This window comes from Lactuca saligna, chromosome 6 (assembly GCF_052625555.1).
Source record: "Lactuca saligna cultivar CGN05327 chromosome 6, ASM5262555v1, whole genome shotgun sequence".
Classification (NCBI taxonomy): domain Eukaryota; kingdom Viridiplantae; phylum Streptophyta; class Magnoliopsida; order Asterales; family Asteraceae; genus Lactuca; species Lactuca saligna.
The window spans coordinates 21,997,054-22,069,142 of record NC_136422.1 but is presented as its reverse complement, the minus strand read 5'-3'; the positions used below and the strand labels follow the sequence as shown (position 1 = coordinate 22,069,142).

At 36.2% G+C, this 72,089-nt stretch overlaps 3 protein-coding genes and 1 non-coding gene across 5 annotated transcripts; 3 read left to right on the top strand and 1 right to left on the bottom strand.

Annotated features, from left to right (window-relative positions):
- Positions 1 to 28,188: 28,188 nt before the first annotated feature.
- On the top strand, positions 28,189 to 30,663 carry LOC145003187 (uncharacterized). Of its 2 annotated transcripts, none has more exons than XM_078962317.1 (6): positions 28,189 to 28,326; positions 28,460 to 28,597; positions 29,103 to 29,380; positions 29,473 to 29,572; positions 29,648 to 29,714; positions 30,428 to 30,663. In XM_078962317.1, exons 2-6 carry the CDS (start codon positions 28,542 to 28,544, stop codon positions 30,479 to 30,481), a joined length of 555 nt encoding a protein of 184 aa, XP_078818443.1. In that variant the 5' UTR covers positions 28,189 to 28,326; positions 28,460 to 28,541; the 3' UTR covers positions 30,482 to 30,663. The 2 variants fall into 2 exon arrangements, with proteins under 2 accessions (XP_078818443.1, XP_078818444.1); XM_078962318.1 differs by having other exon boundaries at positions 29,098 to 29,380.
- A 3,449-nt stretch (positions 30,664 to 34,112) lies between these two features.
- On the top strand, positions 34,113 to 34,218 carry LOC145003555 (U6 spliceosomal RNA). Its single transcript, XR_013662011.1, has one exon. It is a non-coding gene; the product is annotated as a U6 spliceosomal RNA (small nuclear RNA).
- Positions 34,219 to 38,282: 4,064 nt separating this feature from the next.
- Positions 38,283 to 41,473, top strand: LOC145000918 (EIN3-binding F-box protein 1-like). The gene is made up of 2 exons (XM_078960222.1): positions 38,283 to 38,544; positions 39,013 to 41,473. The coding sequence occupies exons 1-2, from the start codon at positions 38,520 to 38,522 to the stop codon at positions 40,884 to 40,886; spliced, it is 1,899 nt and encodes a 632-aa protein (XP_078816348.1). The 5' UTR covers positions 38,283 to 38,519; the 3' UTR covers positions 40,887 to 41,473.
- Positions 41,474 to 48,982: 7,509 nt separating this feature from the next.
- LOC145000862 (TPX2 (targeting protein for Xklp2) protein family) lies at positions 48,983 to 52,496 on the bottom strand. Its single transcript, XM_078960158.1, has 9 exons — positions 52,237 to 52,496; positions 51,571 to 51,767; positions 51,276 to 51,467; positions 51,118 to 51,179; positions 50,952 to 51,023; positions 50,739 to 50,838; positions 50,587 to 50,658; positions 49,765 to 49,872; positions 48,983 to 49,659 (listed from the first exon to the last, which is right to left on the bottom strand). Exons 2-9 carry the CDS (start codon positions 51,763 to 51,765, stop codon positions 49,306 to 49,308), a joined length of 1,155 nt encoding a protein of 384 aa, XP_078816284.1. The 5' UTR covers positions 51,766 to 51,767; positions 52,237 to 52,496; the 3' UTR covers positions 48,983 to 49,305.
- Between the last annotated feature and the right edge of the window lie 19,593 nt (positions 52,497 to 72,089).

The window sequence follows — 72,089 nt, the reverse complement described above, 5'->3', positions numbered from 1 at the left end:
ATTGTGCACTTGTTGTCTGTGTGATTCTTGTATATGTTTGTGTATATAAGTAAGTCTGGGCAGGGCTCGTATCTCATTATTATACAAGTGTAGGAGGGCCCGTATCTCATGATAGAGGAGTGTGGGCGGGGCTCATATATCCTAGTTAGCAGAGTGTGGGCGAGGCCCGTATCTCTGATGGGTTTTAAGCAAAACATCATTCCTATGGTGTACATGCAAACCCTAATAGCTTTTGGATCTAGTTTTTCTAATGAACATGCAATTAAATATCCAAAGCTATAAACCCTAGATATAGCATACAATTAATCATATTAACATAAAATAGGGTTTAGATCTAACCTTTGATTGTTATATAGCAATAACAATCAATCCTTGGCTTCAAAAAACTTAGTGCCTCAAGTGTTGCACCTCTAATGGAGTCACAAACACCACTAAGCAACTTGGATGAAGAGGGAGGAGGCACCAAAAACGGCGGGAAACCCTAAAGGAACTCTTAGCCACATTTTTAGGGCATAGGGGCCCTTTATATACATGTAGGATATTAGGGTTTACAGCTAGGAAACCCTAATATGCTGCTTAAGCCCTAAGCAGCCCATGGACTCCTTTAACATATCCCTTGGATGAATTCCTTATTGGCTTACCATAGAGTTCGTCCAACCTATATATTATTAGGCAATCCATAGCCCAATTGTATTTATCTTATAATTACAACTCTAGTCCCCTAAGTTTAATTAATCTCTTTTAACCACAAAATTAATTCTTAATTAATTCTTGACTAATACTAATTAAACATTATGATTTGTCCTTTAATATATTATTCTTATAATATATTAATAAATCATAATTAAACCTTTCTCTCCTTAATTCATCCTACATATTTCTAGGATGAAGGCAACCCAAAAGGACCATGCTCATAATCGGGTCAAGTACATACCAAAATAGTTATGGACTTAGACACTAATCCAACAGTCTCCCACTTGGATAAGTCTAATAACTATTTTCCGTATGACTTCAGAACCTGATCAGCAATCGTAGCTTTCAAAAGCCGTTGTCAACTCTGATCTTATTAGATATGCGTGTGTCACACCCCAAAACCGAGAACGGAGGAAACTTTCTGGGGCGGAGGACGTCATGTAATGTATCACAACAATGTAAAGTAGTAAACAAGCAACAACATCATCCATTTCATTAATAGTATAATTTTAATTACAAGTGTGTTCTTTCATAATATACAACAATAAAATGAATAATCAGAGAATAAGACGAGTTTGGACTGCTCCGTCTTCACCAAAAACCTGGTCGTCGTACCTGTCTATTTGCAACCTGAGAATACAAGTTTTTTTTGAAAGTGAGTATCAACCAAAAAGCTGGTGAATTCATAAGTATTAATGTATTTTTGATTTGTAAAACTTGTAATGAAAGACTTGATATTGTTCTGAAAGAAAGTTCGTATAAGTGTGGAAATGTTTGTAACTAATCGAAACCGTTTGGTAAACCCTAGAAATCCCTATGATTCCTATTAGTATAGATGAAATCTTCTACCAAGACCTAGTTGTTTTGAAAGTAGTCTTCTACCAAGACCTAGTTGTTTTGAAAGTAGTCTGCTACCAAGACCCGATTGTTTTGAAAGTAGTCTTCTACCAAGACCCGACTGTTTTGAAAGTAGTCTTCTACCAAGACCCGACTGTTTTGAAAGTAGCCTTCTACTAAGACCCGGCTGTTCGATAATTATTATTAATATAAGAAATTGTATCCTCTGGTACTAGGATACTCAAATACGATTCACCTCATTGGTTATGTGGATGAGTCACAAGATAATGGTAATAATATAACTAACTTACGTATTATCCCTGTATACTAGGATAACTAACAGTGTTAACTTTAGACATTCGTAGATGTACATTTACCTCTGTTGCTAACAGCTGGGTGTAGGAATAGTTAGTCCCTTAAAGTATACCTGTAATGATATCAACCGAAGATATCCGTCGATGTGCATTTACCTCTGTAGCTAACAGAGATTCTAGGAATGGTTAATCCCGTAAAGTATCCTTAGGTACTAGGATATAAAGTCCAATCTATCTCGTCGATGATGTGATTGTATCACAAGGTAAAGATAGAAAGGAGAACTATATAACAACATCTAGACATATAATATGTACTAGTAATTTGCCATATAATATCTATGTAAAAGTATTCATGTGTAAGTATTCATGTAAAAGTATTCATGTAAAAGTATTCATGTAAACGTACTCATGTAAGCGTATCTATGTAAGAGTATTCATGTATAAGTATTCATGTATAAGTATTCATGTAAAAGTATTCATGTAAAAGTATCCATGTAAGAAGAATCTTTGTAAGAGTATCCCTTCATATAGCATGTAGTCTAGACTCATAAATGAACTGACTCTGGTGTAATTTCTTGTAATAGGGATAATGTTGTGTATCCCCTAAACTATTCCTATAATAGTTTATTAGAATGTAATTGATAAGTGTCCAAGTAGGTTTATACACCCTTGCTACCCAAGAGCGTCAGAACAGAATTAACTGATGGAAAATTTATGACTATATATGTACACATGATATATAACTAATATTTAAACAACCTTCGGACAGGTACCCGATATCCCACCAGACCACATCCAAATCGAGGAAAAGGAAACAGGGTGGATAGCCTTCCTAAGTCTTTTAAACATTTCTTATATAACTATATATATAGAGGCATGAAATTTATAATATAAAAGCATAAAAGAAGTTTTGTAAAACCGTTGAAAAGTATAATAAAGAACTTGTGACTTGATGTCAGTTTATAAAATGATTGAAAGTATTTTGTTTGTTAAGACAGTTTAAGTATACAGAAAACCACTGTTTGAAAACACCTTGTAACCGAGTTTAAAAGGAAGCTTGCGGTGTGTAAGACATTTTGATAAAGAGCTTTAATCATGTAAAAACGTTTAAGAAAGTCATTTGAAGTAATATATTTAGTAAAACTGCTAAACCTGTAGTAAATCCATTTGTATACTAGTTATAAATCCCATATAATTGATTTATTAACAGCAAGTATCGCAAAAGATTGATGTTTTTCGTGCCAAAATAATCATATGTTTGTAGTACCAAAGATGGACACATATACTTACCGTATAAGCAAAGTGTTTGATATATATATATATATATATATATATATATATATATATATATATATATATATATATATATATATATATATATATATATATAACAACACTTTTCATCTCAAAAGTTATGATGTTATCGTGATATATTTTTCATACGAAAGTTTCCCTATAATTGTTATAAATCACATATGATTCCGTTGATAAAAAGCGTATAATGATACTTTATTATATAACACACAATAATAATCGAGTATTTTACTTGTATCCCCCCCCCCCCCCTTAAAAGCATATAAAAGTATTTATAAAACATTTAAAAGTGTAGTTTATAGGGGTATGAACTCACATGATTGATTGAAGAAAGCGCGACGAAAACCGAGCAGAACTTCTACTTGAGAGAGCGGATCTCTTGAGATTCTTAGGAATCTCGGGAATCTCGGGGGCGTAAAACTTCCTTCCGAGCTTGGATATGAAAACCGGGAATTTGGGATGGCTCCGAGGGTTGAAACGCAGAGCTTCGGCACAAGAAGGGAAGGAAATTAGCAAATATGGCCGGCACCCTCGCATCCTTTTTATAGAGGCTGAAAGCCTCGCGTACGCTTGTACGCGGCGCGTACGTGACGTCATGGATGACCGCATCCTCGGTCGAAGCATCGGAGCGACGTGGACGAACCGGAGCCTAGCATCCGAGTACGTTGGGCGTACGAGGGTACGCTGGGCGTAACCTAGATTGGTCCGATGACTCCTCCTTCGGATAATACCGAATTTTGAATTTAATTTATATTTTAATTATTTAGTAAACTTCAAAAATTCATATCTTCTTCATACGAACTCCGTTTTTGACGTTTTTTATATCCACGCGTAGGTGAGACTACGATCTACAACTTTCGTTTAGACTCTGTTGGCTAATTTTGACTTTATTTTTAATATTATATTTTTAATAGGTCGGGACAGGAAAAGTCCGTTAAAATTTCATAACTTCTTTGTTCGCTGTCTGTTTTCGCCAGACTTTTTACCGTTGTAATACCATTGATGAGATCTTCAATTCTCGTTTAGGTTATGTTGGCAAAAATCCGCTCAATCTCGATTTCGAGTTTTTAGCTGTCTACTGTTATGTCTGAAACTTCGAAAAATCATAACTTCCTCATATGAAGTCAGATTTGGGCATTCTTTTTAGGTATGCTTATGGTTTTGGGACATCTAAAACTTTAATTTAGATACCTAAGGCTAAAAATTATTGTATTGAAACTTCGCGTTTTACGTCTATCAGTGTTGCCGATTTTCGCTGCGAATCTTAGATTGGTCATAACGTCTTCGTTATAACTCAGATTTTAGTGCTCTTTATATGCACGAAAACCTTGATACGATTCCTACCACTTTATTTAACCCAAATAATATTTTAGGAAAGTTAAATTTTTACCTATATTTGACTGGTGTTACATTTCATTGTCTCGAAATATTGGGTTGTCACAGCGTGTCCTTTAGAGAAGGGATCATATATTCCTCCATTCTCAAGATATCGTACAGACACAAGACATGAATTTCAATCATTCTCTCTATATTTTTTCCCGACTTTCGATTTAAGACGACTAACAATAGACTACTATTGAACACATCAACTTAGTCTCGGCTTGGCCAAGCGCTTAGGTGTCATCACTAAATCATCGAGGGGCCCACATATATCGTTTTTATCCACTTTAGGTAAAAGGAATGGATAAACTTCGACTCAAATGCTCGCTTGCATTCACTGATCGAATTATACACAACAATAAGTTTTATAACACCAAGTTACTGGTGCATTTACTTATTATCAATGTGTAACCGACCAACAAATAACAAATCACACATCTCGGTTTCAAGAATATACAATATTATCGACTCACAATCACTCGTGATAAAATTCATGAAGTGATTCACGTGTGTGTGGGTTTAATCCAATACTCTAATCTCATCAAAGCACTCATGAACCCTGTAGCAAACTTGTGCTATGTTTAAACTCTTCAGACAATCTACAGACTCTTCATGACAGTCTTCCTTCATACCTACTTCCAACGTTTGACCGACTGTGGAGGTTCGAATAACCCAGTTATTGTGGAAGTCAACACATGCAATCTGAAACACAACAATAATACTTAATCCTATGTGGCCCCAAACTTGTAGGAGTAAATAAAACACTTTTTTTAAGCACCATATTGATTACTCATTATTCATTGTTTACTGTTTCAGAAAATCAACTTATTACTCAAATTACAACAATAGTTGTCCCATGCACAAAGCATGCACACTAGGTTTCCTATGGTCCTTACTTTGTGAAATAGATCAATTGAAAAACTTTTCCAATGATGCTCATTTCACAATTCCCAATCCTTATCATTAGTGTTAGAACACAAGGTTCTTGCGACTACTAGAATATGCTAGATTCTAACATTTTATTCAATGATCCTTTCGCAAAATCATAGCACAAAAGTCACCAAGACTTGGCCAATGAAATTACAAAGTACTCTATCGGAAATTGTTACAAGAGAATTCCATAGACGTGAAGTCTCACATTCAAAGTACATCCTTTGAACATTCTTCTTGCATAAAATTTTCCAATCTAGACATAGACTCTCAAAATCCAACTCCCAATATGGAAACATTTCCATATTTGCCATATGAAAACTCATTCTTAATAGAATCTTATATATTCATAATAATTTCGATATGGTCCATCCAATACCATACTTCCAACTACTCACAAGCGACCAATCCTCAGTGAACTTTGGATAGTCCTTTGATAGTTGTTTAATTATTTTAGTCAAAACCGATTCTAGTCCTTTTTCCCTCTTAATGTGCCAGACATTTGGAAAATTTTAGAATGGTCAAATATTATAGCATTTGCAATCGATCCTATACCTAAAGCGTATGGGACACGATGCATAATGTCTTACTTAAAGATATGATGTTTTATCAATCTTCTACCATGATATTTTATATGTCACGTTCTCACAATTCGAACTATGAAGAGGGATGCCGTAATCATAATCGAAATTTAAGAACACACTATGTATCCTTTGACTAAATTTATTAAAATTTCTCAATCTAAGCTTTAGTTTTTGAAACGAAGTATAATATTATCTCCCTTAATTATAGCAAAAACAAATTTTCAACCCATGCAACTTTACAAATTGAATCTTTGTTTTTCTATAATTAATACTTGCCATAATAATCATTCAAACATAACACTTATGCTCCCACTATCATGATGATTATTATCATATAAGCATAACACTTATGCTCCCACTAGCTTTGACATGTATTCAGAAAACAGTTGAACTTCCATAAAACAATGCCTATTGAATTTCTGAAGTTCATATTTCTAATACCAGACGCTTCGATAAGCCTTTATCTAAGCTTCTTAAACTTATACACCTTTGCCTTAGATGGCTCATATCTTTGTCTAAACAATTCAGAACTTATATCAATAAGTCCCAAATGTTAGACTAATTGTCAAATCTCACAATTCGAACTATGGAAAGGGATGTCGTAACCATAATCGAATTTGAGAATACAATTTTCACAATTGCTATCTTCTTAAAATCTCTCTTAGTGAAAGCATTTCCTCACAGTCATTTTCATGAAGGAGGGAATCTTATGACACTTAGATTTTATGGTGTATGAGTTCCTATCCATGTGAATTTGCCAAAACCAAGTTCGCGGCAAATCCAAACTCATATGGATTGAACTTTCTTGATTTCTAGCCTTATGGTAACACGAGTGCCTACCATGTCTTCCAAGTAGTTCAGCAACTTATCCTTACATATCAATTTACTTTCCATCGATCAATACTCTTTGTCTTTATGCATTCAAATGAGAACTCATAGAGCTCACATACATAATAAACTCAATTGGAATGGCACAGAAACAAAATAATGTCAACACGATAGGTTGTAAACCTCAAGTCGTGTGCTAGTGATGATCAACTAGGTTTATTCTCGAATTTGTTCTTGAAACCTTTTAAGACCATTAAGGCTCCCACTTACTCCTTGACATATAAGATTCTCTTGTCAAGAAACTTTTCTTGATAAAACAAATATTCAAGAGTTAGTGTAGTTCTTATCAAGACAAAACACTTCACATAATTGGTCCTAGTTGGTCTTTGTCTTATCCAAGACATCACAACTTACCAATTTCAAATGTACAAGAATAAGAAGCTTTCTTATTCTACATTTGATAAGTGTTACAAACCTATTTAAGACTTTTCACCCAAGTCACAATCTTGACTCTAAGACTTGATATTGGAACGAAGTATGATTGACTTCTTGATTTTAATCATTTCTACAATTCTCGATTCCTCTTCTTAGACATGCATTTGCACTAAGACTCACTTGGAAGATCAATTAAGACATGGTTCTTAATCATTAAGACCTATCATAAAACACAATAAAAGTTATTCTCCCTTCTTCTTAGAATAGAGAAACTTTTATCTTTCTGCATTCTTGATTCTTCTTATTCGTTTTCCCATTCATTGAAACCTTTTCAATTAACTCAGAGTTACACTTAATCTTATAAGTATAATCATATTTACTAAACTTTAGTAAATCATGACGAATATCTTTATCACTCTTGTGGTGGACTTGATCGATGCACAACATTGTGAACTCGATCTCCTAGTCCTTCACTTGACTCTTTGTCAATGAATTAGTCTTGAATTTCCAATTATTAAGTTTCTCATTCATCACACAACCAAGTTGTATGATTCCAAGTTTCTGTCCAATAGAAACTTGGGCGATAAGAAACTCTCCCTATTTGGAAAATTCTCAACATTTCCACAAATAACATAATTAAGAATCAAATCCATTATTGCTAATAATAGAAACCTTCATACATCAATTTTTCATACACGCCATTGCAAGGATAAATAAATAAGATAAAATCAGAATTCATTTTATTGCGGAAAAAATTTGTCCTTACAATGAAATTCAATTTTAAAAAAACTATGTTATTACATATTTCTTAGCAATCTATTTTAACTCCAAGTAGTAGCTTAAGAATCCAATCTTCAGGAAATGCGATCGAAATACATTTCTTCACGATTAGATTCAGCTCACTTCTTCCCTTAAGCTTCCTCTCTTTTCTTCAATCCTACAAAACATCAAAATGTAATATTATCACATCATGTATTAAGAATCTAAAATAGGAACTTAAAAGAGTTAGATAATGGATTTTACCTGAAGCAGAGCCATACGTCTTGACTCTCCTATCTCTTAGATCTCTCAGGTAGTATGGGCAGTTTCATCTCCAATGCCCCTTCTCTTGGCAATAAAATCAAATGGACTCCTTTGTCACAGCACATCAGACAATCACAGACTTAGTTTTTTCTGGACTTCCAATGTTTCCAGTGTCCATTGAAGTTTGGGAGTTTGACTCACCAAACAAATTTGCTTGATTAGCACGCCAAATCATTGTTGATTCAGTAGCTATAAGCAAATAGGTGAGATCAATGAGGGTCACGTCGTGATCCATCATATAGTACTCTCTAATGAACTCACTATATGATTTAGGAAGTGACTGAAGAACCCAGTTAATAGCCAACTCACTTAAAATCTCGACACCCAACATGTTTAACCTATCAATGTGTGACTTCATCTCTAAGACGTGTGCACACACAGGTTTCCCATCTTCATGTTTACTTGCTAAAAGGGCTTGAGTGAGCTTGAACTTTTCAAGCATTTGAACTTGTGGGTCAGGGAGAACAATTGGAGGAGGTGGAGGAAGTGAAGCATGACTCTCATTTCCTTGATCGTATCTCAGAACGTCATCTTCATTTGGAAAGCTTGTTCCAAAGGATTTGGGAAGACCATTGTAAGATTTAGACATCTACAAAACGGGAGAAAGTTCAAGTTAAGTTGATTGAGTCCTTAATAAAACACCCAAATGAGTTATTAAGCTAGGATCCAATACAATATTCTATAACCTAGAAGAGGGATGCCGTAATCTAGTTTCAGAATATTTGAAGGTAGGTAAATGACGATTTACCAATTTCCACCATAAAAACGAAAAGGAAGTTTAAGTTTTAAATGGATTGAAACTCCTAGATCTTTTAAGATTCATTGAACTTTTCAATGGCATGTTTAAATCTCGATTATGCCCTTCTATTTGTGACTGGGATGCCGAGGATCACAAATAAGGTGTGAATAACCATACGAATCACGTGGTGCACTCAATGCTACTATCACCTAATCAATGTGTCGGTTAGCCACACATGCTCCATTGATCTATGACAAACATCGAGCCAACCTTCGCTACCAATGCCAACCCTAAGTTAGTGTGCTAGTTAACCACACACGCTCCACTAACGTTTGACAAGGGTACGAAGTGTAATTCCATGGATTAGCATACAGTTTCACATTTTGCCTAAAGTAACTATGATTTGGGAATTTGTAAAAGTATTTAGTTACTTTGTATACTTCACTATACTTATAATGGAAGGTTTCGTCCTATCCTACCTGTTCGGATAACGACCATCCACTAGTCAATAGTGCGGTGGGTAAAAGTGGATACCCATTCAATCGTCATTTTATAGGCAATTTCCTTAAACACCCCTTATAGACCAGCTTCGTGAATGAGGTCTACTAACGATAAGACTGACTCTTTACTCATATATATATATATATATATATATATATATATATATATATATATATATATATATATATATATATATAATATTAGACTTTTAATGTTATATATAGTATAGGGTGTATTTTACACTTTTAAAATACTAGGTGGTTTAAATTAGTAAATTATACTTTTAATTTATTTAAATGTTAACCAAAACTTTATGGGTTTATTAAATCTCTTTTAATTATACACTTTAATTAATTAATAAAACCATAAGGGTATGATTTGAACTTTTCAAAGTACTAGGGTTTTAGAATTTAACATTTCAAAATTAAACTTTTAATTAAATTTTAAATTCCAAAATCTTGAGGACAAGTTTTGAACATTTCAAAACATTATGGTTCAACTTATTTAAATTTCAAAACTAAAACTATTCAGCTCAAATTTAAATTATGAAACCTAAAGGGTTAATTTGAAACTTTTCCAAACTTTATCAAGAACATTCTAGATCACAAAATTCAAATAAGGCAATTATCTAATTTTGACCTAGTCCAATTTCTTGCAAGATAATTCACCAAATAATTCAAATAATTAAATTTTATCATATAAGGAAATAATTATTTAATTAATATGAAGTTATATTTTATTTTGGCAAGGATAATCCTCCAATATCATAAAAATCTTATTTATATCAATAAAAAACGTTTTGGTAACTATCTCACAGCCAAAAGAGCACAAAATCCCGAAATTACCTCTTTCCGACGAGCTGACTCATCAAGTCAAGCATGGACTCGTCGAGTTCACCATGGACTCGGCGAGTTCACTCATGGACTCGGTGAGTCCAGCCCCCAAAAACCCTAATTTTCAATTTTGAAGCATGAATAATCAACTATAGCATCAAATACATCAAACAAGTAGCCCTAGGCTCTGATACCACTGATGGGTTTTAAGCAAAACATCATTCCTATGGTGTACATGCAAACTCTAATAGCTTTTGGATCTAGTTTCTCTAATGAACATGCAATTGAATATCCAAAGCTATAAACCCTAGATCTAACATACAATTAATCATATTAACATAAAATAGGGTTTAGATCTAACCTTTGATTGTTATATAGCAATAACAATCAATCCTTGGCTTCAGAAAACTTAATGCCTCAAGTGTTGCACCTCTAATGGAGTCACAAACACCACTAAGCAACTTGGATGAAGAGGGAGGAGGGAGGAGGCACCAAAAACGGCTAGAAACCCTAAATTAACTCTTAGCCACGTTTTTGGGGCATAGGGGCCCTTTATATACATGTAGGCTATTAGGGTTTACAGCTAGGAAACCCTAATCTGACTGCTTAAGCCCTAAGCATCCCATGGACTCCTTTAACATATCCCTTGGATGAATTCCTTATGGGCTTACCATAGAATTCGTCCAACCTATATATTATTAGGCAATCCATAACCCAATTATAATTATCTTATAATTACAACTCCAGTCTCCTAAGTTTAATTAATCTCTATTAACCACAAAATTAATTTTTAATTAATTCTTGACTAATATTAATTAAACATTATGATTTCTCCTTTAATATACTATTCTTATAATATATTAATAAATCATAATTAAACCTTTCTCTCCTTAATTCATCCTACATATTGTTATGGTGAAGGCAACCCAAAAGGACCATGCTCGTAATCGGGTCAAGTACATACCAAAATAGTTATGGACTTAGAAACTAATCTAACAATCTCATAGTCAGTAAAGTGTGGGCGGAAACCGTATCTCCTAGTCATTGGAGTATGGGCGGGGCCCATTTCTCCTAGTCAGCGGAGTGTTGGCGAGGCTCGTATCTCCTAGTTAGCGGAGTGTGGGTGGGGCCCGTATCTCCTTCAGTGTGGGCGGGGCCCGTATCTCTTAGTAGCATGATTATGTGTATGGTATGTGGTAGTTTGGGGAGACTCACTAAGCTTCGTGCTTACACTTTTCAGTTTTGGTTTCATGTACTTTCAGTAGCAAAGGGAAGAGCTTGGAATGATTGCAGTGTACACACCGTTTGTTTAGCCTGGGATGTTGATACTCTGATGTGTTTTGACAGTTGTTATGATATTTTCAGATATACTATTTATGCTTTTCATATGATGATGATATTAATGGTTTTATTAATGATTTAAAAACAAATTTTTCGGCCTGTATTTTTGGGATGTTACATGGAGATTCCCATGTGGAAATTGGAGCACATCACGACGGACTTTATTACCAAGTTGTCGAGGACCGTGAAGGGATATGATGTTATATGGGTCATCATGGATTGATTGACCAAGAGCACCCATTTTCTAGCTATTCGGGAGAGTTCTTCGGCCGAGAATCTAGCCGATGTGTATATCTGCGAGATCGTTGCTCACTACGGGATGTCGGTCTCTATTGTGTTAGACCGTGATGTTTGATTTACCTCCCGTTTTGGAAGAAGTTCCAGGAGGAACTGGGCACGAGATTGCATTTAAGCATCGCTTACCATCCGCATACAGACGGCCAGAGTAAGTAGACCATTCAAACCCTTGAGGATATGTTGAGGGCCTGCGTCATTGACTTCAGTGGGAGCTGGGATTCCCACCTACCCCTTGCAGAGTTCTCCTACAACAACAACATTCATTCTAACATTGGTGCTCCACCTTTCGAGTTGTTGTATGGGCGGAGATGTCGTACCCCAATCTGTTGGGGTGAGATTGGCCACATGGTCATAGGCCGGACCGAGGTCGTTTTGTAGACTACTGAGAAGATTCAGCAGATCAGGAAGCGATTGCAGACTGCTCAGAGTCGGCAGAAAAGTTATGCCGACCAATACCAATCCAAGTTGGAGTTTTAGGTCGGCGATATGGTGTTGCTGAAGGTCTCACCCTGGAAGGGTGTGATCTGCTTCAGGAAGAGGGGAAAGTTGGGTCCTAAATATATCAGACCATTTCAGATTATTTCCAGGGTTGGCATGGTGGCATACAAACTGGACCTTCCAGAGGAGCTCTGCCAGATCCATAACATTTTCCACATTTCGCAATTGCAGAAGTGCATATTAGACGAGGATGTTTTGGTGTTATTAGATGACATTTAGGTTGACGAACGCCTGACCTATGTTGAGCAGCCATTGGTTATCTTGGAAAGGAAGATAAAGGTTCTACGTAACAAGGAGATACCTTTGGTAAAGGTACAGTAGCGACATCAGAACGGATCCGAGTGGACTTGGGAGCCGAAGTCCGAGATGCGGGAGCATTATCCAGATCTGTTTGTTGCAGCAGACTTCGAGGATGAAGTCTAGGTCAATTTGGGGAGAGTTGTAACATTCTAGAATTTGCAGGTATTTTTGAAACCTCCCATTATTATCATCCTTGTCATTTTGAGTCCTTGGGGATAGGAGGGTGTAGCCATGAGATGCCCTAATGGCTAAAGTTATAACTTTCGATCAGGAGGAGTACACTACGCGTACATAAGGGTACGTTGAGTGTACTAGGCATGCCCTATTATGCTGGGCGTACACTTGTGTACGTTTGGCATATTCACGTCAGGGGAAAACCCTAATATTTAGGGTTTTGGTAGTATATAAGCACCCTTATGAGTTCATAACCCTTTACCATTTCAGCCTCCATAGTCTTGAGTCAGTTTCCCCAAACCCTAACATCTCCCTTGAGTGTGTGAGCTAAAAGTGTTTGTTTTCAGTAGTTGAAGATGAAGTTGCATCACGGTGTTGGAGAAGTGAGGCAAGCTTGAAGATCTAAGATTATCTTGTCCTCTAAAAGCTCCAGGAGGTAAAAAGCTTCTCCCTTTATGTTTGTATGACGTAGATCTTGCCTTGATAGCTTTATGACACCCTTCTTGTCCCAAAAAGTCCCCATATTGTGCATGTTACGATTTGGACATGTTAAGCTGTCCTTTCAGACCCTAGGAAGGGTTCTAAATGATAAAAATGAAGTCCCAATGGCTAGAAGTGTCCCATACAAGTAGTAGTGTGACATCCCCAAAATCTCGGCCAGAAAAAACCGATTTCATTTATGCTTTTTAAAATAATTTTCAGAGTAAATCCTTTTAATTTTAAAAGAGATGCGGAATTTGTTCCCAAAAAACAAAACATGATAAAATAGATATTTATCAAAACATTTCATAAAGAAATATGATTTCATTTCATAATCAAAAGTCGGGATGTCATGTTCCGATACAGATCATAAAGCATAAACGATAGCATTACAAGTCATTCAACAAATATATACATATACAGACTTGTAAACAAAACAACTTGATGTTTTCCCATCTTAAGCTCTTGCGCCACTTCCTGTAAAATAAATCAACTGAGTGGGTCAGGCTTGGGAGCCTGGTGAGCATATAGGGTTTTCAACCCACAATAATTATATTTAATTTCAACAATCAACAATAAACCCGATTACCCATTCCCGTTATCCTCACCTTACGTTCCTAAAAATAACGTCTATTATAAGGAACCTATTTCAGGATTTTTCATCGGGATGGACATTACTGCAGAGGGGCTTCCTCAACAATAAGTATCCTATAGGCAACTATGTGGGGGATAGAGTACACCGGTGAACACGTCGTTCACAACACCTACAGGTAATGAGCCTGCTAGTGTTCCACAGGACAGTCTAGAATAGTCCGTGGTCGTCATCCATACTCTGCTGAATGACTAGAATAACACCAATAACACCGAGGCCTCTCATCTGTTTATTACACACCAATTACCTACCCATGTTCTACCCAGCATATTAGTAGATAAAAATATACATTTTTATACATTGTTTAAAAACCTGTATAACATGCTTTAAGCAATACATATTCCACATAACAGATGAGGCATACACACATAACACGTATTTCATAGAGAATACATCAGATCTATAAGATAGAAGAGAGTGAATATACACTCACACGTATAACAACCAAATATATACACATAACACATATTTTATAAGAAATACTTTATAATATTGCGTTGGAATGAAAATAACTACACACTCACTTGATCAGAAGATGATCGGGCAGCACTACGTCTTGCAGAAGAGGTGTTTCTTCGTAGATCTGGAAGATCTTCACAAAATCGGGCTCCTCGCGGGCAGCGTTTCGGCTCGGGAATAACGCTCTTCGGGATCTTCGGGGCTTCGGATCTTGTTTCGGGGCTCGGGAATGATACCGGGGCTTTGGGGCATAAACGACACGCAAAACGAGGCAAAACTTAGAGAGAGGGAAGAGTTTGAACAAGAGAAAATGGCTGAATTCGAGTTCTATTTATAGGCTGCTGGGTCTGGGATTACGTGGGGCGTAATCTCAAATTACGCAGGGCGTACTCGCGTTACACGGGGCGTACTTTGACGTCACTGCGTGCGTCGACTGGTGGCACTCGAGTATTGGTCAGACAAGTTGCATCCGACTGAGTACGCGGGGCGTACTCAAATTACGCGGGGCGTAATTGACTTGTCAAACTTCTAAATTGCGTGACTTTCGCATACGAGCTCCGTTTTCGACGTTCTTTATATCCACGTGAAGGTCAGACCATACTCTTTAACTTTCATTTAGACTCCGTCGACTAATTTTGACTTTTATTTTTATTATTTATTTTTAGAAGGCCGAGACAGAAAAACTTCGTTATAAATTCATAACTTCTTCGTCTGACGTCCGTTCTCGCCTAACTTTTCATCGTTTCGCTACTAACAACAAGATCTTCAAGTCTCATTTAGATTGTTTCGGCTAAAAACCGCTCGATCTTAAATCGAGTATTCGGGCTGCATACTGCCACGTCGAAACTTCAGAAAATCATAACTTCCTCATACGAAGTCAGATTTGGGCGTTCCTTTTATGCACGCTCTCGGTTTAACGAAATCTACGACTTTTGTTTAGATCGCTAAGGCTAAATATCGCTCTATCTTAAATTCATATTTTACGTCACTCGGCGTCGTGTCGGTTCTGTCGCGAAACTTCGACAGGTCATAACTTCTTCGTTATAACTCGGATTTTGGCATTCCTTATATCTCTGGAATCCTTGTTTTGACCACTACAACTTTATGCAAAGATATCGGGATTATCTCACACTTTAATTTTAATGCTTATTTTATTCTTAATTCATTAAATTATAAAAATCAAGAAAATAAACACATAAATCGCATAATTCACATAATTCACAAATAATACATTCTTATTATTTCAAGTTGAGTTACAAGGTTAACCTAGACTATTACATTGCTAAAAATGGCAAGCCCAGAAACACGGGTGTTACAATTCTCTCCACCTTAGAATGATTCTGTCCCCGGAATCACACACCAGCAAACAAATGCAGATAGCGACTCATCATGTCACTCTCCGTCTCCCATGTGAGATTTGGCCCATTCGTGTGTTTCCATCGGACAAGCACTAACTCCACCATCTTACGTTGCAATTTCTTAGTCTTTCGGTCAACAATTGCCTCCGGTTCCTCAATCAACCTTTTGTTCTCATCGATCCTCAACTCTGAAAGTGGAATTATGTCGGGAACTTCTCCCGTGAACTTCCTCAAATAACACACATGGAAAGTGTTATGAATTCCATTCAATTCTTCTGGTAGTTCGAGCTTGTAAGCTTGGTTCCCAATCCTCTGAAGAACTTTAAACGGTCCAATAAACCTTGGACTTAACTTTCCCCTTTTTCCAAATCTTATAAGTCCCTTCCACGGCGAGACTTTAAGCAAAACCGAATCTCCAACTTCAAAAGTCATCGGTCTTCGCTTTTTGTCAGCATAACTCTTTTGACGGTCCTGAGCTGCTAACATTCTCTCCCTAATTATTTTCAACTTTTCAGCAGTTTAATGGACTATCTCCGGCCCCATAAACTGCTTTTCCCCAGCCTCAAGTCAACAAGACGGCGTACGACACTTCTGTCCATACAAAGCTTGATAAGGTGCCATCTTTATGCTCGAGTGAAAACTATTATTATAGGAAAATTCTACCAAAGGTAAATGTTCATCCCAATTACCTAGGAATTCCAAGGTACACGCTCTTAACATATCTTCAAGTGTTTGTATTGTCCGTTCGCTATGACCATCAGTCTGCGGATGGTAAGTTGTACTTAAACACAACTTGGTACCCAATTCCTCTTGTAGACTTTTCCAAAATCTTGAGGTGAAACGACTATCACGATCCGACACAATTGTTAGCGGAACACCGTGAAGTCTCACAATTTCCTTCACGTAAGAATTCGCAAGCTTTTCCATAGACCATTTCTCATTGGCTGCTATGAAATGCGCACTCTTAGTGAATCGATCAACGACCACCCAAATCATGTCGTGACCATTCTTTGTTCTGGGCAGTTTAGTGACAAAATCCATAGTAATGTCTTCCCACTTACCCATAGGCACAGGCAATGGTTCTAAACTCCCGTACGGTTCCTGATGTTGTGCCTTGACTCTTGCACAAGTCACACACTCGGCCACATACTTCGCAATGTCGAGCTTCATCGTCGGCCACCAATAATAGGGTTTCAGGTCCCTATACATTTTAGTGCTACCGGGATGAATTGAGTACATGGTCTTGTGAGCTTCTTCCATCAGAAGATCTCTGACTCCTCCTGTCTTAGGTATCCAAATCCGATCTTGGAACACCTTCAGTCCGTGACTGTTTACACCGAACACCAACGTTTTGCCCAAATGTTCCTCCTTTCGGTCATTCTTCTCAGAAGCTTCGCTTTGAGCTTTCGTTATACTTTCCAAAATAGTCGAGACAACTTCAATTCTCAACGCTCTTGACCTTCTCCTTTCAAGATTGACTTTCCGACTGAGAGCATCAGCGACAACATTGGCTTTACCGGGGTGGTAAAGTATCTCACAGTCGTAGTCTTTAAGTAGTTCCAGCCAGCGTCGTTGCCTCATATTCAATTCTTTCTGACTAAAGAGATATTGGAGACTCTTATGATCAGTGAAAAGTTTGCACTTCGTGCCATACAGGTAATGCCTCCATATTTTCAGAGCGAAAACTACCGCTGCCAACTCCAAATCATGAGTTGGGTAGTTCTTTTCATGCTCTTTCAGCTGTCGAGATGCATACGCGATCACCTTATCTCTTTGGGTCAAGACACAACCCAATCCAACACCAGACGCATCGCTATAAACAGCGAAGTCTTCAACTCCATCGGGTAGAGAAAGTATCGGTGCCTCGCATAGTTTCTTCTTTAGCTTCTCGAATGCTTCTTTATGCTTATCACTCCAAGCATAAGTAGCTCCTTTGTGGATCAAAGCTGTTAATGGACTAGCAATCGAAGAAAAGCCTTGGATAAACCTTCAGTAATATCCGGCTAATCCTAAAAAGTTTCGAATCTCCGTGGGACTTTTTGGTTGTTCCCACTTCATTACAGCTTCAATCTTTGCTGGATCAACCATTATACCTTCTTGGTTGACCACGTGACCCAAGAATTGGACTTCTCGAATCCAAAAATCACATTTGGAGAACTTCGCAAACAGCTTCTCCTTCTTCAAGACTTCCAAAACTTCTCGTAAGTGTCTGCCATGCTCCTCTTGGCTTTTTGAATAAATCAGAATGTCATCAATGAACACTATCACAGATTTATCAAGGAACGGATTACAAACCCTGTTCATTAAATCCATGAATGCTGCTGGAGCATTGGTTAGTCCAAACGACATAACCAAAAACTCATAGTGTCCATATCGGGTTCTGAATGCAGTCTTCTCTATATCCTGCTCTCTTACTTTTAGCTGATGATATCCTGAACTCAAGTCGATCTTTGAGAAATAACTTGAACCTTGTAGCTGATCGAATAGGTCATCAATCCTCGGCAACGGATATCTATTCTTTATTGTTGCCTTATTCAGCTCTCGGTAATCAATGCACATCCTTATGCTTCCATCTTTCTTCTTTACGAATAACACCGGAGCTCCCCAGGGTGATGAACTAGGTCTAATGAAACCTTTGTCCAACAACTCCTGAAGTTGCATCATCAGCTCCTTCATCTCCGTCGGTGCTAATCGATAAGGTGCTTTTGCAATTGGTGTTGTTCCGGGAAACAAGTCAATACGAAATTCCACTTGTCGATCAGGCGGTAATCCAGGAAGATCTTCGGGAAATACTTCCGGATAATCACACACAACAGGAATATTTTGCATCACCTTCTTTTCCTTCTTAGCATCGATCACGAATGCTAAGTATGATGTACACCCCTTGGTCAAACATTTTCTGGCTTTCATTAGAGAAATGATTCCAGAATTTACTCTGCGTTTATCTCCATACACCATAAACGATTCCTTTCCAGGCGGATTCACTTTCACTATTTTCTTCTTGCATAAAATTTCGGCATCATTGGCACTAAGCCAATCCATTCCTAAAACGATGTCGAAACCATTAAGTTCTATAGGTAATAATTCCTCGTGGAACTTATTCCCATTCAAATCAATTAAAATGTTTTTCATACGATGGCTAATAGGTACAATCTTGCCACTAGCAACTTCGACTAATAAAGCATTATCTAGTCTCACAATAGGCAAAGCTAGTTTTCTACCAAATTCATGTGATATAAAGGAGTAGTTGGCTCCAGAATCAAATAAAATTTGGGCAGGCAAATTGTTAACGAGAAAGGTACCTGAAGTGACATCAGCTTCATCTTTAGCAGCTTCCAGTGTCATCTGGAATGCTCTCGCCTTTGGCTTTGGCGGAATGTCGGGTCTTGCTGCCTCCTTCTTCTTCGAACAATCTCTTGAGATGTGCCCCTCCTCACCGCAACCATAACAAACATTCTTGGTGAAAGTGCATTCGTTGGCATAATGCCCTGGCTTTCCACATTTGAAGCATGTGGTTTCCCCGCCACACTTCCCATGATGCTTCTTCTTGCACTTGTCGCACCATTTCGCCTCTACCTTTCCTCCACTTCCTCTCGAACTAGACTTCAAGAATTTACTTTTCTTGCTGGACGCTGAGAATCCATCGATTTTCCTTTTCTCACCAACCTCTAACCTTTCCAGACCTTTTTCCCTGATCTGGGTCTCAACATTTCTAGCAGCCCAAATGGCGGCTTTCAATGTGGTTGCTTGCTTAACCATTGGACCATAGTCTGCTGGTAGTCCAAGGGAAAACTTGTTGACCTTAGAGAGTTCTGTAGGCACCAAATATGGGATAAACTTCATCTTTTCCGTGAAACTTGTAGCGTATTCAGTAACGCTCAATTTCCCTTTCTTCAAATTCTGAAACTCATTACTGATTTCCAGAAGGTCCTACTCGGAGCAGTATTGCAGTTTTAGTTGTTCCAGAAAGTCTTCCCAAGACATTTTGCTTGCTTCTCCCTTGGGCATAGAGTCAGCTAACAGCTTCCACCAACTCAACACGCCAGATTTTAGCAGAGGGATCGCAAGAGCGGTCTTCTGCCTGTTGCTGCATTCGCAACTTTCAAACATAGTCTCCATTTCGGAGACCCAGTCCATAACTTGCACCGGCGTCGGGCTTCCGGATAGGCATGGTGGTTTGGATGCCATGAAATCCTTATACTTGCACCCACGACCATCATTTCCTCCATACTGGTTATTGCATCTAACCACTGGTTGTTCGTCTTGACCAATGATCCCACTAAAGTTTTCTCCTTCAGACTGCCCTCCATTCTCCTCGGGCTCTTCCGTTTGAATTGACGGTTCTTCACGATTCTGCCTAAGCAGACGTCTTGTTTCTTCCATCTGACGATCTAACATCATTTGAATCATCATTTGTACACCAGCCATTGTTATCGGCTCAGGTGCAGCAGCTACGACAGGTACTTGTCGATTTACAGGCGGTTGATTCCTGTTTTCATCAGCATTTCCAACTCCGCTTCTTGTTCTCACCATTTTGATCTATACACCGAATAATTTCGTACATATACGCTTAGAATCCTAAACACATAAACCTTCAGATCCGGTTGGCAACAAACCGTAGATCCGAACAAATAATATCGTATATGGCAACATATAACATTTAGCACATAAAAGCATTTTAGACAACTTTCCTAAAATAAACTAGTGCTTGTGTCTAAAATCCAACAGACACACACCTCGCAATCTCCACTTAGCATCCTAAGTTTAAGTTTAGAAATCCTACAAATTCCTAGTTCGCTTAAACTAATGCTCTGATACCAACTGTGACATCCCCAAAATCTCGGCCAGAAAAGACCGATTTCATTTATGCTTTTTAAAATAATTTTCAGAGTAAATCCTTTTAATTTTAAAAGAGATGCGGAATTTGTTCCCAAAAACAAAACATGATAAAATAGATATTTATCAAAACATTTCATAAAGAAATATAATTTCATTTCATAATCAAAAGTCGGGATGTCATGTTCCGATACAGATCATAAAGCATAAACGATAGCATTACAAGTCATTCAACAAATATATACATATACAGACTTGTAAACAAAACAACTTAATGTTCGTCCATCTTAAGCTCTTGTGCCACTTCCTGTAAAATAAATCAACTGAGTGGGTCAGGCTTGGGAGCCTGGTGAGCATATAGGGTTTTCAACCCACAATAATTATATTTAATTTCAACAATCAACAATAAACCCGATTACCCATTCCCGTTATCCTCACCTTACGTTCCTAAAAATAACGTCTATTATAAGGAACCTATTTCAGGATTTTTCATCGGGATGGACATTACTGCAGAGGGGCTTCCTCAACAATAAGTATCCTATAGGCAACCATGTCGGGGATAGAGTACACCGGTGAACACGTCGTTCACAACACCTACAGGTAATGATCCTGCTAGTGTTCCACAGGATAGTCTAGAATAGTCTGTGGTCGTCATCCATACTCTGCTGAATGACTAGAATAACACCAATAACACCGAGGCCTCTCATCTGTTTATTACACACCACCAATTACCTACCCATGTTCTACCCAACATATTAGTAGATAAAAATATACATTTTTATACATTGTTTAAAAACCTGTATAACATGCTTTAAGCAATACATATTCCACATAACAGATGAGGCATACACACATAACACGTATTTCATAGAGAATACATCAGATCTATAAGATAGAAGAGAGTGAATATACACTCACACGTATAACAACCAAATATATACACATAACACGTATTTTATAAGAAATACTTCATAATATTGCGTTCGAATGAAAATAACTACACACTCACTTGATCAGAAGATGATCGGGCAGCACTACGTCTTGCAGAAGAGGTGTTTCTCCGTAGATCTGGAAGATCTTCACAAAACCGGGCTCCTCGCGGGCAGCGTTTCGGCTCGGGAATAACGCTCTTCGGGATCCTCGGGGCTTTGGATCTTGCTTCGGGGCTCGGGAATGATACCGGGGCTTTGGGGCATAAACGACACGCAAAACGAGGCAAAACTTAGAGAGAGGGAAGAGTTTGAACAAGAGAAAATGGCTGAATTCGCGTTCTATTTATAGGCTGCTGGGTCTGGGATTACGCGGGGCGTAATCTCAAATTACGCAGGGCGTACTCGCGTTATGTGGGGCGTACTTTGACGTCACTGCGTGCGTCGACTGGTGACACTCGAGTATTGGTCAGACAAGTTGCATCCGACTGAGTACGCGGGGCGTACTCAAATTATTACGCGGGGCGTAATTGACTTGTCAAACTTCTAAATTGCGTAACTTTCGCATACGAGCTCCGTTTTCTACGTTCTTTATATCCACGTGAAGGTCAGACCATACTCTACAACTTTCATTTAGACTCTATCGGCTAATTTTGACTTTTATTTTTATTATTTATTTTTAGAAGGACGGGACAGAAAAACTTCGTTATAAATTCATAACTTCTTTGTCTGACGTCCGTTCTCGCCTAACTTTTCATTGTTTCACTACTAACAACAAGATCTTCAAGTCTCATTTAGATTGTTTCGGCTAAAAACCGTTCGATCTCAAATCGAGTATTCGGGCTGCATACTGCCACGTCGAAACTTCAGAAAATCATAACTTCCTCATACGAAGTCAGATTTGGGCGTTCCTTTTATGCACGCTCTCGGTTTAAGGAAATCTACGACTTTCGTTTATATCGCTAAGGCTAAATATCGCTCTATCTTAAATTCATATTTTACGTCACTCGGCGTCGTGCCGGTTCTGTCGCGAAACTTCGACAGGTCATAACTTTTTCGTTATAACTCGGATTTTGGCATTCCTTATATCTCCGAAATCCTTGTTTCGACCACTACAACTTTATGCAAATATATCGGGATTATCTCACACTTTAATTTTAATGCTTATTTTATTCTTAATTCATTAAATTATAAAAATCAAGAAAATAAACACATAAATCACATAATTCACAAATAATACATTCTTATTATTTCAAGTTGAGTTAGAAGGTTAACCTAGACTATTACATTGCTAAAAATGGCAAGCCCAGAAACACGGGCGTTACAAGTAGAGAGGTCATAATGGATTAAGACCATATATTAAGGACTTTTTGGATGACCAAAGTCTTAAAGTTTGAGACTTTATGGTTCTAAGACACATTTGGTCGATGGATATGGAATTTAGGCTTAAGTGCTTAAGTCCTTAAGCACTTATTAAAGTTTGAGTACAACTCATGTACGCCCCACGTAGAGAGAAGTACACCCCACGTACACAGTCAAGCCCCCGTTTTCCAGTCAACGCAAGGCTCGAGTACGCTTCACGTAACTTTGGGCTACGTCCAGCGTACATCTTCTATTGGGTTTTTGTGATTTGGGTTTCGGATTTGGGCCATCTTTGGGCCAGTTTGGATTGGGCCCTTACTGGACTTTCTGAAGAAAAAAAAAGCGTTTTGGTCCAATTATGGAAATGGACCTTAGGATGAGGCCTAATTAAATATTTGGGCCCAATTTGGAACAATTGGGCCAATCATGGGACTTGTATATTTGGACCTTGGATCAAGGATTTGGAGGTGGGCCTTGGCCCAACTTAGGGAAAGGGGTAAGATGGACTATTATCCTATGATTGGGCCCTTAGTCAAGATTGATATTCCAACTGTTGATTAGTGTTTGTTTATTGTGATAGTTCATGATTTTCAGTGAGTTAGCAGTCAGAGGTTGTCAGTTCAGTTCAGCATTCGTCTTCCCGCGATCCTCTGAAGTACCTGAAACAATAAACCAAACTGTAAGCCTGAATCTTAGTGAGTTCCCCCAAAGTACCAACACCCAAACAGATAACATAATAGCACACATATTGAGCCTTCAGCCTAACTGGATTGCCTCACAGGACCTACAAGCTATCACAAATACAGCACTAACTATGAATAGTTAAAATCATGTTACTTGCAATTCCAATCACTTTATATATTCTAGCAGAATACATTGAATATGGTAGACTACATAGAATACATTATGGCATAATACATAGAATACATTCTGCTAGTTATAGCTTTAATTGCCACTATAAAAAAATTAAAAGCATGTTACTTGCAACTTGCAATCATATTTATAGATGATGAAACTTAACAAACCAACAATTTGTGATTTTACAATTTTGAAATTTTTGTACAATAGAAAAAATAGTAAAATTTAACAAACCATTATGACAACAATGATACTCAATGAGAATGCTCCTGAAAGAATGATCATCTCTTTCTTGGTTTGTTTACTCTTAATTTCTACCTACCATTTTTGTTTCAAGCAACATTGCTACAGAATGCATACCACATGGTTGGATTCTAACCACATCTTGGTAGAATATATTTGTTCTTGAACTCGATTCCAAGTATATCTCTTGTATGTGTTGACATGGGAAGAATATCACCACTTCCTCATTATAAAAGAATATTGGTCTACCTCATTCTAAAAGAATATGCTAAAAATTTAAGGACTATCTTATGCCCATGGTATGGTAACATATCTTGAAATTAAATTTTAAATAAAATAATAATACCTTCAAAGATCAGGTGTTGCACCGAGTTTAAAAAAGGAAGTTAAAGACTACATATGCATATTACCAAACCATAAAAACCATTCACGTAATTTACTCTAAAAAAATAAAAATAACCTTATATTAAATGGAGAGCGCCCTGTAGTATTGTGTCAATTTTAATAATGGGGATCGAGTATAATTGTATTGCATCGATTTTCAAAATATGTGTGATTTTAATAAGAGGGGTGTGAGTAATCGTAATCATTAATATTTTGATTTGAGAAAATTCACCAATTGACCAAAATGTAGGGTGGGTTTGAAGAAAATGACCACAAAAATAAATATTTCAGAAAATGAACACAGGTTTCGCAGAAACACCTCTACGGATCTTGGTTTTTTTTTCATTTTTTTATTCGTTTTTTTTGTTTTTCTGTTTTCGTTTATTAATATTTTTTTAATCACATAAGGTATTATGTGATTATTATGTAAAAAAAATTGTTTTCACTTTTTATTATTCTTATTTAATTACCCATTTATAAAAGTTATGCGTTTAATAAAAATTATACAAATATACTATGTTTTTTATAAAATTACACACACCGGTATTCTGAATAATAAACATACTTTAAGTAGGTTACAAAACATACTTTAAAAAACATAAACATACAACCTTCATAATAAACATACTTTGAAATAAACTTCATTGAAGGCTCTGGGGATCCTCTACAACTATGCGGAATCTTTGTTTTTTGATTTTTAATTTTTTTTTTCGTTTTTTCGTTCTTTTTTTTGCGTTCATTTTCGTTTATTAATATATTTTTTTTAAATATACTAATACTTTATGTGATTATTATGTGAAAAATTCTACAAAAAAATGTTAAAAATAATGAAATGTTTTATGTAATACATTTGCCTCTGAGGAACCGAAACACCTCTACGGATCTTGAGTTTTTTAATTTTTATTTTTTCGTTTTTACTATTTTTTTGTTTTCGTTTATTAATATTAATTTTTTTAATACACTAATACCTTATATTTTATGTAAAAAATTGACAAAAAGAGGTTAAAAATAATGAACTTATGTTTAATATCAGGCCACAGAACTGTTATCAGCAGATCAGTGTACTTCTTTACGGATCTGTGTACACCTCTGTGGATCAGTGTACACCTCTGCAGATCAGTATACACATGTGCGGATCAGTGTACATCTTTATGGATCTGTGTACACCTCTACGGATTAGTTATAGAAGTTATAGACGTATTTTAATGGGTTTTTGTGAGTTTGTGAGTTTCAATTACCAGTAGAAATTGTTTTTTTATTGTGTTTGTGGAGAGTGATTTGTAAATACAAAACAGTAAAAATACATGGAAAACATACATCAGTAGCAAACGTATTATATAAAAATTTCATTATTTTTAACTTTTTTTTGTCAATTTTTTTACATAATAATCACATAAGGTATTAGTGTATTTAAAAAAAATTAATATTAATAAATGAAAATGAACACAAAAAAAATTAAAAAAAAAAAAAAAAACAAAAACAAAAAACAAAGATTCCACAGAGCTGTAGAGTATCCGCAGAGACTTTAATGAAGTTTATTTCAAAGTGTGTTTATTATGAAGGTTGTATGTTTATGTTTTCTAAAGTATCTTTTGTAACCTACTTATAGTATGTTTATTACTTAGAATACCAGTATATGTAATTTTATAAAAAACATAGAATATTTGTATAATTTTTATTGAACACACAGCTTTATAAACGGGTAATTAAATAAGAAAAACAAAAAACAAAAAAAAAATTACATAATAATCACATAATCCCTTATGTGATTAAAAAATATATATTTATAAAAAAAAATAATAAAAAAAAATAAAACGAAAAAAAAATGAAAAAAAAACCAAGATCCGCAGAGGTGTTTATGGTTCCGCAGAACCCCATCTGCGGAACCTGTGGTCATTTTCTGAAATCTTCATTTTTATGGTCATTTTCTTCAAACTTACCCTACATTTTGTTCATTTGTCGAATTTACTCTTTAAACATATAGAGAGTTGTGGGTTTAAAATGTTTACTGATGTTGGCTAAAGTGAAATGATGTTGGGTGAAGTGAAAAGTTAAGTAGTTATCATTTAGATATGATCTATATTACATTATTTCAAAGAGATGAAAGCTGACAACCCCCAACTGGCTCCGCCAATAAGAGTCATCAAACCCCAATAATAAAAAAGGATGGGAACCTCTTTAACTAAACGTTCCCTTTTTACTATTCTTGGATGGTGACCGTAGATGGAGAGGGGAGGAGGTAGGAGTGCAGACCATATTTAATATTTATTTAATGAAAATAACTAAAAACGTGTAAAGAAAAAAGATAAAAGCGACCATTATACTTGTATTTTTGTATTTTCTGTTATATTAACATATTTATTAACTTTATGGACTATTTCTATAAGAGTTTAAAGAAAGCTCTAAACCGCTAACAACCACATCGATCAACCATTTCTACATCACCCTTGTTATTTATCTCTCCCATTCCTATCAACTCCAACAATGGACTCCCCTTATATCACCTCTGGTGTCGAAACCTACAACTTTGGTCACCGGCTACACCACCGATCTTAAGGTATCACATATCGGTACGACACGATAATATAAATTGTTATATATATGTTGGAGTCCCCTTTCTCTCCATAGAGGCTCTTTTGGAGAGATAATCATGGATTCATGGACTCCACATATATTTACATGGTATCAGAATCGGCGTCTCGCACTCTCGTGGCTCAGCATATCTATGTTTATCCTCATCGAGCCTCTGACTTTAAGGGGGAATGTTAGTGTATCCTACATCGGTACGACACAATAATATAAGTGATTATATATGTTGGAGTCTCCCTTTTCTCCACAATGACTCTTTTGGAGAGATAATAATGGGTTCCACATATATTTACAACCGAGGGAAATAGAACCCACCCCAACACTATATCTTTGTCACCGTTATCATATCTAAGGAAGACTGCCTATCATCGTTGAACCCAGTTCCAACATACCCATCTCTATCGACACAACACCATCCCACTATCATCTTTACCATCCTTATCTCCTATGTATTCATCTCGGTCATCATTCATTTCTCCTCGAACTGCCTATAACTCACCTTCAACCCCTATCGATACGTGGCTTTAATTTAAGATAATGGAAAATCCTTCTCATAATTTCATCTGAAAACTATGCAATGTATTACATCGTTGATGTACGAGTTCGGGACTCAGTTGGTTCCATAAGGATTATAATAAAGGAAATACGTGTTTCTAATTGATGGTATATGTGGTCCGAACATGTAGCGCATATTGTAGGGACGATGTGAGTAGTAAAGTTGATAGAACCCAACAACGAGTTCAAGTGTAGGGATTGGGATAGCCGGTCGTTGACGGTAACCTAGTACCAACATTTATGGATTTCACAACCATGATATCAACTCATATAGATTTTCAAAATTTGGACCAAAACTAGATATGAGTGTCAACTATAGGGACCAAAACTTTAATTTACTCTTTGAAAAATAAAGGTTGCACCGGACCCATTTCGATTACTTTGAAGCTAAGGAAAACCGGATAGTTGTAAAGCGAACCGGAAAGAACCCAAATGGACATGGGTTCAACTTTCATGGGGCGTTGGCAATCAAAGAGAATAATACTCCATACACAAAAGCTCGCACTTCATCAAATCAACCAATAACTATCATGTTCTTCGGTAAGTTTCAGATCCTTCTCTCTCTTTTCCTTTTCAATTTGCAAATTGAAGCTCCAAAATCTCGCAATTTTAAACTAATTCTCCGATTACAGTTTCAAAATTCCCTTTTCATGTTTTGTGGTGATTTTTTCAGGTCACTGTGCTCACTCCTTTTTCGATTCGGCTTTCACGCGATCCATTTTCATTATTTGACGTACTGTTTCGTTGATCTTTAGATGCAAATTTTCAGATCAGTTTCCAGTTGCGTTTGCAAAATTATCGAATTAATGGGGTCAGTGTTCCTCTCTCTCTCTCTCTCACACTCTCATCTTGTTCGATTAAACCTATCGATTGCAAAACTGCGCTGTTAGTCTATCAAATACCATGTCTGTTCTAAGAGTAACTGAAATAACATTGTCTATTTACAAACTCCCTGCTTACATTTATGAAACCTAAACCTTTTGATTTCTTTGCAAATTGTAGTAGCAAATGAAATATCATTTATACGCATGAATCCAAAAGTAACTTTGATTCTGATTCTCATGATGTTGCAATTATATTTAACATTTGAGAACACAAACATATTGGAGAAAGAAACAACCTGTAAAAATGGGGGTTTGTTGATATTCTTGTGAATTCTTATCATCATAGTCTCTTTACGTTCTTTACCTTGTTGGTTTATACATGTAAGATGCTTAATTTTTGGTCAAGTTTTTCTTTTTTATGTTTTTGTTAGTATTAAATTTGATTTATGCTAACCATTTTTATGGTTGTAAACCTTCTTTGCAACAGAACAGACGGTGTCTTGGATGTTGTACTAAGCCGTCATTTGTGACTACAGATAATAATCCAACAGGAAAACCTCAAGACACAAATAATAATAATAATATTAATAATAATAATAATAAGAATAAGAAACCTAGTATTCTAGAAGATTTCTATAGTAGCAGTACATATGATATGGATAGCAGTCTACATTACTCTCAAATAACTGCCACATCAGCTACCAACCTCCCACTGGATCATAATACACAATCCACTTCTTCCACCAATCCTTCAGAATTCATAAACCATGGTATTTTTTTTTTAATTATTATTTCATTATTTTCATACTATAATCTGTAAAAAAAGATCTGACATTTTTATAAACTTGTTGTGGTTTTTCAGGTTTTCTTCTTTGGAATCAGACAAGACAACAGTGGATTGGAGAAAAGGCAGTTGAAAAGAATAAGAAAGCTCGTGAACCTGTTATAAGCTGGGCGATTAGGTAATTTGTTAAGCTCTGAGGGTAATTTGGTAATTTGGAAAAGACATGATCTGAGTGTACTTTTTTGTTGTTTAGATGGAATGCTACTTATGATAATTTGCTTGGGACAAACAAGCCTTTTGCAAGGCCCATTCCTCTACCTGTAAGTCTTAATTTTTTGAAGATCAACATTCAGAGTGAATTATATTTTTTGTCCCTGAGTATTGTTGGGTTCTTTTTTCGATTTTGGTCCCAAAAAGTTTCTCTTGTAATTTTGGTTCTTGTAACATTTTTGGTCCTTGCTTTCGTAAAATTACTATTCTGGTCACTGAATAGAGCTGATTTGTGCAGTTTTGGCTCCAAAAATATTGTCATTTTACTTTTACAGGGATCAAAATGTTAGAAAAACCTCAAGTAAGGATCAAATTTGCAAGAGAAAACTTTTTTGGGTCCAAAATTCAAGAAATCAACTAAACTTAGGGATGAAAACGTTAGAAAAACCTCCGGTAAGGACAAAATTTGTAAGAGAAAACTTTTTGGATCCAAAATTGAAAAAATATACTAAATTTAGGGTTCAAAATATTAGAAAAACCTCATGTAAGGACCAAAATTGTAAGAGAAAACTTTTTTGGTCCAAAATTGAAAGAACAACTAAACTTGGGGATCAAAAACCTCAGGTAAGGACCAAAATTGTAAGAGAAAACTTTTGTGGTCCAAAATTGAAAGAACAACTAAACTTAGGGATCAAAACGTTAGAAAAACCTCAAATAAGGACCGACATTGAAAGATAATACTTTTTGGTACCATTATTGAAAGTTGTAGCATACTCAGGGACCAATAATGTAATTTACTCCATTCTTATAAATTTTGTATCAGGAAATGGTAAATTTTCTTGTGGATATATGGGAACAAGAAGGATTGTACGACTGAAAAAGATAAGATTTGTGGTGCGATTGTTACGTTGAATTTAAAACAGTCAAAACTTGAATATCTTCTGTTTCTGATGTTTTTAATGTGAGCATAAGTATGTTCTGTTGTCTATAATTTTACCTAGTACACATTATATGATGATTTCTTAATGTTGATTGAATGAATTTGTTTTGAAAAGGAAATATCTAGTTTTATTTCATCTATTAATCCATTATATTTTCATTTCTTTCTATCGTATTTTTTTTCCTTATTAACACTTATTTTGGAAGATTAAAATGGTAAAAATACAATGCTTTAGTAAATCTAAATATGGCATGATACAAGAACAGATCATAATGTATAATATATTTGTTGGATTGTTATAAAAGTAAAAAAGGACATCATCTTAAAATTGATTTAAAAGTATAATGGATTGTTCAATGGTTGCAGTTAGATTTGAGTCAGACCCAGTAAGAAACGTCTCAGAGGCTATAATATTGAATATCGAATCAGAAGCTTCTAATTATAATATCAAACAGAATCTAATCGAGCCAAGCTTAGGTCCCGTTTTATAGTTTCTGTCCGCAAAAGTGTTGTATGAGAAAGTTTTCTGACTGTGAAAGAAATAATGTTGTTTGATTATGCATCTGATTGAATATGTTGAATGATGAAAAATAACAATATTATCCTACTGTTCTATAATATGATGGATAACTTGCTGAATAATTATAAAAACATATAAATTGTCATATAAAATCAAAATTATACAATAATAATTTAAATTTTTAAATAAAATATCGATTAAGTTGTTTTTAGTTTATTTTTTAAAAGTTGATATCACGTTGTTATTCTTTCTAACAATTTTAATTTGTTTTTTATAACGCAATATGTGACTCTTGACCCGGTTTATGTCTGATAGTGGTGGGATGGATGGTTTTTTTTAAATATATTAGGATGATGGTGGTGTTATCTAAAAAATAATTAATCCAATAAAAATGAATTAAAAAATTAACTAAAAGAAATTAATAATCTAATAAATTAATATTTATTATATATAAATATTATATATTTATAAATAATAGTTATTAATATATAATAATCCAATAAAAGAATTAATCCATAAAAAAGAATTATTTAAAAGAAGTTAATAATTCAATAAAATAATATTAATTAATACATAAATATTATATATTAAAAATAATATTTATTAATATATAATAATCCAATAAAAAATTAAAAAGTTTTATTTAAAAGAAATTAATAATCCAAAAAAAGAGACAAAGTTTGGGTACATTTGTCTTTCCAGCTTATTAAAAAAAATATGATTTTAGAGTTTTTTGAAAAAGATATATCTTATCGGAAAGACCTTTTTTATGCATATTAAACAGTCTTTCTGATCCATTCTACCAGAAAAATATGTTTGGATCTGAAAAGATATCTATTAAACTGGACATTAGTTTTTACTAGACCAATAAAAAGGATATCATATGGGGCTCTAATTATATTAATAAATAAAAAATGGTTTAAAGCAATAATGGTTAGGGAAAATGGATAACACCCGCTAACTCATTATTGGGCTTGGAAAGATCTAAACAGCTTCGGGCTTATAGATTGTAAGTACATAAAAAAATGTATGTGTATGCCACTTGATTGATTTATAAGAATTAAATATTATTTATACAACCAAAAAAATTAATAAAAGAATAGTTGCAACTTGGAAGACCATGAGTTGGAATGTGTTGGATTCTCAAATAGACCATGAGAGCATGTTCCAATAAAGAAAAGATTGATGTGTTGGATACCTGCATTCGTTCATAACCATAATGAATTGGAATATATATATATATATATATATATATATATATATATATATATATATATATATATATATATATATATATATATATATATATATATATACATAAACGAAATTTTGTAACCAACAATGAATAATTTTAAACATATTATTTGCCATATACAAATAATAAGCACTTGATATTAACCTATGGAAAAACATCACACTTTACAATTTTCTCAAAAAACTGTAAAAAATATTATATAGATTTTTTGTGCAAAATAATGGACTATGGTTTATAACTTTATATGTAAGAAAAAATAAATGCATGAGAATGATAGTTTATGACCTTAATAATGTAGTACTTTACTTGTAATTCCATTCTAGACTAAACTGTTGTAGTTTTATAATTTATTTTCATATAAAAATATATTTTTTTTCATTCTAGACTAAACTGTTATATATAATTACAATTTGTTTCTTGTTTTAATTTTTTTTTCAGATTAAATATGCATTTTTTCCAACGATGTATAAATATGGTAGTTAAAAAATCATACTGTTATTTATTATTATTATTATTATTATTATTGAATTTTCACGTGAGAATCCAAGTTGCATGAACTGATTGAATATTCAAAAACAAATTGTAATTAAATAATATAAAAGTAAACCTGAGGAAGGTGTACAAAAATAATTTTGTTGTAAAAATAATAATATGTGATTGCTTTACAGATTGGGCTTTGTAGACTACATTCAAAGAACTTGCCCGTCCATTAAATTACTCTCTTTTACCGCAGGATATAATACTTTTTTGGATACATTCTTCTTCAAAAGTCTTTTTTTTTGTTTATTTTTATTTATTTATTTATTTTTTTGGTATGGTTGGTATTTTTAGTGTTAACATACATGGTATTTATAGAAGGATTTAATTATTTATTCCGTATTTTACTTATTGCGAATAAATGATTTATCGTAAATGAGTTGATTCGTACACAATGTTATTTTGTAATACATGATAGTTTATATTTTAGAAGGGTCATACAGTATAAAAAATATATATAGCCTTGTTTAAAAAAGTTATATATTAAAAGGACATTAGCAAGTTGCTAAACAAAAAAAAACACAATTACAAAATATTCAACGGGTGTTGAAGCCAACAAACCGAATTACTGGGATAATGGTTACTTATGTTGTTCTACTACATAAAAGATAAATCTCTTACACATTAAATATATCGTCTCATCTCAACATCTTATCAGCAAAAATCATAGTATTTTTATATTTTCAAATACACCAAATCAAATTGTTATACTAACAATAGCATCCACCAGATTTTTTTTAGCAATCAACTTCAACCCAGTGATCCAGGAGCCTAATTTGTGAAACTAAGTAAACCCCACTTGTTGAATATTCAACCATCTAAAAACGACACACCAAGTTCTCATCGCACCTTCGCATCTCAGAAAGAAAGGGATAATGACTTAGGAGAGTAATAAGGTTTTCAGTTTGTCTGTATTACGTCACTAAGATTTTTTTTTTTTTTTTTTTTTTTTTGTGCGTATTAGACCAATATGGTTATTATTACCGTTTAAAATAGTCCTTTTTACCGGTTTTAACCAGTAAAAATGACTATTTCTAAACGGTAATAACAACAATATTGGTCTAATACGCACAAAAAAAACTTTAGTGATTTAATACAGACAAACTGTAAACCTTATTATCATCCTAAGTCATTAACCTTAATTTTAAAGATATTGAGAATATATGACCATCAACAGTAAACTACTTCGTTTAGAACTCGCGTCGTCCCATATAACCTACTACTCCTCTATATGGTGAAACTCTTCATCTATAGTCGTCCCTTTGGGGACATCTGATAAAATTGGAACGATACAGAGAAGATTAGCATGACCCTGCGCAAGGAAGGATGACACACACAAATTGAGAAATGGTCCAAAAAAAAATTTAACCCTTCATCGTCTTCTCTAAAACCCTAATTTTCTTTTCAAATGCTAATAGAGTTCAATTGCAATTCTTACGTTTCAGTACTTCATCTACTGAAGTCATGATTAGACAACATGTGGATTCTATGGTCAGATTGATTTTCTTGTTGATGCCTTCAACCATTTGTGGTAAGTAAGGGTGATATTTCTTTTTATAAAGTCTCTTTTAAGTTTTTTACTTTTCCTGTCATTAAGTTTCATGTTTTATAAACTTCCGTTTATGTGTTGTAGATAGTATGTATATGTTTGTTTATGTGCTGGTTTTTTTTATTCATTTTGCAACTTCAGTTTCTTAGTTCATGTTGTGGTTTTGCTTTTTATAAAATAATTGATAATAGACATCCTCTGCAAGTCCATATTGGTTTTACATTTCCATTCGTTATCAAATGTAGACATTGATGGGAGGTATCAAAGTGAGATTGTTTTTGTACATATTGATGTATTCATGTAAACATTTAAATGATAAAAAAGAAGTTATTGATAAAATGTTGCATATTAATGTAATGAAGATCATCAATCATATGAGTTTTTGGACTTAGAAGTTCTGGAAGGGTTGTGAAATAAGTTTAAATAGAAGCAATTATTTTCAGTCAAACAAATCAGTCACATTGATTAGTAAGCATGTTTTCTAAATAATTAGGGTTAATGACTTAGGAGGGTAATAAGGTTTCCAGTTTGTCCGTATTAGGTCACTAAGGTTTTTTTTGTGCGTATTAGACCAATATGGTTGTTATTACTGTTTAGAAATAGTCCTTTTACCGGTTTTAACCGGTAAAAGGACTATTTCTAAACAGTAATAACAACCATATTGGTCTAATACGCACAAAAAAAACCTTAGTAACCTAATACGGACAAACTGAAAACCTTATTACCCTCCTAAGTCATTATCCCCAGAAAGAAATGATCTAACTGCTCCACCGTACTCCACCATCATAGTACAAATAGGACAAAGGATAGAAAGGATATCCACATCACGAAAAGACAAATTTGATCTAGTTGGTATGCTTCCAAGATAAGCTTTCCAAATCATAATGTTAACTTTCCAATGCAAGAATGAAATTCACCGGTTTTCAAGTTACCATTTAATAAAAATAAATAAATAAATAAATAAAAACAGGTAATTATCATTTATTGGCAAAGAAAAAATTATTGTATACGACAACTTAATAACAAACAAATTGAAATATTACACATCAAATATATAATTATTAAATGGCCTATGATTGTTTCTTTGTTAAAATTTAGCCAATGTCTAATCATGTTGATTATTGTTAATTATTATACTTAACCCTCGGTTGATACAATGGTGGCCTACTTGCTTACCATAATTAAGGGTCTTACTTTTTTAATCAATCAACTACAATATAAAATTAACACAATTAAATTTGGATGGTGGTCCTAGCTTGGATTCTATCATCATAAATAGAGGATTTAGGAGTCTTTTGATGCTATTATTTGTTATTATATATATATCATATTAACTTTATGTATAGAAAGATTTTGACCATTCAAAATTTATCTAATTAACAATAAACAAGTTGTACTGATTTGTAATTTAAGGAAATGTCTTTTTATTACCCAAATGTTATTTAGAATATTGTATACAAAGTTTGTGCTATAAATTTATGTATATTTAATCATGGACGGTACTAGTCATATAATATCAATGTTTTAAAAATCAGTTTTTTAGTTGAACCGATATGATGGTTATTCCTGGTTTAATCGGTTCGACTGTCGGTTCAACTGAGTTTTATAATTTTAATCTTTTTTGTTATTTTCCTACACACATAGGCATCAACAGTTTAACATTAAAAATACATATAAATACGTATTGTAGATCAATCCAAATAAATTTAAAAACACATAATCATAAGTTTTACATTAATTTACATACATGAAAATAAAAATAAAGTATAATACATAAATAAATATAGTTTTAGATGCATAGATATGCATTAAAAAACTTTAAAGCATTATCATATGTTTTTATACAAAGAAATATAATTAGATGTGAAAAAAAACACCAAAGTTTGTGATGCAAAATGATTTATTTATATCTATTATTATTTAATTTAACCGGTTCAACCGAGTTTTTGTAAAAACTGACCGGTTCATTTCGATTAATAAATAGACATAAAACCAATTCTTGTTGAACTGCTCCTTCGGTTCCCGATCCAACAGGTTCAACTGGCATGTTCAAACTTATTTTTTAACCATTGTATGATATAATTATAATTAAAGAATAAACCATATAAATGGGATATGGATGAATGGTTCTCTACGGATAACAATGGGAAAATATAGAACAAGTATCTGTAGTCTCATTTAATATTCGATGATAAACTTATATTCTAAGCTCGGTTATGTTGTGTCATGAACTAAACTTGGTTATGTTCTGTCATTTACTCTGCTAATGAATAATCATTAGATGTACACCTATGAGCATATTATATCCTTGTTTATGATCTTAAATATATTTAAATTTTATACGTTCGAAATAACATTACCTGAAACCCAATAATAATCTCATTAAAAATTTACTTGAACTTTTTAATAATTTCAATTTCTAAACACATCAACAGTTTAATATCAATAACGTAATTTGGTTAAATCACACTAGACCACATCGAATTAAAGACCTCTATAAGGATTGCTCTTAAATCACGAGTAAGGTGATAGATATGAGAGTTGATCAACACAAGAAATGGTGACACGACATAAAAGAGAGATGAATGATGAATGACACTTCTTGCTTCTTACTTAAATGTTAGTGTTGACAACCTGACTTACTCTCGACTTAGAGAACGAAGAACAAAACAACATGATTAAAAATCTCAATGTTACGATTTTAATTTTGAAATATTATCTATTATAGGTTAATATCACAGTTTAGAATGTAAATACAATTGCATAATAAATTTTATATTTCTAATATTTAATGTAATGTTAAAAAACAATTTTTAATGATGTCACTAAATTATATATATATATATATATATATATATATATATATATATATATATATATATATATATATATATATATAGAAAAGTGAATATACCCTTAAGGGTATATAAACTTAGGTACCCAAACCCACTATAATACAATGCTTTGTTTGATATATTCATTATAATATTCTTAAACTTCAACCCTAACTTGATTTACTTTCAACATTTCCAAAATTTCACCATTATCTTCCTCTTACATCACATCTTTTTGTCAAACACTACTAAACTATATATATATATATTAGAGTTAAAAGTGAAAAATATGTAAGAGGACAATAAATGTGAAATTTATAAAAAATTTCGAAGTAAATCAAGTTAGAAGTTGAATTATAAGAACATTGAACAATTACAATATATATATATATATATATATATATATATATATATATATATATATATATATATATATATATATAACACAAAACGACGTAATATAGTGAGTTTGGGTATCTAAGTTTATATACCCTTAAGGGTATATTCACTTTTTCATATATATATATATATAAACCATAGGAACCATGGTTATAAAATTAATTAAACTTTTATAATAAAAACTCATCATTATTAATTAATTATTTTAAATAAACTATTAATTAAAAGATATTTTTTAGCCATATAAAATTATAATTATTGATTCAAATAAATATATAAATTTATATCACATTATAATCTGTATTAGTATTATTTTATTTTTATTCTAATGTTATTAATTAATTTAATATAATTAGAATGTAAAATTTAAATTTTAAAATTAAAAATAAAGAATTTATAGGTTGATAAGTGACATGACATTAATTAAAAGGTTTAATATGATAGCACAACGTAAAATAAATAAATAAATAACCTACTTATAATATATAAAAATATATAAAGAGAATAAAATACAATCTAATCAAATTCTTAGAAATGTCATAATTACATAGGAAAATTGAAAAGGAAATTTAGGACTTTGTCATTCGTTGCATTTGCTTACGTAACTATTCCTTCATTTATATATATAGCGACCAACTGACCCCCTCTCCGACAATAACATATGCGTGCTTAACTCTTCCCATTTTCCTCTCCTTTTTGCCCTAAGATCATTAGGGTTTTATCATTCCTCATGATTTCTCAGCAATTCTGATGCTTTCATCATTTACACATCCATCGAGTGTTATATTCTTGTTGATATTGGTAGTTGTTTCACCCTTTTTTGCTCTCGATAGAGGGTTTCTGCGGCTCAGATTTGCAGGGGTGTTCTTCCAATTGTACTCATGCAGAAGCTCGTCGGTTACAGTGGTAACTATCTTTACATCTTGTTAATTTTGATTTTCTGTTGTGATGTTACTTAATTTGATCGTTTTTATTTTAAATTTTGTGCTTTTACTTGTGTATGTTTCAATTTTTTTCTACAAAGTTGCATGCTTTATGCTTTTAGTAGGTTAGTTTTTTCGTTGATCGAGATCGTTCTATATTTTATATTCGAAAGTGTTACATGAACTTCTACTGAATACAGAGGTATTCTCAGCGTTATAAAAATCCTTTAAGAATCTTTTTCATTAATCTTGTTAAACCTGTTTCCTTCTTCCCCTGTTTTAAATAGATCAAATGAAACCACTTATTATGTATGAAATTATACATTGTTAATGGTAATATTCTCATATATGCAACTGTTCAAGAAACTTAATTAGCACCATTTATGCCAAAGGTTACGTATGTAAAATCAAATATAATCTAAACTTTTTTTTTAATATAATTAATTTTCAGGGGAGGGTGATTTTTCTCATGGGAAGTCAATGTACACAAATCCAAAGGATTTGGGTATATTCACATCTCATGGACATCACATGGAAGTCTATTCCTTACCTTGCAAGAGATCCAGATCCAGAATCAATGCTCCATTTATATTCAATGGGCAAATTCATAAAAAACCAAAAACCACCATTGAAATCCTTCCAGACGAATGCCTATTTGAAATCTTTAAACGCCTGAATGGAACCCAAGAAAGAAGTTCATGTGCTTCTGTCTCAAAACACTGGCTTAACCTATTAAGCACAATCCGAAAAGACGAATTTACCCAATCTTTAAACCAACAACCAAACGCCCACCTTTCAAGATTCCTAAAAGGGAAAAAAGCTACAGATATCAGACTCTTAGCAATTGCAGTTGGAGCAAGTAGCCATGGAGGACTTGGAAGTCTTTCTATAAATGGAAACAATGTCACTCGTGGTGTCACAAATTTAGGCCTCAAAGCGATTTCCCGTAATTGCCCTTCTCTTACGGATCTTTCTTTGTGGAATCTATCGTCCATTTCAGATGAAGCGATTATTGAAATTGCTAACGAGTGTCATAATCTGGAAAAGCTCGATTTTTGTCAAATCCCGATTTCCGATAACTCTTTAATCGCAATCGCAAAAAATTGCCCTAATCTCAAAGAATTGTCGATAGAATCATGCTCAAATATTGGGAACGAAGGGCTTCAAGCAATTGGTCAACGCTGTCAAAATTTAAAGTCAATTTCAATAAAGAATTGTTCACAAGTTGGAGATCAAGGAATTACGAGTTTGTTATCATCATCATCATCATCGAGTTATTCCTTGATGAAGCTAAAGCTAGAATCATTAAACATTAGTGACATGTCACTAGCTGTTATCGGACACTATGGGATTAAAATTACCGATTTAGCCCTGACCCGACTTTGTAAGGTGACCGAAAAGGGGTTTTGGGTAATGGGCAGTGGTCAAGGCTTACAAAAGTTAAAGTCTTTGACTATTACCTCCTGTTTTGGGGTTACTGACCTAGGGCTTGAAGCATTGGGCAGAGGCTGCCCGAATTTGAAACAGTTTGCCCTTCGAAAATGCGCGTTTTTGTCTGATAATGGAATCATGTCGTTTGCTGAGGTGGCACTTTCACTTGAGACAATTCTTCTAGAAGAATGCCATAGGGTGACACAATATGGGGTTTTCAATATGGTTTTAAAAAGTAAGTTGAAAAATCTTACTTTGGAGAATTGTTTTGGGATTAAAGATTTGGTTCCCTGGAATGGGATTCCATTCCGTTGTTCTGATTCCGTCAAATCTTTATCCATTCGAAACTGTCCCGGATTCGGAAACAATAGCTTGATGTTGTTTGGACGAATTTGCCCCCAGCTTCAAAATGTTGAATTTACAGGACTCCATGGAATTACAGACGAAGGTTTTGCCCCACTCATTGAGTGTTGTGAACCTGGTTTAGTTTCGGTCAGCCTTAGCAGCTGCCCGAAGCTGACCGATAAATTGGTTTCCGAACTCTGCAAGATTCATGGCGGGACACTCGAGACTCTAAATCTTGATGGCTGCACCTCCATCACTGATTCCAGCTTGGTTTCCATTGCATCCGACTGCTTATTGCTGACCGAACTTGGTGTTTCTGGAAGCGGAATCACAGATTCCGGAGTTAGAGCCTTGGCTTGTACCGTGCAATTGAATCTTCAGATTCTTTCAATCTCGAACTGCCGTTTAGTGTCGGATGAGAGCTTACCTTTCTTGGTGAAGCTAGGGGAATCGCTCGTGGGGTTGAATGTTCGACAATGTCATGGAATCGGTAATTCCGGAGTTGGGCTTTTGGTAGATCAGCTCTGGAATTGCGATATCCTTTCCTAAATTTGATAATCTTGAATACCCTTTTTGCTGTCTGTCCATAATATCAATCCGTTTGAGTAGTATGTTGAGTTTTATAGGCTCTTGTGATTCCAGAGTTGTTTCTTGTTTTTCCGGGGGAATTGGAATGGCTGATACCTCTCTTTTTTGCAGTTACAAAGTAACTGCTGCAAGAATTTTTTTTCCCTTTTTAAACAAGGTTTTTTATATTCTTGACAGCCATATACCCTCAAGAATCTTGACAACTATCTTCTGGTTCTAGAGTCACCTTTTACAATGGTCCTAGTCGTGTTTTTTAGCTTGTCATAAAGGGTAAATTTGTCATTTCACTTGTAAGATTCCATTTTCATTTCTTGTAAGTCTTGATTCCTTGAAACAAAAGTTTGTTAGGGTTTGAACTCAGGGCAGTGATGCCTTGTTTTTGGTGGGCTTTGGCCATGTCAGCAAATTATTTTGTCTGACATTTTTTTTTCCAAGGCTTCACTTGTTTGTGACCTGTTGATCTATTATGTAAATGGGAATCAATGCTTTCTGTATAAGTTGTATTATATGTCTGTTAAGAATTAATAAATTTGTAATTTGATCTGTTATTGAGTTGTTATTATAAAATATTTCGTTTCAAACTTTAAGAAATGAGTTTGCTATTAGATGTGATATTTAATTGTTGGACATTATCACCAATTAGAATCAGTTGACGTTTGTTGAATAATTAAGAGATATGTATGCCTTAAATTGAAAGTACACTAGAACATTGATTAAAAGAAAAATATAGTAGTTAAAGACAACTGGTATTTCGTCGCCCCGTGTGTTGTGGTGGAGAACTCAGGTGTAGATCTCCTCTGTAAGTGGACCATAAAAATATAAAAATAAAGTTTCGATCCAAACAATTATGTATGTATTTCTTCTTCATCCTCTTCTTCCTCGGGATCTCTTTAGGATCCTCTTCAACCCAACCATTATTCCCTTGATCAGGGAAGTAGGATCTCCGTGCGGGGGATATCCTGCCATAATGTCTATACGAGAATTTAGAGGTAAGAATCATAGAGAGAATGTAAACATGTTTTATAGTATTACAAAAAAATTTCTATAGTATTTTAAATTTGTATGGTAAAGGTTCCCTGTATGGTTTGTTGGTAAGTTTTAGACTTGTTGCAACACCACGATCACTTCCAAACACATGTTGGTCATATCTCAAATAAATATAGTTGATTAGGTTATATTTATCCCAGAAATGATTACATAACTTTCTAGGTTTGACTATTAGTGTTCAACATCTAAATACTTATGTTTTGTTCTTCTAGTGATACTTGTCGTGGTATGTAAGCATGTATGTATACTTCTAGTGATTCTGTCACATCCCCAAACCGGAACAGCGGAAACGTTCGGGGGCAGATGACTTCATGTTAAGTATCACAACAATTGCATAATAGAAATTAAAGTACAGCAACCATGAATTTATAAAGTATAAGTTTTACATTTGTATTCAAAAACCATTATATACACGATACAACAAATGTATATCAAAAGTTTTGGAGACATAAGTCCATGAAGCTCCATCTTCTTTAAAACTTGTGTATACGAGCTTATTGTTTGCTTGAGAATACAAGTGGTTTTGAAAAGAATGTCAACAATTAAGTTGGTGAATTCATAAGCATGCTTGTAACGGAAAATGTGTCATTTGTTCCTTGAAATCGTAAGTATGTTTTTCCCAGAAAATCTCATATTTTTGGTTGTAAATGTTTTGTAGTCTTAATATCTTAAGACCGAAATGTGTAGCTGATACTGTACTCTGAAATAGTATAATGTAGTTTTAATTTACATAAAACCATGAAATGTATGTTTTCTCTGTACTAACATAGTATTATGTATATGTACTTGTATAAAACTATGTAATTGTAAGTGCCTGGATTCACCAGCTGTCATGTAAAATATTGTATTATAGTTTTATTTAATAAAACTAAGTGATGTTGTTTACTTATTCACACATTAATCGTATTATTCAATACCAAGTTGTGAGTTATCATAACCATGATTGATGACCTGAGATAGCCTAAACATGACGTTCTTCAGGCGTTGCAATGGTACGACATTTGTCACCCCAAGCCTACCGGCCTAACTGTAGTGAACAATTAAGATGCGGGATTGGCAGTCCCGTATAGATCTATACACAAGTGTCACGCTCTCCCTTCAGGAGACTCTAGTTATAATTTCAGGACTTGGTTGGCACTTTAGATAAGTACTTGAAGTCGAAGTGTGTCTCACAAATGCTATATTGACGGTTACGTGTAGAATAATGAAAAGTTACTTTGTAATAAGTAATCTGTAAGCTTTTCTCATAAACTATATCTATCATAGTTTATTTGTTTGTTTCTATACTGTAATCTGAACGTGTAAAATAGTACGTTTGTTTCCATAAACTATAGCTATTATAGTTTATATGTTTGTTTCTGTATTGTAATATGAACTTGTAAAATAGTACGTTTGTTCTATAAACAATACCTATTATAGTTTATATGTTTGTTTCTATGAAAACGTCAACTGAAATCTATTTGAAAAATATTGATTTTTAACACATGAATTTATACTTATATAAATATAATATTTATATAATTTTGATTAAACAGACAGTCAAATAAATAATTTTACCCCAAGTCCACAACCAAACAAGAAACAGGAAATGAAGTCAAATTATTAATTATAAGCCTGTTGAACCCTAATTATATAATTTATATAGACATAAATATATAATTTCATTGATGGCAACAATTAACAAATATTGAAAATATTTATATTTTAACACAAATTTATTGTGTTATACTTGTATTTCTTCCCCTAAAATGGTGAAAATTTATGAAAAAGTAGGAGTATGAACTCACTTGATGAGTGGTAAATTGGGCAGCGCTTCGCTACTTGAAAATATGAGTCTTTGGTGAAATTTGAGTTTCTGCGAGGGCAGAGTTTCGACTGAAAAAGATGATTTTCTCGGGAAATTCGATTGCTCTAGGTTTCCTTCAGGTGTTAGGGGTACTTCTAGGCTTCGAGGGTTTTAGAGGGGCTTAGAAAGATGTTTAGAGTGAAAGAGTATTGAAAAATCTAACCATAAATCTGGAGGCCTCGCATGCTATTTATAGGAGGTTGCTGAACCTCAGTACGTTGGGCGTACATACGAGGACGGGACACGTAATCAGTACGTTGGACGTACTGCTTGATCATTATCTAGGCTTCGGACGTGGCTGATACGTGTTTACCATGCGAAGGAAGGGCGGCGTGGTCAATTCAAGACCCAGTTTATGAGTACGTTGGGCGTAATTCTGTACGCGGGGAGTACTCCTTTGGACCAGCCTCAGAATTTGTGCCTCAAACTTCAAAAATTTATATCTTTCGCATACGATCTTCGTTTTTGACGTTATTTATATCCAAGCGTAGGTGAGATCGTGCTCTACAACTTTCATTTGGACTTCGTCGGCTAATTTTGAGTTTATTTTTTAAATTGTATTTTTAACAGTCCGGGACAGAAAAAATTCGTTAAAAATTCATAACTTCTTTATCCGACGTCCATTTTCGTCTGTCTTTTTACCGTTAGATTTCTTTTGACAAGATCTCCGATTCTCGTTTAGGTTGTTTTGGCCAAAAGTTGCTCGATCTAAATTTCGAGTTTCGGGCTGCATACTGTTCTGCCAAATCTTAGAAAATTCATAACTTCATCACACGAAGTCAAATTTGGGCGTTCTTTTTATGCACGCTCTCGGTTTTACGTATAGTACAACTTTCATGTAGATCGTTAAATCTAAAAAGTATCCTAGTGTATATTTACTTTTTACGACACGCAGTGTTGTGCCGGTTCTGTCTTAAAACTTTGATAAACCATAACTTCTTCGTTATAACTCAGATTTTCGTATTCTTTATATTTCTGGAATTCTTGTCACGACCACTACTACTTTCCTCATAGATATCATGTTTATTTAACATTTTATTTTTGAGGATCAAATAAGTAATTGCACATAATATTGAAAATTTTCTCTTTATTATTTTTAAAATAAACTAGTTACAACTTAATCTAAACTATTACATTGATTTGAAATAACGGGTCGTTACAAGAGTGCTCAATACATTCCAAGAAATAAGTAGAGGGAGAGCTTTGTGGAGGAAATTTGTGGTTAGTTAAGTTGGTGCTTTTACTACCACATCCATAATCGAGATCCTAAAACTAAACTGACATTGCTCGTCAATAAGTGCATTTAAAACCCTCTTATGGGAAATCAAACAATGCCCCGGGGTAAACATTGTGGATGACACAAAAATTATCAAGAAGGTCATTACAAAGATGCCAACGAGGCGAAATGGATTGGATGTACCCTCTTTGTCCCCGTTACCCAAATTCCTCCATTTCCCTACCCCAACCCGCCCCAAAATCCCCCAATCAACCCCGTCTATCAAAATTTTGATTTTCGGCTGTTTGTTGTTGGGTTCGAAAATGAATATTTTTTGGGCTTGAAAATGATTGTAATTAGGTTCAAAATGTTTGTTTTAACAGAATTTTGGCAACTCAAAAACAAAATTTTATGGTTGAATTTTGATAGCTTAAATGCAAGTCAAATTTTAAAGAAATAGGTATAAATAAATTAAGACGATAAATCCAAAGTTACAAACATATAAAACCAAGTAAATAAGTCAAAAAAACACTCCACTAATTCATAACATGGTTGATATTTTGTCTTCATTGTTTGACATATGAGTGTCGTCCCTAAATAAATTAAATATAAATAAATATATGTTATTATGTTAATTTAGTCAATGCATTCTTTTAAAAGAAATCTTATTTATTACCTAATTTCTCTTTGTTTTTTCGTCATCAACATGTATGTCGTCTCCTCCATCATTAATACAATATAACAAAGAAAAGCAAATGACCATGATTAGAAAAATGTATTAAATGAATAAACTTTATAACATTTCAAGTAAAATCATAGATACTAAATACTACAAGTTTACTCTTATGTGGACCCACAATTCTACCACTAGTAGTAAAATAAGAATCTAGACACAACAACAATGTAATGTTACAAAAATCTCATTATGTAGATGAATATGCAAAATGTGGTTGAGTTTGCTCTTAACGTTCAACAGATTTGCCTCTTCATGCATGCCCTAAGCCGATCCCATTTTCAGTTCATGAAGCGCATCTCCGATATCTACGAGGTATGATAATTTATTTTATTTACTTCTTTTATGTAGTTTATTAAAACATTTTTGCTTTTTTTTGTTGTTATTGCATTGCATATTCTATCTTTTCTTTATCTTGGATCGTATCTCATGCTTTCTCTTTTGCATAAGGTGTTTTATAGGTTTTTGAAATCTCGTTGTGGTTGCGGATTAGCTTGTTGCTGAGTTGTCGGGCTTTTGGGTTTTCGAGGAGTAATTGGGCTTTACAAAATCCATTTCAGAAGGATTGGGCTTGATGTGTTAAAGACTTGGATGAATCATGAACTCTTGAAGATGATTTAGACTATCCATTTTGATGCTTGAAGATGATTGGTCCATATCTGAATGATGTGAGGTGTGAAGGGGACCAAGGGAATCTAAGGTAGTGGGTGGAGTAGTGGAAGAATGAGCCAATAGCATTTCAAAATCTTTTTCGAGGGTGATCTCTACTCGCACAACCCTATGTGCCCACCGACTCAACTGCCTTCCTAAGGGTATTTTGGTCATTTGACCCATCATTCACCTTGGGGGTTAGTTTTTGCATCGGAGAGATCGATTTTGGACACCATTAGAGCAGCTTGGGACGATTTTGTAGAGCTAGACCATACATCCTCTCATTCTTCTAGTATTTTCTAACTCCTTGATGTTAAAACACTTTTGTGATCATTGTCTTGTTGCTATGAGTGGCTAGGCACTTTATTTTGGTTGACTTGGGCTAAAATGCTTGTATATTTGTGAGTTTTTGAAGGATTCATGTTTGTTTATCATTTATCTCATGTTTATTATTCTTAGTTCATAATTCTTATGCTTATTTTAATGCTTTGATCATGAGCTTGGTACTTAATGAGAAATTGTTGGTTTATTTCTTTGATTTAGGAATGAATCATTGCATTTTCTTAGAACAAATGCATTATGATGGTAGAAATCATCTCTAGCTTATGGATCATGACTTATTTATGGATATGTAAGCATAGACGTTCTCTTGGAATTCCTTCATTCTTAAGGCTAATCAATTTTCTTGAGTCTAATTTCTTATATTGGATTCTAAATTTTGATTAAGAAGGTGTGTTGTAGGCTTTCTTAACCTCCATACTACCTTTTAGTAATTTTGGCATATCATGCTTCATGATTGCTATAACTAATTTGGATTGAATGATAAGCTTACATATTAAATATTAATGATAGACAAACAAATATTCATTGTGTTGAATTGTCTTGGTTGACCAATTCTCTCTAATATTTGAACATCTCGTCATCTTGCTTAATTGCAAGTTTTTTAATTCTTCAAGTCTTTTAGTTTTCAAACAAAATCAAAACCCCCTAGTTTAATTTTAGTTGTTTAGTTTTATTTCACTTGTTCAACTGGATTACATTGGTAATTGAATTACAACCATTTCCCTATGGATCCGATCCCCTTTTTCCTACTATATTACGTTTTATTTGCAAACAAAATGGTGTAGTTTGCTTGGTGGCTATACATCCCACCAAGGTGGCATCGATTATGGATTACATATCGTTGCTTCTCTTACTCACACTCTGACGGCTTATTTCGACGTTGATTGGGGCGACATCCCTGATTCTCGTCGATCCACATCCGACTATTGTGTCTTTTTGGGCGATAACCTTGTCTCATGGTCATCCAAACGGCAGCCTACCATCTCTCGTTCAAGTGCTAAGTGCCAACGCAGGCGTTGCTAACGATGACACCGAAGCTACATGGCTAAGAAATCTTTTGGTCGAGCTGCATTTACCTGTCACAAAATCTCGTTCAACATCAGTTCATGAAGCACATAGAGATCGATATACATTTTGTTCACGAAAAGGTTCGAATACGTCGAGTCCTCCATATTCCTTCCTCTACGGTATGCTCTCTATGGTATGCAGACATCTTCATGAAGGGTTTGCCTCGCCATATGTACCAACAGGGCAAGACCAATTGGAGTGTTCGTCCTAGTGCCGCTTTGTATCTTCCCCATATATTGGGATCATTATTCAATAATAAGGTATGATAGAATATACCATTCAATAGATCAAAGTTGTTAGTGGGGACACCAAACACATTAATATGGTGGCATTTGGCCTAAAGGCAAAGATTAAAGAATTGGAAAACACAAACCTATTAGTAAGTACCTATTAACAACTTTAAAGTCATTCTCGGAATTGATTTATTCGACAAAATACAAGCTTGTCTCATACCTTTCATTAGCACTTTGTGCATCCTAGATGGAGGACGATGTTAGACATGCAACTAGATACGGATTTCAATAAGTTGGAAGCATGGTACATAAACACGACGAAGAGACATTGACATGTCAAACAATGCCAAAGTCATCCTTGATGAGAGTAAGGGCGCACAAAATCGAGAGATGTACTCAAGCAACTATGGTGAGCGAAAACCAAACTACAACCAGAAGAAAACCAAAAAACCTAAACTCAAAAATTGAAACTGAATCGAACAATTTTGGTTTTCAAAAACCGAATTTATCGGTTTGGATTTGGGTTTGTGCCAAAAAACCGAATTGACATAATATATAATTGACAAGTTTGTGTTAAACACTTTAGTGTAATTGTTTAAATAAAAGATTTGTAACTTAGGAATGAAGCACTAGGAGAGAGTTGAACAATGTTACCTAAAATTAGGTCTCTCACACATTAAATCAAGAACTTGTGTTATTTGACTACTAATGCAATTTCTAGTATTATATAAAAGGGTATAATGGTCAACTTCCATATCTAATCGATTTAGATTAAATTCGATTTAAGCGACATCAAAGGATCTAAAGTCTATGGAATGGCATAAAGGGTGTAAAGTGTATATAATATATAAAATATAAAATACATAAAATTAACAATTTCATCATATCAAGGTAACAAGTTTTGTTGAGACATCCAACACAAATTCCAAGTGCCTGTGTCAAATTAAGTTCTGAAACAGTTTCTTCATAATAATAATTAGTAATAAACTAAACCACATTCAGGAATCAATTGTCCAAAGGGAAAACTAAACATCCAATGCTCAAATAAGGGCAAAATGGTCACATCACCATTCTCACAAAAAACACTTACCCAACTTACCCTTCGCAGGCAGGTCACCCCAACTGACTAAGATTTAGAACAAGAAAATAAAATCTTCCCACCTCCAGTTTTCAATTGATGCATCTGATTATATACTCCCGAGGGCGAAAATGGAATTTTGAAATACAAAACATTTCTCATCATTTCAATTGGCCAATACCTCGGCTTTTTCCTCCTCAACATGCGATGATGAATCTTTATTTGGTTGACTTTCAAGTTCGGACGATATTGTAATTTCACAGGAAGGGGCTTCTTTTCTATCTTTGGAGTCCGAGGGTATTTTGGTCTTTTCAGAAGGTAGCTTAGGAAGAGATTTCCTTGTTGGTTTCTTTGCGACAACAGAAGATGTTACTACACCTTTAGGGGCAGTTTTGGAAATTAAAGATTTTCTTGCATCCAAACTTAATCGAGGTCGAAAAACACTGCCACCATTCTCTTCTCCTGTGGGGGACTCCTTTTTCCTTCCAAGTTTTGGAGATTTAGGACGTGTTGTTGGAATCTAAATCAGTAAAAAAAAAAATATATATATATATATATATATATATATATATATATATTATTATTTTGTAAAATATAAATTGGGAAAAAGAGTTTAAAAAGTTACCTTCTTTAACTCTGTCTTAGGAGGAGTTTCATGGTAAAAACTTGGCATTGGTGTAGCTTTAAACATAAGACTCTTTCGTAACATTTTAATCTCAGCTTCTTGATGTTCCTTTTATAAAAAAGATTTGTTATGATCAAACTTTTAGGTATGATGGAAATTGGAATGGAATGACAAAGGAATGGAATGGAATTGATCATTACATTCCATTTACATTGTCATGTTTAAATGGCTTAAAGGAATGGAATGAGCCATTCAAACATGTTTTTTTGTGTATAATTAGAAAACTATATACAGCATAAATTGGTAAATAAAGAAAAATGATGTTATTTTATAAGAATAAATTTCAATTAAATTGAGTTAAAGAAATTGCATATAAACATATTCCATGTCGTTTAAAATATATACTATACGTATTTCAAATAGTCAAACAAAATATTTTATCATATAAAGTAGTTGTCTACGACAAGTATACATTAAATACGATGAAATCTTAAAATAGAGTTACGATAAAAAAACATTTTTAGTCGATTTTGAAAAGAAAATGAATTTTTGATTGAAGTTTTGGAATTTTTAAAACCATTATTGTTATTGAACATTATATAAACTAAAGTAAACTATAATTCTCATATATCATTCCATTCCTTCAAGGAATCCTACATGGAAAGAAAATCAGCCCAAAAGAAGGAATGAAAATCCATACGGATTACTCAATTCCATTCCTTTGTGGCAACTCAGTAATGCTCTATTCCATTCCCTCTTCCATTAATACATACCAAACCCTACCTTTTATATTTAGCAAAAAAAAGTAATAATTAACTATACCTTGGTTTTTGCTTGAAGAGAATTCTTTTCCTCTTCTTTTGCATGGATCTTTTCCTCCAGCTTAGAATAAAACTGCCAAAAATATAAAAATACAAATAAAAATAAGTTTTTTGAAGCAAAAGAAAGAGACCAAAAATATAAATAAAACTGACCTCTTTACGTTTTTCAGCTCTTTCATTACACCTAAAACTAAAACTATAAGCTGGAAGTGTGCCAAGTCTTTGTGGCTTTTCATCTCCTGTTGTTGAGCTTCTGTTTTCATGTAATTAAGAAAAAAACACTAAATATGATGCTAATAAATAACAAATTGACCTCAAAAGTCAAATGTATATAAAAAAATTGTGGATGTAAGCAAATTAGGATACTCAGAAGAATGTGTTCTTGCTTCAGTTGAACTTCCTTGAACTGTTTTCATTGACTTCACTTTGACCTTATCCCTATATCAAGAAAAAAGTCAACTTCAAATCCAACAAACTATAAAGTATAAACATTTTTTATAATACATAAAGCTCAAGAGTAAATAGAACATACTTGACACCTTCAGATTGCACAATGTTTGCAGTAGATGTTGTTGAATCAGATTTTCCATGTTGCTAAGGTAAAAAGTAAAAACAATTAAAGAGTTTCTGAAAAAGTTTGACTAATTGACCAAATCCATAAGGTTAAACAAAAGAGAAGCCATTGTATACCTTAGAAAGATGGGCCTTAACTTGAGATATTGCAGGTTTTGAATTGCCACTCTTTTTTTCAAATTGTTTCACTGAAGAAGTTTTCTTTGCTTCTATTTTCTTTTTTGTATCAATTTTAAGGCCTAAATTGTCATCTGTAGTGTTTTGACATTTGGGTTGACTTGATACATCGCTATCTTTCAATTGAAGTTCCTGATAACAAAGAAAAAATGGAAAAATTTTAATAGGTTTAGTTACAGTGTTACAAAATACTAAAGGTCTGTTTTTTTTAATAGAATAAACTGTTTTTTTGTACCTTGAGAGCATCAAGATTGTTGCTTTCTTCGATTTCTTCAGTGAAGGAATCCATGGAATTCCCCTTTCCTTCTTTGACTTCGGAATCATAATTGGGAATCCTGGCTATGATTTCATTATCGTCTTCGTAGTCATGATCTGCGTCATGAGTAGTCCCATTTCCCGAAACAACCATGATATCGTCAACATCCGCCATAGCTACGAAAACGAGGAATCAAATGAGAGGAGGCAATGTTGCTTTTTATATAAGCATAATGTGAAGAAGTTATATAAACAGTATATAGTCATGTGTACTTTTCAGTTTGATTCGATGAGATACATTACATAGTTTATATTTCTTTACTTTCCCCCATATTTCAAGTAATCTAACTAATTAGGGCATCAACCAATCACTTCAAAAACTGAATCTGAACAAACGCGTAGAAAGAATCACAAAGAAAAGACATGTTTTTATTCAAAAATGAACCAAAATAGCTAGATCTTCAAACCTATGAACAGATCCGAAGTTGTATCTGCAAGATTCAATGAAATCCAAAGATTTCGCGAATCGAAACACACGTAGCCACTTACAAATTGGATAAAACCCCTTTGAACCCACCATTGGTACAAGACAAATCGCACATTTGAGAAATGAACTACTTAAAAAAAGATCGAAAAAAATGCTCACCTAGAGTAGCAGACAAAGATCAAAAAGCCATGAGTTGAAAAGGGGGTTTGTAAAGAACCCTACATATGGATCTTTGGAAGACGGATTAGAATTTGTGAATCTTTTTTATGTGGGTTTTTCTTTTGTTTGAAATGCAAAAGGGTTAGTGTGTATTGTGTGTGACAGCGGCTCTCAAATGTTTTCCAGGTCACTTTAGAGGAAATGTATGAAGATAGATTATAGATATATACAGTAGAAAATACAGTGAAAAGAGTAGAAAGGAAAGGAGATTGAAATAGATGGAAACGAATCTGGTGGAGCGTCGGTGATTAATGTTAGTTGCAACATGAAATTACATCATGCCATGTGGCCCTATCACTTCCCATCAAAGTCATCTATCATAATCTAACGGTCGACAAAATCTTATGAGAATGAGCATTATTCTTTTCGAAGACAAATGGTAAACTTAAAAAAGGAAAAAAAAAAAAAAAAAAATCATATTTTCATCTAGGGAATATGACTTATCAAGGTAATTAACTTTTCGGTATGTTCATATCTGGGTAACTATCTTTTTTTTGTACATATGTAGGTAACAAACTTTTTGGAAGTGTTCACATATGACCATTATGACCTGCTATAGCAGGTTAAATCCTAGATGTGAACTTTTTCAACAAGTTTGTTACCTAGATGTGTACAAAAAAAATAGTTACCCCAAATATGAACAAAATGAAAATTAAAAATTAAATTACATGAATGGTCCCTGTGGTTTGGGGGAATTTGTGGTTTTGGTCCCTAATTTATTTTTTTAACTTAAATGGTCCCTACTATTTATTTTTGTTGCGTGTTTGGTCCCGTCTTACCTAAAAATACTATTGTGCCCTTATTAATTTATTTTTTAATTAATTTTCTTATCTATGTATTTATTTTATACATATTTAAAAAAATTAATAGACCACACATATTTATATCTCCTCGGATGATCTCTACTGTTTATTTTTAATTAATTTTTTTTTAACTTGGATGATCGTTACTGCTTATTTTGTTATGCATTTGTTCTCTGTCTTATCTAAAAATACTATTTTTTCCTTATTAATTTTTTAAATTAATTTTCTTATTTATGTATTTATTTTTTATAAAAAAATTAATATACCCCACATATATGTATCTTATCACCGTAAACCTGAAACCACATTTGAGAAATTTAATTTAAATCTTACCATTCACCATCTCATCTCCGATCATCCTCATCTTTTATTTCTTTTTCATATTTAGTAACATCAACGTCTTCACCGTCCTTTTTTTTTTTGGTACTTCAACTCTGGAGAACCAACACCATAACCTACTGTCTCTTCATATTTAGTGGGTTGTGGTGTTGTTTCGACGGAGTTGAAGGACCGAAAATGAAGTGATGATGAAGACGTCGATATCACTAAAGATGAAAAATAAATAGAAGTTGAGAATGATGAAAGATGGGATGGTGAGGAGATACAGATATGTGAGGTCTACTAATTTTTCTTAAACATATAAAGCATAAGTACATAAACAAGAAAATTAATTAAAAAAAATTAATAAGGGCACAATAGTCTTTTTAGGTAAGACAGAGACCAAGTTCGTAACAAAATTAAATAGTAGGGACCTTCCGAGTTAAAAAATTAAATTAATTAAAAAATAAATAGTACGGATCATCCGAGGAGATTCAAATATGTGTGGTATATTAATTTTTATAAATATGTAAAAAAAATAAACATAGTTAAGAAAATTAATTAAAAAAATAAATTAATAAGGGCACAATAGTATTTTTAGGTAAGATAGGGATCAAACGCGCAACAAAAATAAACAATAGGAACCATTTAAGTTTAAAAAAATAACTTAGAGACCAAAACCACAAATTCCCCCAAACTACAGGGACCATTCATGTAATTTAATTTTTACTTTTCGTTTTGTTCATATTTGGGTAACTATTTTTTTTTGTACACATCTAGGTAACAAACTTGTTGAAAGCGTTCACATTTAGGATTTAACCTGTTATAGCAGGTCATAATGGTCATATGTGAACACTCCCAAAAAGTTTGTTACCTACATATGTACAAAAAAAAGATAGTTACCTAGATGTAAACATATCGAAAAGTTAATTACCTTGATAAGTCATATTCCCTTTCATCTACTATCTCACAAACTTTCTAGGTTCTTTATTTTCACACATCTTAACCCTTTACTTCAACATCTCATAAGATATGGTTTACTTCAACATCTCATAAATAACATATGCTCGACACTAATAATGGTCCTAAACCCTCCAGTTCTCTTCTCCAATAGTTTAAATATATTGTAGACATATCAAACACAATTTAATCTATGATTCTGATAACAATTATGACGACACGGATTTTCTATACAGACATCCACAAAGATATATATCAGAGTTTTCTAACAATTTCGGAATTCTATAAAATTAAAACATTTTACATCCCAAGTTTAACCACAGTTTACAATAAAATTTAATCTATTAAGTAAGCAACAAGGAAAACTACAAATAAATAAATAAATTATTATTCTACACTAAGTTCTTGTGTGCATGTCTTCTTACATGCTACTATGCTATCTGAACTTACAAAACATGGAAAACATCTATTATATCAGACCATAGGTGTGACTTATATTTTATTATGTTTTCATGCATATCTACTCTTCATCTAACTATCAGACCATAGGTATGAGTTATATTTTATTATGTTTTCATGCATATCTACTCTTCATCTAACTATTTTCTATCTTTCCATACTCTATCGTTTCTTCTATGCAATCTATCTCTCATTCTTTATCTTTCTCTTATTGTCACATACTTTACATTTTGTCCTTTTTTTCATACTCTACTCTATTCTCCATCTTTCTCATCTCATACTCGGTACATACTCTAATTTCTCATTATTTATCTACCTTCTCTAACCATATACTTACTCTTAATCCCTCATAGATTTTATCTAAGTTCTTAAACTCTCTTGCTTCGTTCCACTCATGGAACCTTTATCTACCTTCTCTAACCATATACTTTCTTATTCCCACAGAAATCATTTGTTTATATCTCCAAAGGGACTATACTCTTATTCTCGTATGAATCATAATCTTATTCACGAAGGAATCATCTTTATAGAAATCTTTATCTCTATTATGTGACTCATCACATAATACTTGTCCCATGGACATTCTATCTCTTTATTTTATTAAGTGGTCTACTACTAAAAATCTAGTACTTAACTTATTAAGTACTTAATCATTATACATGTTTATTAACATATAGGTATTCTACATAATACCATTAATGTCTAAACATACATGCATACTCATACTTATAATTATACTACAAATAACCATATTGTCTCTATCTACAATCTCTTTGGTATCCGCATATACCTTTTCTTATCATCTACTCGTATATAGGATCATAATACATAGAATTCTATTTTTATATACTTTTATATGTATCACTCATAATACCCTTATCTTTTCCTTGTACATATATACATACTTTGGTTATATATACATGCTCGGATGTATGATCTTAAATGTATAGGCGTAAGTACATAATCTCACGTAGGATTACAGTACACATAATCATATCCTTTCTTTCTCTGTATCATGCTTAGATACATGATACTTGCATACAAACATACATACATGTATATAAATATATATAACATAATCAAAAGAGATGGGGGAAGAGAGAGAGAGAGAGAGAGAGAGAGAGTAATAACTCACCTTGTTGGTTAGTGAAGACTAACTACCATTAGCTATATTCTTTAATTGATGCACATTGATCCAGATTCTTTGCTCTTAGGACTATTTATACATATATTCAAGCTTCTTAATACATTTGTTAGCTTATTAAGAGCTTAATAAATCTTATGGTCAAAATGACCATTTAATGGATCATATCTCTAAATTCATATTTTCTTTTTCTAATCTAACCCAAACAATGAATTAAGCATCTCTTACTACCTAATTCATCATAATCTAACATTTAATGCATCAATCATTAATCAATAGTCAGGGTTTCAAACCCTAACACTCATTGGATTTATTTCACCATGGAAATCACTTTTAAATATTAGTTAAAGCTTCTAGACACTATTAATAACATCATACTTGATCTATAGGTTGATCAAACCAACCAATATAACCAATTCAAATATTTCACCAAAATGGAGAAATCATACCTTAATGTGGAAAGGATGAAAATCCTAACAACCCACCATCTCTAGCTTCTCTTGGCATGAATTTGGTAGTAAAATCACAACCTTTGAGCTCCCAATCGATCTCCAAAGAATATAGATCGAAATGAGCTCTTAACATGTTAAAACCTATGTTTTAGCCTTAAAACCGCGTTATGGTGGGGTATTCATTATGCCGTGGTGACCATTTAACTCGTGGTTAAAGGCAACCCACTTATGCCACCGTGTCGTGACGATCTATTTACCGTGCCGCGGTAACTGAAGATCAACAAAGTGCATTTTTGATTCCCTTCCAGCTTTGGGGACAACTTTCATCCTAACTTATAATGTGCATAACTTCTTTGTTTCTAACTAGTTTTCTATAATCTTTATATACACGTGATGGTGGGAACATACTCTACAACTCTTTCAAGTCATTTCTTATTAGCTTAATACGATTCTTAATCTATTATGTCTTAAACTTGGCCCAAAAAGCATAAAAACACCCATTTTACCATTTTGGCTAAAACACATCTTCTCATGCATTCTTTTACTTGAACTTACTCATCTAATTTCATTCTAGTAACTTAAACCTATCTTAGCCATTTTCATGAAGCCACAACTTCATAAACTTACTAAATTCCTCTAAATGACCATTTTGCCCTTTTAGTCAAGATTTGATTAAAAGTCAAATCTCTCTAAATTCTAGGTTCCTAAAAAAAGGGTCCCAAAAGTTTAATCTTGGTACATCCTTTAACTTCTTACTCAGCTTAGCTTTCAAAATCCTCCATTAATTCTTCCCCAACTGCATTATTAGTTTGGGTGGTTGTGTTTTATCAACTCTCACATGTTCTTTTGTTTCATAAACTGAAACGACCCGAAAATACGACCCAAAAATTTCGTTTTTCAATAATACCAAAACCATAATACGAGTATCATAACATAAAAAAACATGCGCGATGTATCCCAAATCATAATAAAATACTGTGCGGAAAACTGTATCATACTATATCAAAACCAAAACAACTAAAACCATCCCCAGGATAAGAGCTAAGCTGTGGTGTGTGCGATGCTATCACCCCGAGCTCTTCCCTTTGCTTGCGGAAGTACCTGAAACCAAAACTGAAACTGTAAGCACGAAGCTTAGTGAGCTCCCCCAAACTACCACATACCATACAATAACATATAAACACATATTGGGCCTTGCCCACTGCATCGGGCCGAAGCCCGGAAACTGCATCGGACCGAAGTCCGGAACTGACTGGGACCTTGTCCCCTGCATCGGACCGAAGTCCGGAACTAACCGCATCGGACCAAAGTCTGGAACTAACTGGGACCTTGTCCCCTGCATCGGACCGAAGTCTGGAACTAACTGCATCGGACCGAAGTCCGGAACTAACTGCATCGGACCGAAGTCCGGAACCGACTGGGACCTTGTCCCCTGCATCGAACCGAAGTCCGGGACTGACTGACTGAACATGGCATAGCATAACACATCAACTAACATGAACACATATACGTCATACTTCATCGGGCCGTAGCCCGGAACACATAACACTTAACGCATAAAACATAACACACAAATCCTGTTCGAGCCACGAAGGCATCAAACATACTAGCTACTGTGTCGGACCGAAGTCCGGAAACTACTGCTAACTGAACGGGCCGGCATTGTGGCCTTAGACCCGTTCCTACTGGAAGGAAACTCACCTGAGACTGTTGAACTGATGCTGCTAATCCTCTTGACTGCTACTTGACCTCTGACTCCGAACTGCTGCTCCACTAACTCTTCGAGCTTCAAAAGCCAATAAAACACTTAGTCCAACTGACCTCCAAAGGTCACTAGGTCAACTCTGGTCAAGGTCAAAACCCTCGTCAATGTCAACCTTCCAGGTCAACCCTACTCGCCGAGTTTACCGACTGACTCGCCGAGTTCCTACACTCAGGGTCTTTCTTATTCGCGACTCGACTCGCCGAGTCAGTCTATGACTCGCCGAGTCCAACTAGTTCCAAGTCCTGTCCTGCCCAACTCACTGAGTCACCACCCGACTCACTGATTCGAATCTCCACTCGAAGGGTTTAGGGTTTCGCGATCTGACTCACCGAGCCCAAGAACAGACTCGCCGAGTCCTAGACAATCTTCAACCAACTCGTCGGGTTGCTCATCCAACTCGCCGAGTCCATGCCTAACTTCATCCGACTCGACGAGTTGTTCATCCTACTCGTCGAGTTCCTCCTCATCTTCAAGCTACTCGCCGAGTCCACTCGAAGGGCTCGCCGAGTCCATTCAGTTCTACATACATGCAGAGGACCTTTGAGTCATGCATGGACTCCAAACTGTATATCCACTCTTTTAAGGTCTATTCCTTACGTAAAGTTGCAAACTTTACGTGTAGAGAAGGAGATCTAGGCAAGATACGCCATTAACTAGGGTGTAAGGCCAAGGGACTTCAAAATCGACACAATGGCTGATACTTTATGCTTCTCCAGGCCCTAAAACACTTGAATCTGAAGTAGCAACTCCAGATCCGGCTTCTAACCCAAAATAATAACATTATGGCAAAAGAGCCCCGACAACCACACATAGGTCTAGGTGCAAAAAGGGTCCAGGAACTAGTTTATTACCTCCAAGTGCTCAAAATGAACTCACAATCCCAGATCTATAGCTCCTTCTTGCTCCTCCAAGTTCCTTCTTCCTTTTCCAAGCTTTAAAGCACCTTCCAAGGCTCAACTAGGAGATATGACGGCTAGGTTTTGATATCCAGGGCTAAAGAGGCAGTAAGGAACCCTGGGAGGAAGATTAAGACATTTATATAGGCCCCAAGTCCCGAATTTAGGGTTTTCCACGCACAGACCAGACTCGCCGAGTCACCCTGGTCGACTCGCCGAGTCGGTCACTTACTCCCCGACCCGGATCCCGCTCGGACTCGCCGAGTCCCTCCTTAGACTCGCCGAGTCGACCCCTAAACTTAGGGTTTTCTTTCCTTTCTTGGTCTTCGAAACTTTGGGTGTTACAACTCTCCCCCACTTAAACTAAACTTCATCCTCGAAGTCTGCTATGGCCCACTGCCTGCGAGCTGCCTCTAAACCCAACCAACTATTCCAACACCAGCTGCCTACCCTTGCTGGCTTTTTCTCAATCCTTCCGACTAACCTTAATCCCTGCAGATAACATCTCGGGTCAACCCTGACCCTGAACATCCTAGAGACCCAACTTACTCAACCGGCAATCCTTCTGGTACTCACCGAGTACTGAACTGAACCTATAGGGGTTCGCCCCTTCCTGTCCTTGCGCAAATCCCTTGCCTTCCCAAGGCAAGGTTCTATAACCAACTATTTCTCTGTAACTGTGAAGGTCCTATACTTCACCAACTCCATCACCCCCGCCAATTCCAGTACAGGTCAATACCGCCAACAACCACCGACGCCCCTATCTGACATAACTTGGTGCCGAGCACCCTCGGTCCTTACTGACGTCTCCATATTTGGGTTACCGAACCCTACCGGTTACTACACCCCTTCGCAATCTCCTAGTCGCTTCCAGCGACTCCTGAAAATACTTCGACTATCTATAACTGTTCTATCCATTCTTCCGCTCATACTGAAACGATGTTGCTGGGAATAGCTTGCTTATATGCCATCTGATTACTCAACTCCTACTAACTCGAGCCTTCCATCCTGAAAGAAAAGCTACCTGCCTAGCTATCTTTACATATCACTATACTCGGCCGAAGGCTCAGCTGATCCCACTGAGAGAGATTTGCCATTTCCAAATCAACCAACTATACCGTCAACACTTGCCTTCCAACACAAACACAGTACTGACCCAAAACCCTGAAACCTTCCATACACTGAATTGTCTACAATACTGAACCTGCCTGAAGCACTAAACTGCCTGAAACGCCAAATCTGGCTGAAACACTGAGCTGCCTGAAATACTGAACTCAAACCCAACTGTGGAGTCAAGGGACTCCTCACTTAGTCGCTTCCACGACTTCTGAATGAAATCTTCCTCAAGGACTAGTTTCCACTAGTTATCCTGTCACTGTGGCTCTAACAACCTTCCGATCTGACCGATCGGGTCCTTACATCACATCCTGACGTCATCCATTCTATGACTAATAACATGATGGCTCACAGACTGACGGTAGCCCTTAACATACCCAAACCTCAACGGTCCACCACTACTCTGATCTCATAACTGATGTGACGATCTATAGCCAAGATTCGCTGACTTAGCCATAACTGAACCATTTGGGAAATCCGAATCTAATCCGTGGATTCCCATATTCCCACCGCTGCATCCGAACAGGTGGGAATTACTACATTTCCGCGTTCAACCACGCGCTAATGCTGCTACCAATCTGATAAAAGCCACGGCTACACCCTCGGATTCACAAGTCTCAAATACTATCTGGCTGCTAATGAACGCTACGGCTACCCCCGCAGGCTTACAACACTCTACTACTATCTGACTGCTAGTGAATGCTACGGCTACCCCCGTAGGCTTACAACACTACTACTACTATCTGACTGCTAGTGAATGCTACGGCTAACCCCGTAGGCTTACAACACTACCACTACTATCTGACTGCTAGTGAATGCTACGACTACCCCCGCAGGCTTACAACACTACTACTACTATCTGACTGCTAGTGAATGCTACGGCTACCCCCGCAGGCTTACAACACTACTACTACTATCTCGAGGACATCCAGGCTATCCCTAGTCCCACTAGTGATCCCTCATCCCGATTTCTCAAACCAGCCCTCAGTCTTTGAATTCTGCATCATCCTCGACATCTTATCCCCTTGATATCCTTAGCGCTTCGTCGAGGAATCCTTCGGCTTGGTTCCCAAACCAACCGTCTACTAATCTGGATACAAGAAGCTATTGTTGGGAAGTTTCCAACCTCCCAACTCCTGAATCTACGCAACCTGCATGCTGCCTCAGACACTGGCTACCAATGCTAAAACATCTCCTGCTACCCGTTCTCAGGATCTTCATTCCGACTCTCATGCGTCCGACAGGTGGTCCTCAATCTTGGATTCCCAACCAGCTTCTAACCATCTCGATTACATGAACTAACTGCTGGGAAAAGTTCTCGAACTCCTAATTCTGAACTTCTCAATCCATCCATCACTGAGCTACTACCATTTCTTCTTAGAGGTCGCACACTCATTCTGAGTCTACGAGACTCTTATCCAAATATACCCGGAGGGTTCTCCCCCACTTCGATCCTGCTTATCCCTTGCGGCTTCACACTCAAAAGAGATCCCGATCCTTGCTGTCATTCCATAATCATCCTGCTAAGGAACCCAAGCCTGCCATAGCTAGGGATCTAACCAATCCATTCCAACACTAACCACTCCGAACTAGCGAAACGAACCAAATCTCTCCCAACCATGCTACAGTTACTGCATTCTCCGAAACCTTCTTCATAAGAGCACATCCCATATCTACCAACCAATTCTCCGAGGTATGCAAATGGTATATATCATAATCACAAACAAGCCACACTAACACCACACATAAGTTTATTGACATCAATGCAGCAACATAGCAATAATGTTATGAATAGTAAAATAGAGGGAAAAGAATCATACTTGCAACCTGATCTGAAGGATCCTCAAATCTCTCTGATTTTCGAACTCTACTATGGCAATGAGGCTGTCCCAACCGCTGAACGGGGCAATTCACCCTAACATGGCCAGGCTGATGACAACGATGGCATAACTCTACTTCTACTGTGCATTCCTGACGTTTGTGACCCTTCCATCCGCATCTGCCGCACTTAGACTTGTTGCGCACGCCAGCTCGTGCTCCCTTCTCCCTCGAGCAACTATCTCGACCTTGCAGGCTTCTGACACCCACTTCGACAGTGTCCGACTACCCATCTTGCCGAACTAGACCGGAAGACCGCTTCCTCTTCCCAAGCTGACTATCCGAGCCAATCTCCCGCTCATGGGTCATAGTGACCATTTCACCCATTGCCTGGACAGCTGAGGTCCGCCTTTCAATCCCGTCGACCACACTATCGGTGATACGCCCAATGGTGTTTGGTAACTCTTCCTGGAGAACCCGCGAAACCTCTGCAGCAATCCAATCCCGCAGGGAACCCTCTTGGGGGTAAGGTGGACCACTCACTCCCGACCCCGGATGACAAGTGCTAAAAATGGGACTCCCCTTCCTGATGGATCCCTGGGATCCATCAGAATCGGGCTCTATATGAGCCTCAAACTGTCCTGAAACTGCCCCAGCCCCTAAGGCCTTAAGATGACTGTCCATGAGCTCGACAATGGCCTCTCTAACTGAACCGAAAATCACTGGAGTCTGATCAATGATGTTGCGCATAATCTTTGCGGAAATGAAATCCCTCATCTGATCATCAAGCTGCCCGGCTCCAAAACCCGAGCTAGATCCCTCCTCGACGCCTGAATTGCTAACTGGTAGCTCGCGCAATGTCACCATGCTGAAAACATAACAAAATCCTAATCAATTAACACACTATTGCTGAGGGATTTCTCACTCACTACACCATTCCTGGTTTCGTCTTGGCCCCTCTTGAATCGAGTACAGATCCTCTGCTTTCAGTAGTATGGGCCCCTACTACCTTCCACATCTATCCATACTTTCCTCGAGAGTTACCTCAACTCCACCCAGTCCCCTTTACTCTTCTACTGATCTCTGCTACTCTCATCCTAGGCTTGCCCTAGGGAACCTCTGACTCTACCCACACAGTCCTCAGCTGTTGAAGGCCTCCCAGTAATGCCAATTAGTCACCACCTGAATACCATCACATGTGACGAGGCTCAGATAATCCTTCAAGTAAAGGACTCGTCCCTACAACGGTTGGACTCAAACGAGAGCTGCGCAGTAGGGCCAAATCCAGCACTCTGAGATTATTCAACCCTGATCACATGTGATGAAACGTATTCACCTAATGGCTAACTCTCATCACTCAGAGTCCCACAAAGCACAAAGCAAGCAGCATTCGGATAAGGGAAACATACTCAGGCAAAACAATTCTCATAACAAGAAACTGCACTAGCATATAATGCTAAGCTCATACTTTCAGGCATAACCTACACAGGCTATCCTACTACTGTCTACTCATTACTAACATGCAATTCTCATCAAGCTGGAACACATAAAGCAGGCACATAAGGCATCATCCTAGATCCTTAGTCCTATTCTAGCATGTTGTTCTACTGAAGCTGGAACTGAAACTGAACTGAAACTGATACTGAGAATAATAACATAACTTGTATGGGTAAATTGGGAGTACTTACTTGAGCTCGGCTGACCGCACGCACACACCTCTATCTTGTTAAAAACAATTCTTTCTTTCTAAGTGCTTTCAAAATTCTTTTTGTAAAACATTTTTATTTTACTAAAATCTTTTATTTCCCTTAGTTTGAGTTCAGATACACCCGGAAGTGTATCCGAATCCCTCAAACCAGGGCTTTGATACCAACTTGAAACGACTCGAAAATACGACCCAAAAATTTCGTTTTTCAATAATACCAAAACCATAATACGAGTATCATAACATAAAAAAAACATGCGCGATGTATCCCAAATCATAATAAAATACTGTGCGGAAAACTGTATCATACTATATCAAAACCAAAACAACTAAAACCATCCCCAGGATAAGAGCTAAGCTGTGGTGTGTGCGATGCTATCACCCCGAGCTCTTCCCTTTGCTTGCGGAAGTACCTGAAACCAAAACTGAAACTGTAAGCACGAAGCTTAGTGAGCTCCCCCAAACTACCACATACCATACAATAACATATAAACACATATTGGGCCTTGCCCACTGCATCGGGCCGAAGCCCGAAAACTGCATCGGACCGAAGTCCGGAACTGACTGGGACCTTGTCCCCTGCATCGGACCGAAGTCCGGAACTAACTGCATCGGACCAAAGTCCGGAACTAACTGGGACCTTGTCCCCTGCATCGGACCGAAGTCCGGAACTAACTGCATCGGACCGAAGTCCGGAACTAACTGCATCGGACCAAAGTCCGGAACTAATTGCATCGGACCGAAGTCCGGAACCGACTGGGACCTTGTCCCCTGCATCGGACCGAAGTCCGGGACTGACTGACTGAACATGGCATAGCATAACACATCAACTAACATGAACACATATACGTCATACTTCATCGGGCCGTAGCCCGGAACACATAACACTTAACGCATAAAACATAACACACAAATCCTGTTCGAGCCACGAAGGCATCAAACATACTAGCTACTGTGTCGGACCGAAGTCCGGAAACTACTGCTAACTGAACGGGCCGGCATTGTGGCCTTAGACCCGTTCCTACTGGAAGGAAACTCACCTGAGACTGTTGAACTGATGCTGCTAATCCTCTTGACTGCTACTTGACCTCTGACTCCGAACTGCTGCTCCACTAACTCTTCGAGCTTCAAAAGCCAATAAAACACTTAGTCCAACTGACCTCCAAAGGTCACTAGGTCAACTCTGGTCAAGGTCAAAACCCTCGTCAATGTCAACCTTCCAGGTCAACCCTACTCGCCGAGTTTACCGACTGACTCGCCGAGTTCCTACACTCAGGGTCTTTCTTATTCGCGACTCGACTCGCCGAGTCAGTCTATGACTCGCCGAGTCCAACTAGTTCCAAGTCCTGTCCTGCCCAACTCACTGAGTCACCACCCGACTCACTGATTCGAATCTCCACTCGAAGGGTTTAGGGTTTCGCGATCTGACTCACCGAGCCCAAGAACAGACTCGCCGAGTCCTAGACAATCTTCAACCAACTCGTCGGGTTGCTCATCCAACTCGCCGAGTCCATGCCTAACTTCATCCGACTCGACGAGTTGTTCATCCTACTCGTCGAGTTCCTCCTCATCTTCAAGCTACTCGCCGAGTCCACTCGAAGGGCTCGCCGAGTCCATTCAGTTCTACATACATGCAGAGGACCTTTGAGTCATGCATGGACTCCAAACTGTATATCCACTCTTTTAAGGTCTATTCCTTACGTAAAGTTGCAAACTTTACGTGTAGAGAAGGAGATCTAGGCAAGATACGCCATTAACTAGGGTGTAAGGCCAAGGGACTTCAAAATCGACACAATGGCTGATACTTTATGCTTCTCCAGGCCCTAAAACACTTGAATCTGAAGTAGCAACTCCAGATCCGGCTTCTAACCCAAAATAATAACATTATGGCAAAAGAGCCCCGACAACCACACATAGGTCTAGGTGCAAAAAGGGTCCAGGAACTAGTTTATTACCTCCAAGTGCTCAAAATGAACTCACAATCCCAGATCTATAGCTCCTTCTTGCTCCTCCAAGTTCCTTCTTCCTTTTCCAAGCTTTAAAGCACCTTCCAAGGCTCAACTAGGAGATATGACGGCTAGGTTTTGATATCCAGGGCTAAAGAGGCAGTAAGGAACCCTGGGAGGAAGATTAAGACATTTATATAGGCCCCAAGTCCCGAATTTAGGGTTTTCCACGCACAGACCAGACTCGCCGAGTCACCCTGGTCGACTCGCCGAGTCGGTCACTTACTCCCCGACCCGGATCCCGCTCGGACTCGCCGAGTCCCTCCTTAGACTCGCCGAGTCGACCCCTAAACTTAGGGTTTTCTTTCCTTTCTTGGTCTTCGAAACTTTGGGTGTTACAACTCTCCCCCACTTAAACTAAACTTCATCCTCGAAGTCTGCTATGGCCCACTGCCTGCGAGCTGCCTCTAAACCCAACCAACTATTCCAACACCAGCTGCCTACCCTTGCTGGCTTTTTCTCAATCCTTCCGACTAACCTTAATCCCTGCAGATAACATCTCGGGTCAACCCTGACCCTGAACATCCTAGAGACCCAACTTACTCAACCGGCAATCCTTCTGGTACTCACCGAGTACTGAACTGAACCTATAGGGGTTCGCCCCTTCCTGTCCTTGCGCAAATCCCTTGCCTTCCCAAGGCAAGGTTCTATAACCAACTATTTCTCTGTAACTGTGAAGGTCCTATACTTCACCAACTCCATCACCCCCGCCAATTCCAGTACAGGTCAATACCGCCAACAACCACCGACGCCCCTATCTGACATAACTTGGTGCCGAGCACCCTCGGTCCTTACTGACGTCTCCATATTTGGGTTACCGAACCCTACCGGTTACTACACCCCTTCGCAATCTCCTAGTCGCTTCCAGCGACTCCTGAAAATACTTCGACTATCTATAACTGTTCTATCCATTCTTCCGCTCATACTGAAACGATGTTGCTGGGAATAGCTTGCTTATATGCCATCTGATTACTCAACTCCTACTAACTCGAGCCTTCCATCCTGAAAGAAAAGCTACCTGCCTAGCTATCTTTACATATCACTATACTCGGCCGAAGGCTCAGCTGATCCCACTGAGAGAGATTTGCCATTTCCAAATCAACCAACTATACCGTCAACACTTGCCTTCCAACACAAACACAGTACTGACCCAAAACCCTGAAACCTTCCATACACTGAATTGTCTACAATACTGAACCTGCCTGAAGCACTAAACTGCCTGAAACGCCAAATCTGGCTGAAACACTGAGCTGCCTGAAATACTGAACTCAAACCCAACTGTGGAGTCAAGGGACTCCTCACTTAGTCGCTTCCACGACTTCTGAATGAAATCTTCCTCAAGGACTAGTTTCCACTAGTTATCCTGTCACTGTGGCTCTAACAACCTTCCGATCTGACCGATCGGGTCCTTACATCACATCCTGACGTCATCCATTCTATGACTAATAACATGATGGCTCACAGACTGACGGTAGCCCTTAACATACCCAAACCTCAACGGTCCACCACTACTCTGATCTCATAACTGATGTGACGATCTATAGCCAAGATTCGCTGACTTAGCCATAACTGAACCATTTGGGAAATCCGAATCTAATCCGTGGATTCCCATATTCCCACCGCTGCATCCGAACAGGTGGGAATTACTACATTTCCGCGTTCAACCACGCGCTAATGCTGCTACCAATCTGATAAAAGCCACGGCTACACCCTCGGATTCACAAGTCTCAAATACTATCTGGCTGCTAATGAACGCTACGGCTACCCCCGCAGGCTTACAACACTCTACTACTATCTGACTGCTAGTGAATGCTACGGCTACCCCCGTAGGCTTACAACACTACTACTACTATCTGACTGCTAGTGAATGCTACGGCTAACCCCGTAGGCTTACAACACTACCACTACTATCTGACTGCTAGTGAATGCTACGACTACCCCCGCAGGCTTACAACACTACTACTACTATCTGACTGCTAGTGAATGCTACGGCTACCCCCGCAGGCTTACAACACTACTACTACTATCTCGAGGACATCCAGGCTATCCCTAGTCCCACTAGTGATCCCTCATCCCGATTTCTCAAACCAGCCCTCAGTCTTTGAATTCTGCATCATCCTCGACATCTTATCCCCTTGATATCCTTAGCGCTTCGTCGAGGAATCCTTCGGCTTGGTTCCCAAACCAACCGTCTACTAATCTGGATACAAGAAGCTATTGTTGGGAAGTTTCCAACCTCCCAACTCCTGAATCTACGCAACCTGCATGCTGCCTCAGACACTGGCTACCAATGCTAAAACATCTCCTGCTACCCGTTCTCAGGATCTTCATTCCGACTCTCATGCGTCCGACAGGTGGTCCTCAATCTTGGATTCCCAACCAGCTTCTAACCATCTCGATTACATGAACTAACTGCTGGGAAAAGTTCTCGAACTCCTAATTCTGAACTTCTCAATCCATCCATCACTGAGCTACTACCATTTCTTCTTAGAGGTCGCACACTCATTCTGAGTCTACGAGACTCTTATCCAAATATACCCGGAGGGTTCTCCCCCACTTCGATCCTGCTTATCCCTTGCGGCTTCACACTCAAAAGAGATCCCGATCCTTGCTGTCATTCCATAATCATCCTGCTAAGGAACCCAAGCCTGCCATAGCTAGGGATCTAACCAATCCATTCCAACACTAACCACTCCGAACTAGCGAAACGAACCAAATCTCTCCCAACCATGCTACAGTTACTGCATTCTCCGAAACCTTCTTCATAAGAGCACATCCCATATCTACCAACCAATTCTCCGAGGTATGCAAATGGTATATATCATAATCACAAACAAGCCACACTAACACCACACATAAGTTTATTGACATCAATGCAGCAACATAGCAATAATGTTATGAATAGTAAAATAGAGGGAAAAGAATCATACTTGCAACCTGATCTGAAGGATCCTCAAATCTCTCTGATTTTCGAACTCTACTATGGCAATGAGGCTGTCCCAACCGCTGAACGGGGCAATTCACCCTAACATGGCCAGGCTGATGACAACGATGGCATAACTCTACTTCTACTGTGCATTCCTGACGTTTGTGACCCTTCCATCCGCATCTGCCGCACTTAGACTTGTTGCGCACGCCAGCTCGTGCTCCCTTCTCCCTCGAGCAACTATCTCGACCTTGCAGGCTTCTGACACCCACTTCGACAGTGTCCGACTGCCCATCTTGCCGAACTAGACCGGAAGACCGCTTCCTCTTCCCAAGCTGACTATCCGAGCCAATCTCCCGCTCATGGGTCATAGTGACCATTTCACCCATTGCTTGGACAGCTGAGGTCCGCCTTTCAATCCCGTCGACCACACTATCGGTGATACGCCCAATGGTGTTTGGTAACTCTTCCTGGAGAACCCGCGAAACCTCTGCAGCAATCCAATCCCGCAGGGAACCCTCTTGGGGGTAAGGTGGACCACTCACTCCCGACCCCGGATGACAAGTGCTAAAAATGGGACTCCCCTTCCTGATGGATCCCTGGGATCCATCAGAATCGGGCTCTATATGAGCCTCAAACTGTCCTGAAACTGCCCCAGCCCCTAAGGCCTTAAGATGACTGTCCATGAGCTCGACAATGGCCTCTCTAACTGAACCTCCAAGGGTCCAGGAACTAGTTTATTACCTCCAAGTGCTCAAAATGAACTCACAATCCCAGATCTATAGCTCCTTCTTGCTCCTCCAAGTTCCTTCTTCCTTTTCCAAGCTTTAAAGCACCTTCCAAGGCTCAACTAGGAGATATGACGGCTAGGGTTTGATATCCAGGGCTAAAGAGGCAGTAAGGAACCCTGGGAAGAAGATTAAGACATTTATATAGGCCCCAAGTCCCGAATTTAGGGTTTTCCACGCACAGACCAGACTCGCCGAGTCACCCTGGTCGACTCGCCGAGTCGGTCACTTACTCCCCGACCCGGATCCCACTCGGACTCGCCGAGTCCCTCCTTAGACTCGCCGAGTCGACCCCTAAACTTAGGGTTTTCTTTCCTTTCTTGGTCTTCAAAACTTTAGGTGTTACATAAACCACATCTAGTGGTTCAACAATTGGTATTCTTCCTAAATGGTTGGTATAATATGTGAATATATGATGATTAAAATTTTCTAAATAAAATGAAATTTATGAACTTACTTGTTTAACTTATATATATAAATGTTCTTGCACCATAAAATATTTCATCTGATGAGTACCCTAGTTCTACAAATCTTTTGCAACTGGATGACCATATAGTCCTTGGACATCAGGAACATCTTGCATCCCCTCATTTATGTTGGGTGCAAAGTTATGCATGAGTGAATTTGTAATGGTTTGACTATTGTAGACCCATTTTGCATGTGGTAGTGATTCCTTGTGACATGAGAGATGATGTCACAACTAGGAATTTTGATGCTTTGTACCAACAACAATGATAACAAATGTGAACCAAAAATGTGAAAGCATGTATGATGCTTATTCAATAACAACAAAACTTCCATCAAACACTTTATGCAAGCACATCAAATAGTCAACAAAGAATTGGAAACCCTAGAAATCCCAGTTTAAGTCTATTTTGGACTAGGACTTCCTTATTGGGCCTAATGGGCCAATAAGCTTCTAATTTGACTATTTTGGGCTTAAAACTCTTAAATGGGATCTAATTGGAACCATTTCCATTTATTTTAACAATTTGGGCCATATTGGGCCTAGAATGAAATAAAATACCCTAATAGACCTTAATGGGCCATAACTAACCTAATTAGCCCTAATGGGCCATAAAAATCATTCCTTGATTTATTTTGGGCTGTGAACCCTCTCCCAAGACCAATTAGGCCAAAAATCACCTAATTGGGCCATAAAATGGACTTAAGCACAAAAAGGCCCAATTTCTTTTCTTCTTCTCCTCTTCTCGGCCCAACTACACAAATGAAGGGGGGAGAGTTGACTTTACACTTGCCACCTCCTTTTATATTTTGGTCTTCCATGCACTATCACATACTTCCATGCAAACCATCACTTCACTTATCTCTTCTTCTTCTCTCTCTTTTTCTTCTTCGGCCGAGAACCACAAAGGGAAAGACACACACACACACATTTCACTCAAACACTCTCAAAGAAACACTCCTTATTCATCATCAAAATTTTCGAGAATTAGAATCATTCCAAGGAGGTTATTCTACAAAAATCATCATCTTAGGTAAGTTCATGCTTGGATCCATGGTCTATATTCTTTGTTTTATCAAAAATCTCTTCTTAACTCATTTAAACTCATGATCCCCATCTTAGAAACCTCTAAGTTCGAGATCTTCCAAGAAGGCTTGCTAGGACCAATTTTTCTTCATTTCTTCCTTCTAAATAAAAAACAACAAGCAAAGGTGAGTTCATACCCCTCTCGTTTCGGTTTTTACAAGTTTTATAGGGGAGAATACAAGTAAAATGTGTAGATCTATGTGTACGTGTGTGCTGTGTATGATTTTATGCATGTATGTGTGATCGTAAGTGTTTATGTGGTAAATATGCAACAAAAAGAGAAGAAATCTCGAGATCTATGACATAAGAAGGAAAAAAAACATGATCTAAGGTATACCACACTAAACAAGTCAAGAAAAATACCCTCTAAGATTTAAAATAGACATATTGTAACATAAAACAAATTTTGGGGCTTAAATTGTCAAATAAACAAAAGTTGGGTGAAAAGTTGCTATACACGGTTTTCTTAAGGGTCAAAAGAGTCAAAACAGTTAAAATAAATGTTTTTTGTGACAATTATGCTCTTCAAAGGACTTGAAATGTAAATAATAGCTCAATGGGCCAATTTTGGGCTTTTCGGCCCATCAAGCCCAAAGTTGCAAAAAATCTGATTTCAAAGGGCTAAAACGAAAAATTTCTCAAAACAGGGGATACAAATTTTAACAAAATTATTTCAAGGGTTAAAATGCATTTCTTTACTAAAAAGGACCAAAAATGAAAACTTTTTGGGTTTTAGGCCAAAATTGTAAAAGTTGCAAAAGTTTGGGCTTTGACCGAAAAATACTTTTCTGGAAAGGCTGAAACTGTCAAAGAATAAATTTTGGGATAAAAATATCAATTGAGTAAGTCTATGGGTCAAAAATGACATGAAAATGGTTTTTAGGGCCTAAAATGTCTTTGTATATATAAGGGACTAAAGTTGTCATTTTTATCAAGGAAGGGCTGAAATGGTCAAACCAATATTTTGAGTCAGTTATTTTATTATTAAGATATTTGGGTCAAAAATACCAAACCACAACTTATGAAAAATGGTAAGATTAATATACATAAATTTCCAAATATCGTTATAAATGACCAACCGGTCT

Bases quoted from the DNA above. Each gene is read 5' to 3' on its own strand.
- LOC145003187 (XM_078962317.1), top strand. From the start codon at position 28,542: ATGCAAATTTTCAGATCAGTTTCCAGTTGCGTTTGCAAAATTATCGAA. The intron at 29,381-29,472 runs GTATTTTTTTTT...GTGGTTTTTCAG, and splicing joins TTCAGAATTCATAAACCATG to GTTTTCTTCTTTGGAATCAG. The intron at 29,715-30,427 runs GTAAGTCTTAAT...ATTTTGTATCAG, and splicing joins CAAGGCCCATTCCTCTACCT to GAAATGGTAAATTTTCTTGT.
- LOC145000918 (XM_078960222.1), top strand. From the start codon at position 38,520: ATGCAGAAGCTCGTCGGTTACAGTG. The intron at 38,545-39,012 runs GTAACTATCTTT...ATTAATTTTCAG, and splicing joins GAAGCTCGTCGGTTACAGTG to GGGAGGGTGATTTTTCTCAT.
- LOC145000862 (XM_078960158.1), bottom strand. From the start codon at position 51,765: ATGGCGGATGTTGACGATATCATGGTTGTTTCGGGAAATGGGACTACT. The intron at 50,839-50,951 runs GTATCCTAATTT...ACATGAAAACAG, and splicing joins GCAAGAACACATTCTTCTGA to AAGCTCAACAACAGGAGATG. The intron at 50,659-50,738 runs GTCAGTTTTATT...TATTTTTGGCAG, and splicing joins GAGCTGAAAAACGTAAAGAG to TTTTATTCTAAGCTGGAGGA.